At 50.5% G+C, this 70,821-nt stretch overlaps 3 protein-coding genes and 1 pseudogene across 6 annotated transcripts; all 4 read left to right on the forward strand.

The window, feature by feature from the left end:
• The first annotated feature begins 5,087 nt into the window (after positions 1-5,087).
• LOC103628107 (MFP1 attachment factor 1-like) lies at positions 5,088-30,553 on the forward strand (annotated as a pseudogene).
• Positions 30,554-32,325: 1,772 nt separating this feature from the next.
• Positions 32,326-33,405, forward strand: LOC109939659 (calcium-transporting ATPase 5, plasma membrane-type-like). The gene is made up of 4 exons (XM_020537961.2): positions 32,326-32,455; positions 32,562-32,607; positions 32,685-32,823; positions 33,395-33,405. Exons 1-4 carry the CDS (start codon positions 32,376-32,378, stop codon positions 33,403-33,405), a joined length of 276 nt encoding a protein of 91 aa, XP_020393550.1. The 5' UTR covers positions 32,326-32,375.
• Positions 33,392-34,231, forward strand: LOC103626180 (calcium-transporting ATPase 9, plasma membrane-type). The gene is made up of 4 exons (XM_020537637.2): positions 33,392-33,502; positions 33,578-33,669; positions 33,912-34,009; positions 34,088-34,231. Exons 1-4 carry the CDS (start codon positions 33,470-33,472, stop codon positions 34,111-34,113), a joined length of 249 nt encoding a protein of 82 aa, XP_020393226.1. The 5' UTR covers positions 33,392-33,469; the 3' UTR covers positions 34,114-34,231.
• Positions 34,232-51,244: 17,013 nt separating this feature from the next.
• LOC100280293 (uncharacterized) lies at positions 51,245-57,480 on the forward strand. Of its 4 annotated transcripts, none has more exons than XM_008645313.4 (4): positions 51,245-51,727; positions 51,880-53,728; positions 53,854-54,049; positions 57,104-57,457. In XM_008645313.4, exons 1-2 carry the CDS (start codon positions 51,506-51,508, stop codon positions 53,017-53,019), a joined length of 1,362 nt encoding a protein of 453 aa, XP_008643535.1. In that variant the 5' UTR covers positions 51,245-51,505; the 3' UTR covers positions 53,020-53,728; positions 53,854-54,049; positions 57,104-57,457. The 4 variants fall into 4 exon arrangements, 3 of the variants coding, with proteins under 3 accessions (XP_008643535.1, XP_020408895.1, NP_001353054.1); XM_020553306.3 differs by having other exon boundaries at positions 51,247-51,727; positions 51,880-53,155; positions 57,104-57,480; NR_158746.1 differs by lacking the exon at positions 57,104-57,457 and having other exon boundaries at positions 51,461-51,727; positions 51,880-53,155; positions 53,854-54,260.
• The last annotated feature ends 13,341 nt before the right edge of the window (positions 57,481-70,821 follow it).

Here is a 70,821-nt window from a genome sequence, read left to right on the forward strand (position 1 = left end):
AAGGACTCATGCCGAAGATCCGAAAACACCTTCCTAGAAGTCGCTACAAAAATAAATTGATAAAAATATGCTTTTAAAGACGTTCATCAAACGGAGACCACTTTGTAGTGGGTGGTTGCACGTGAGTCCTCGAATAATGTGTTTTTTGTATAAAATGGTCTTAATCCCTGGCCAACATGTACCCCGCTTTCTCTAACTTCGTAGCTCCCTTTGAGTTTCCTGCTTTCTCGCAAGTTTCGTGCTTTGCAAGCTTCGTTGTTTGAGAACTTCATTTCATGAGTAATGGCAGAGGACAAATCGAGTATCGAGCTTACCATTGTGGCGCTTTCGGACACTACTGACAGAGTTGTAACCTGTGAAGCTGATGAGGATGTCTTTACCAAACTAGCCAAAGAATCTAGTGAGGATTTTGAGTTTGTGGAAGATGACGGTGAGGACCGACCACCAAAATTGGGCCACATATGCTTCAGCAAATCAACCATGATGGAGGGACATATTGAAGTTTTGAAGGATACTAAGTACATTAGCAACACTATTGTTAGGCTTAGTGGAGAAGATACCATCCCTTTGCTAGATAAGGATGAGGTGTTAGCATTCCCATGCTTCCTCAAGGCTGGGCTTCCCTGCTCCATAAGATGGTTGTGGAAGTGCTGAAGAAATTTGACATATACCTTCATCAGTTGACCCCCAACACGATAATGAGGCTTGGGTCTTCATCTGGGCTATGAGGCGCCAAGGCATGGAGCCAAGTGTAGAATTATTCTCTCAGATCCATGAACTCTATCATCAGAGAAAGGCGGCCAGGAAGGAGTGGTTGCACAATAACTTCGGTTGCTACAACTTCCAATACCGGAAGGAGGCCCACTACCTTGCCATGGTGTACCGTAGTAAGTGGCCAAACTCCAGGACGAAGGAGTGGTTCTTCGTGAAGAATGATTTGGACAAGAGGGGAGATATCAACAGCATTATTTAGAGGCCTATTAAGCCTAACTTCGACATTAACCGTATGTTTGGTTGTTGGATGAGCAGAGCCTGGTTCTCAGCTCAGATGCAGGCTGCGCCTAGCCTGTATAGGCTGGTACAAGTACGCTGAGAGCTCTTGTTTGGTTGTTTTGATCGCAATTAACCAGGATGACCATAGCCCTTGTTTGGTTTGCTGTTTTTATAAGTTGCATGAACACAGCTTCTGTTTGGTTAACCAGGATGACCATAGCCTGTATAGGCTGATCGCAGTACCAACTTTTGTTTGCTGTTTTTAAATTTTAGATTAAAACAACTTAATTCATAGAAGAATGAACAAAATTTACAGAAATTCAAATAAAACCAGTTCACAACTCGGTTCATCTGATGTTTCTTACTTTTACATACTAACAGAATTTACAACTCAGTTCACAACTCAATTCATCTGATGTTCATACGACTCAGTTCATCAGTTTTCAGCTTATACACGTATACAACTCATATTTCATCTGATGAACTGAGTTGCTGAAAACTCATGTATAAACTGATGAACTGAGTTGTAAACACTAGCTATGTTACATACTAACAGAATTTACAACTCAGTTCATAGGACAGTAGCAATAGCAGCAGTTCTACTTCTACTTCTGTTATTTCTACTTCTACTTCTGCTATTTCTACTTCTACTTCTGCTTCTACTAACAGAATTTACAACTCAGTTCATGGGACAACAAACATGACTTCAAATAAAACCATGTCATGACTTGTAAAAGCAGCAAACATCAGTTCATACTTGAAAACAGTATTATTATTAGCCTCAGCTCAGCGAAATTTTTCCACATGACAGTGTAGCCAGCTACTATATAGAAACATCAGAACTTCAAAAAGGACAACAAATGTGGACTTGTAAACAGCAAATAGGACACATCAGATCAAGTATAGCATATCTGTTCTTAAGTACCATATAGGACAGCAAAAATAACATAAAGGATATCTGTTCTCAAGCAACAAATATTAGTAACTGGCTACCTGATTAGGCTTAATATCCATTTTTGCTATCATCATTGGCATAAAGGACAGATACATCAGATCAAGTGTACCATATATATTCTTAAACAGCATAAAAGACAAAGTCTAAAACACTTGTAAATTACAATTACTTATCCTTTACATAACCAGTTTGCAAAAATGATAGAGGAGTATATGTTCTCATTTGTCAAACACCAAAACCAGATCAAGTGTAGCATATCAGTTCTCAAACAACAGTTATTGTAATCAGAACATCAAGATGACAGCTCAAAATGACAGAACAACTCAAGAAGACAGAACAGCTCAAGAAGACAGAACAACTCAAGATGACAGAACAGAACAAGTGTAATCAGAACATCAAGATGACAGCTCAAGATGACAGAACAACTCAAGAAGACAGAACAACTCAAGATAACAGAACAGAACCACACATGACAGTGTAACCAGCTCAAGATGACAGAACAGAACCACACCTGACAGAACAGAACCACACATGAGAGAACAGAACAGCTCAAGCAAATAGAATATACAGTTCAGCTAAACAGATCAAGTGTAAATCTGAAATAGTTATTAATATTAGCCTCATCTCATCAAAATTGATCCTACATGACAGTAAAACAATGATCCTACAAATCATCTGATCCCAGACATGATGTGCTCAGTTGCAATGATTTTACTATCTAAACATGATTTACTGTCTAAACATGGTACTTACATGTCTAAACATTGATCTACAAATATGTTTTACTGTCTAAACAAATCATCTGATCCCAGACATGATGTGCTCAGTTGCAATGATTTTACTGTCTAAACATGATTTGCTATCTAAACATGATTTAGACAGTAAACATGATTTGTTTAGACAGTAAACATGATCCCAGACATGATTTTGGTAGTCTACAAATTATCTGATCCCAGACATGGAAGCGAAATGGGTGCATGCGACACCACAAGCATGGTACTTTGTAGCAAAACCCTAAAATCATCCGAGGAACACTAACAACATGGTACTTTGCAGCAAAATCCTACACCAGAAGCTATTTTTATATAACAAATTAGCAAACTATACCAGATCTGAGAGGGGTGAAATGGGTGCATGCAAGAGGGAGAGCTCAAATCAAACGAAGAACAGATCTCAGCCAACAACTACCAGATCTCAGAGGAGAGAAATTAGCCAACAACTACCATATCTCAGCCAACAACTACCAGATCTCAGCGAACAACTATACCAGATCAGACGAAGAACAGATCTCACCCAAGAACTATTTTTATGCATAAATATCAGATCTCAGCCAAGAACTACCAATACTACTACAAATCAAAAGAACAGATTACCTGGAAGGAGTGTCACAACAGCGAGAGGGAGGAGACGCGAGAGCTCGAACGCGAGGGAGAGAAGACGCGAGAGCTCGCCGCGGGGGAGACGAGACGCGAAAGCTTGCTCGCGGGGGGGAGGGGGACCTCGACGGAGAGCTCGAGGGGGAGAGGAGACGCGAGAGCTTGCTCGCGGGGGAGCTCGAGGGGGAGAAGAGACGTGAGAGGGAGAGATGGGAGGGGAGAGGAGGCGGCGGCGAAACCCTAGCGCGAGGCGAGCGCGAGCGCGAGGAGAGCGCGAGGCGAGCGCGAGCGCGAGGAGAGCGCGAGTGGCCGAGCGCAGCCTGGCTCGCGTGGAACGCGCCTTTTGGCCGTATCCCACGGGCCTGGCTGAGGCCAATGTTTTGCACGAGCGTGGCCTGGCCCAGACACACGTCCAAGCAACCAAACACACGGAGCTGTCTGATTTTTGCATCTCTAGAGTTTTGCACGGGCGCATGCACCCAACCAAACACACGATAAGAGGCCAACATGCTATATGAATGACGAATCTCAGGCTGCTCGAGTCACCTTTAATATTATGTGCAGTTATATTGGGACATGGGACCTTGTCCAAGGAAACTTGGCCTTCAACATTTGATCGCTTCAGGCCAAATAGGCAATGCTAGAGCCGAAGGATGATGACTCAACGAAACAAGAGGTGGGAAGTGGGAGTCTCGTGAGGATAAAGTATACCTACATATTTAGAGATGGGTTCGGGGAGCCATGCGATGAATGGCTCGATGTCGTTGAAACGAAGTGCAACGAAGTTCTTAGGAACTTTATGAAGAAGGAAGACAAAGCCCTGACGCTACCTTCGAGGCCTAGGAGAAGAGTAGACTGAATCCCGTATTTGACGCTATCAGTTTATTTTACCTAGACTACCTCCGACTAGCGCAAAGCAGAAAGAAAAGGAAAGTAGCTGGAAAACTGTCCGCTGACGCCCAGAAATCAAAAAGGGTGAAGGTTATCATGAAGCACCGAAGGCAACCTACGGAGGCTGAGGACACTGCATCTTGAAAGAGAGTTAAAATTGTTGAAGAAGTTGTTGTTGAACTCACATTACCCAGCGAATCGTTGATCTCCATAGCTCTAGCTACCAGTCCTTCAAAGGTTACGAAGGTAAAGATAGTGGTTGCCCATTTCATAGGAAATATAATTTATCCCAATGGATATGGAATGATTTTCTTTTTTATAGGGAAAAGAGTCGAAAAAGAACGAAGAAGTGGTGGAACTTCCCATCTGGGGCGAAGCCCCACTGGCTAGCGTGGGACCCAGGCTGAGGCCAAAGCTGGCCATTTAAAAAACGCCAAAAAGGGGAAAGGGTTAGCTTGATTTTCAGCATGTTCTTTAGTGCAAGGCAAATCCTCCGAAGAAGGAGACAACCGAAGGTGTACTGGCTGTGGTATTGCTAAAGCTAGCCGAAACCTTCGATAGTACCCTTAAATGGGAAATTATTCCTGAAAATGTCGAGGGTGAGAAGAATGAGAAAGTTGAGGAGTCGACAGAGAAGGAGAAAGAATACTTGAAAGAGAAAACACATGTGCTAGAAGGCGAGTAAGTGACTATGCCGCCAGAATATGTTATTCCTCATGCAACTAGCAAGGAACTTATAGTAGAACAAATTGCCCAAGTGCAAAACATTGCCAAAAGACAGGTATCCGACGGGAGCAACCATTTTTGGTGGTGGAGAAGATGACTACTTTTATTGCTACCCAGATAACCTGGAAACTAAAACCTGCCACTACATGGCAAAGAACATTGGATTTTCGAAGCTTGAAGATGGTCTATCTGCCATGCTCCTACATGATCTTCCAGATTATCTAGCCTACAAAAGCTTAAAGGTAACATTGTATTTCTGCTTCGGTTTATTAGTAGCAGAGGCTTAGGGTCATGACTTTAACTGTTTCTTGCAATTTGCATGGGTTTATATTGAGCAAGGGTTTGAAGATTTAGAAGGATTTTGAACAAAACAACACACAAATGGTGATAGATAACCTTTGCTCAGAGGTTATAGACCTTCAACATAAAAATGAAGAAAAAGAAGATATGGTTAACAATCTAAGCAATGATCTGGTTAAAAGTTGATCCGAACTTCGGAAGGCTGTTGAAGAGAAGAATGAGATATTATAAAATGAAAAGCTTAAAGATAACAGAATTTTGGATCTCGAGGCAGAAAATCTTTGGCACTCAAAACGTGTCAAGAACTTAAGTCTAAAATGAAAAGATTTGCCAAAGCACATAAGGCCAAAGTGGCTAAGCTGAAGGAAGAGCTAGAGAATATACATGTGAATTTTGAAGTGGAAAAGTCAAAAAAATAATTATTTAGTGATGATAAAGATTGTTTTCAAAACATTCTTGACAAATTACGAAGCTCCAAAGAGGAGTGCTTCTCTATCGCCACCCAATGCTGTCATTGACTGAGGGATACCTTTGTTTCAATTGGCCCCAGCTCCAGTGAGAAAGATTATATATATGGTGACAACACTGGGGTAATAAAATGGATTGACGGAGAGGTAGAAGTTTTTTATGTGATTTTGTCGACCCGAGGGGATTATTGTGCATGGATAGGCGCCCGAAGCGCAGCTTTGATGGTGGAAAAAGCTAAGTGCTAGCATGTGAAGATTGTGAGCAACCTAACTTCAAAATCTTCGTGTGCGATATCGAGAAGCCCTCAGCCGAAGCCTCCAACCTAGAAGAATTTTTTATAGGAGTTTGGAGTGCTAGAGGGAAAAATGGCTGGCGAAGTAGTTAAAAAGAATGTAGAAGAGGTTTTTACTTAACACTAATTCTTCTTTGTTAAATATCAAAATGATCACTTACATGTGCTCTTTTGCTTTGTAGGTGGAGAAGGCCGTAAAAGAGGAGTAGTGATTAGGGAGGTCCAAAGGATAAAAGAACTCGAAAGTATTATTTCGATATTTTGATCAAAGCTCTTGTCCGATTTATGTGAACCTGATAGATTTGTTGAAAAGATGCTCTCTCATAGGAAATAATTAAAGACTACAAGCCCAAAGAGGATGAAGAACTGAAGGAATCACTGGCCCTTATTGATATTGTGAATGAGACAATAGACGAAGGTGTACTAAAATTTTGTTATGATGTTGCTGAGGAAGATTTGAATGAGAACTTATGAGCAATTTGTAAATACTTTGTAAATTCATTTGTGTAATATCAAAAGCTTTGTTTTGTTTGTTGTGTGATGCTTTTGTGATGTGTGAAACCAAGACTTGTGTCTTTTGAGCCGAAGGCAAAAAACACCTTTCCTTCTTTTCATGCATAACAAAGGCATCAAACTCTCTATATTTTTGTGACGAAACTTAAAAACTTGATACAATAATAGAAAACAACAAACCGGTTCAAATTCTACTATTCACAACACATACGTTATGTCATGCAGATAGGAAAAATGTAATGTAGCAGGGATACTTGAGAATATAAAAATGAAACATCTTCGGTGTTGCTTGATGTCATCTTGATTCTTCCTTCTATTTGAAGGGATTTAGATTATTTTTGTCACCATCATCGAGTGACTGATCTTACCTTTGTATAATTCGGGAACAAAGGGGACACCTTCCCTTATTGTGCTTGTGCAAACGAGAGAATATTGATAATGATATGCATGACGGTGTGATGAAATGACGATATGATGCATAATGAATGATGTTGAATGTATTACAATGAGGGTGCATAAAAATAAATGATCATGTCTTTGAGATCTGACTCTACCTTCCGTCTAAAGGACTTCAGAGTCTTATCACCATGGTTGGGTGATTTTATTTTTGACTTCACCTTCCATCCCAAGGACTTCAAAGTCTTTTCACCATAACTAGGTGATTCTCTTTCTGACTCTACCTTCCATCCGAAGGAGTTCAGAGTCTTTTTAGTTTTTGTTACACTCGAAGGTGCAACCTTAGAGTTTCATTTACAAAACTTGAGAGGGGTTTTCACCCTTTTAGTTCATTGAGACGAAGGTGGGGATAAACAATACAGACATAAAGGAATGCAAAAAAGTTTTTAGCTTTTGTGATAGCTTTGGCTTCTTGAGACAACAGCTCTGGCCTCAGTATATAAGCTTTGACTTAGGAACATTGTAATTTACTGTAAGCGCTTCAGAAGGCTCCCTTCTGTCCTGTTGATGAAAGTCCTGCATTAGAAATTGAAGATGACCCATGGTACTTGCTCATATGGTGGGGGCCTAAGATGAACTCTTGCCTGAGCTAACAGAGTTCATGATTTTTTTGTTCTAACTCCTCCCAAGAGCTAATAGAGTTAGGTGGTAGGGCAGCGTACCACGAGAATGCAGTACTTGTTAGGGATAATGAGAATAGGCAGATGTAGAAGGCTTCCTATCAGCCAATTCCCCTAGTTATGCTAGGAAATGGCCTATGTGCTCAGGTGTGCTCTTCCTGCACTCACCAGAAAACTTGGAGAAATCTTGTATCCTAGTCCCCCGTGGATATGGCATGGTGTCAAATTGGTGGTCGTAACTCGTAAGGCTTTTGATATGACTCCCATGCCTGACACACTTGTCACACCCGGATTTAAAGGCAAATCCGGGTGCGTCTCAAATGTGTGCTAGGATCAAGTCTCACACATATGATGACTCATGATACAGAAACGAATGTCACATCTTTACTAGATAATAGGAGTTTTGTACAAAATAGCTAAATAATTACATCATATGGAGACAACTATCCTTTGCAACCATAGTTGACTGGGAAACGATGGCCTAGATCTCTCACGAACTCATCGCGGCATCCTTCGTGCTCCTTCAGTAGTACCTATTCTTGACCTAGGGGGTGTGAGTACGACAATGGTGAGCTCACATACGTTTATCGCTCAACAAGTTGTGGGGAATATTGTGCATGAGCTTACTTACGGTGGGGGCTCATGTGAAATGTAAGGCTTACCAAAGAATATGGTTAAAGCTGAGCATTGCTTTTAAAGTTGGTCAAATTTTTTTTAGCAGTAACTAAGTATAAGTAGATATCATCCCAATTAAATTAGAGATCACAATTAATAATAAATCCCACAATGCAATGCATATGACAGATTGAATTTAATTCTATAAATTAATCATGCTAGAGTCCTGAGTTGCTCTTGACCGTGAGCACGACTGATATACCAGTTTTACACTCTGCAGAGGTTGCACCCTTTACCCACAAGTCATATATCCCATATATCAAGGATTTGCAAGTCCCTTAGACACTTCCGAGGTGAATGGCTAGGGATCCACTACGAGGACTTTACAAAGTTCCACTAGCTTCAGAAAACCCACTACGATTTCGTGAGAAGAGCGATATAGGAATCCCTCGTCCGAAAAGCCATCGCAGCATGATCAACCCGAGAACCTCCCTATACCATCAACTCCTCTATCACCCTTTTCTCTTTCGGGTAAGGTAGTCTCCACTAGCTTTCCTAATTAGTCAGCAAAGGGCGTCCCATTCCACCCTTGTGGTAGCACTATTATCTCATATTAAGCTCCATGTTCCAACTAACATAATAGTCTTATCATGAACAATAATTAAACAACAATAATAATTGAACATGATCCTAATTCAGATATAATATTAATCACAAACAAGGTAGAGCAATAGCAAGTCTACCCAATAGTTCATTGGTTTGCAAGGTGTGGGGTAAACAAAACTAAGGTAACCTATTAGGTCCCATCAAATTAACCTGAGCATGTCATAATGATTAACATGAACATTGTTAGATAAAGAAGAGTGATCAAGAGCACAACTTGCCTTATACTTGCAATAAACAGTTGTCGAGATGCTGACCCAAAAATTGGGTGTCGGGTTCGTCGTCACCTCACCTCTACTCGTAGCAATACATACAATCAAGCAAATAATGGATATGGTAACATTACACCAAAGCATATGAACAAACTGTGTAAGAATATTCTACGCGTCACTACGAGATCGTAGGTTTAAGAATCATTAAAATCGGAGTTAAAATGAAGTATTTATGGATAAAACGGTATTTTAGGCGCAATAAATCTAATAGATGCGATCTAACAGATATTGCATTTAAACTAAGCATGTATTAAATTAAAATATTTGAGTTGATATTAATCATTAAGCATGTATTAAATTAAAATATTTGAGTTGATATGAATCATTAACAATTATTTATTAAATGTGTAGGTTAGAACTATATATGAGATTAACTAGATTATCTAGCTAATTAACATTAATTAAACAAGTAATTAATTAATTATTAATTAATTAAACCATGTGGCATAATTGAAATAATGTTATTACTACGTACGCAAAAATTAATATGAACCTAACACAACTTGAACAAATTAAAACAAATTATTTGACCTATAAGATATCACATTTTTAATAAATTAGTAGGACTACACAAAAATAGGTGACATGACGTAATCTGATTGGTTAGTTAAATTTGTTAAAGATGGCAAAAGTTTGTTTACAAATGTATGACCTAGTCGTTGCCAACTTATCATGATTTTACCTATCGTTAAATTTGTGTTGTATGGCAATCTTGCATGTAAAAGGGTATATGGTGGCTGTTATCTCCCAAGTGGGAAGTGCCAAACTTATCAAGCTGGAAAGACCCATAACCTACCACTAAGTTACCTTCCAATCAAGAACTTTAATCTCGCGTTGTTGTTGGTCATCTCGGTTTTTTACGATGATCCAGAAGCACGATGACGATGCTCTCGCCGAGCTAGTCACGACGATGTTCTGGGTTGCCCCGGAAGATGAACGGACGGAGAGAAATTTCTCGCCGGAGTTGTTGCTAGAGTTTGGGCGGGAGTCAAACTTCGATGAGCTGTTCATATCGGCTTATGGCTGCGAGCTTAGCTTGTGGTAGACTGTTGTGGCTTGGATGACGGCGGTGCTGCCGCGAGGCTATAGAGGAGATGAGTCTATGATTGATGGCTTGAGGTGCTATAGTAGCATGTATTTATATAGGCTGGAGGTGGGTGGTTACATGATAGATCTAATTTGGTACTTATCTGTTACAATCATATCCTATCTGTTAGGAACTCTAACAAACTCGAAACCAAATTCGTTGTGCAGGTGAAAAGTTTGGCCGGACGATTACAACAACTATGTTGGTTAGTTTGTTACGAACAACATGGGATGACTATGTCATGGATGATGTAACAGTGATACAAGATCTGGCAAGTGGAATAAGAAAATAGGAGGAAAAACTCAAGTGGGTTGTGTTCCTTAAGTGGTCGAATAGGTAAACCTTTTATTTGCTATTTTTTTGTTTTTTATTTCCATATTTCATTATCCCAAATCAATCTGATTTTAAATTTTACTACCGTATTTATATACACAACCAAAACACCAACATGAATACAAATATTTTACATTTATTTACTCCTTATTTACTTTGCTCAAATAAGTATTTGTATGCATGAAATTTAATAAGCATATAATTCACATATTTATATAACATAATTGGAGTAATTTATATAGAATAGCTCACTATCCTATTTATTATAGTTTAAGTATATAGCCAGCATTTTATATTTATTATTTATAAAAATTTAGGGAAGATAGTCTCAATTCATAACTTTGTTATAATACACTTGAAATTTTAAATCTTTAGAATTTTTTCTTAACTCACCAAAATACGATTTTGGAGTGTTACACACTAACGCCAAGTTTATCCTTAAACAACTTGGCTACATTTCCCCTAATCTTTTTGTCGGGGACCATAATTAGGGGTACCCTCAAGACTCCTAATTCTCAGCTGGTAACCCCCATCAGCATAAAGCTGCTAAGGCCTGATGGGTGCGATTAAGTCAGGGATCAGTCCATTCGAGCGACTCGATCACGCCTCGCCCGAGCCTAGCCTCGGACAAGGGCAGCCGGCCCCGGAGGATTTCCGTCTCGCCCGAGGCCCCCCTCCAACGGTGAACATATTTCCGGCTCGCCCGAGGCCCTGCCTTCGCTAAGAAGCAACCCTGACTAAATCGCCGCACCGACCGACCAAGTCGCAGGAGCATTTAACGCAAAGGTGGCCTGACACCTTTATCCAGACACGCGCCCCCCGGCAGAGCCGAAGTGACCGCCGTCACTTCACCGCTCCACTGACCGGCCTGACAGAAGGACAGCGCCGCCTGCGCCACTCCGACGGCAGTGCCACTTGACAGAGTGAGACTGACAGGCAGTCAGGCCCTGCCAAAGGCACCATAGGAAGCTCCGCTTCGCCCGACCCAGGGCTCGGACTCGGGCTAAGTCCCGGAAGACGGCGAACTCCGCTCCGCCCGACCCAGGGCTCGGACTCGGGCTAAGTCCCGGAAGACGGCGAACTCCGCTCCGCCCGACCTAGGGCTCGGACTCGGGCTAAGTCCCGGAAGACGGCGAACTCCACTCCGCCCGACCCAGGGCTCGGACTCGGGCTAAGCCCCGGAAGACGGCGAACTCCGCTCCGCCCGACCCAGGGCTCGGACTCGGGCTAAGCCCCGGAAGACGGCGAACTCCGCTCCGCCCGACCCAGGGCTCGGACTCAGGCTCAGCCCCAGAAGACGACGAACTCCGCTTCGCCCGACCCCAGGGCTCGGACTCCGCCCCGACCTCTGCCGACGACCTCCGCCTCGCCCGACCCAGGGGCTCGGACTCGGCCTCGGCCATGGAAGACAGACTCGACCTCGGCTTCGGAGGAGCCTCCACATCGCCCAACCTAGGGCGCAGGCCAGCCACGTCAACAGGAAGCGCCATCATCACCCTACCCCGAGCTGACTCGGGCCGCAGGGAACAAGACCGGTGTCCCATCTGGCTAGCTCCGCCAGATAGGCAATGATGGCGCCCCGCATGCTCTGTGACGACGGCGGCTCTCAGCCCCCTTACGGAAGCAAGAAGACGTCAGCAAGGACTCAACCGCTTCGACAGCTGTCCCTCCGCCAGGCTCCATCGCTCCTCCGACGGCCACGACATCACACCAGCTGGGTGCCAAAAATCTCTCCGGCTGCCACATCAGCATGTACTTAGGGCGCTAGCTCTCCCCCGCTAGACACGTAGCACTCTGCTACACCCCCCATTGTACACCTGGATCCTCTCCTTACGCCTATAAAAGGAAGGACCAGGGCCCTCTTAGAGAGGGTTGGCCGCACGGGGACGAGGACGAGACAGGCGCTCGCTCGGAGCCGCTCGCTTCCCTCACCAGCGTGGACGCTTGTAACCCCCTACTGCAAGCGCACCCGACCTGGGCGCGGGACGAACACGAAGGCCGCGAGATTCCCACCTCTCTCACGCCGGTCTCCGGCCGCCTCGCTTCTCCCCCCTTCGCGCTCGCCCTCACGCTCGACCCATCTGGGCTGGGGCACGCGGCAACACTCACTCGTCGGCCCAAGGGACCCCCCGGTCTCGAAACGCCGACAGTTGGCGCGCCAGGTAGGGGCCTGCTGCGTGTTGACGAACAGCTTCCCGTCAAGCTCTAGATGGGCAGTCTCCAGCAACCTCTCCAACCCGGGACGGTGCTCCGTTTCGGGAGTCTTGAGTTCATGTCCTTCGACGGCAGCTACGACATGATACTCCTTCCACCGCCGTGCGACAACGACAATGGCGGCCGACAGCCCGCCCGCCGGCAGAATCGACGACATCTTCCCCGCGTGGCAGAAGAAAAATCTTCGAGCTCGTCCCGCCTTCTTCCCCGTCGGCGGAGGGGAAGGCAGGGCAACCAAGGCCAAGCAGGAGGCAGCGCCTCGTCGGCTGTCGAGCGAGTCGACAGCGCCGGCACCCCAACGAGGGGCGCACCGGGTATCGACTTCGCGCCTGAGACGAAGACGAGCATCGTCTCCCCGCGACACGCCAATCCCGAGCAAGTGGACGACGCCAGCGCGCTTGCGAAAAGCTTGCAGGACGTCGCCCTCGTACCTGAGACGACGGTGCAGTCAGTCCCCGACGTGACTTCATCGCCGCTCGTCGACCAAAAGGTACCGACCGATTCCCATCCTACGTCATTTGGATTCAGCCTCAACCCGCCTAGCGACCTCGCCTTGGCGGACGCCCTCGTAGAGGCGAGTCCAAACCCTCTGGGGTTTCGCATGGGGTCGCCTTGGGACCGGTTGACGGACGTCTCGACCTACGGGCCCTCTGGGTCCGAGGAAGACGATGACCCCAGCATCTGTTGGGATTTCTCTGGACTTGGCAACCCCAGTGCCATGCGGGACTTCATGACCGCATGTGACTACTGCCTCTCTGACTGTTCCGACGGTAGCCGCAGCCTCGACGACAAGGACTGCGGCCCAAGCCGCGAATGTTTCCACGTCGATCTAGGGGGTCCCTCTGAAGGCAAACATCTCGGCATGCCGGAGGATGGTGATCTCCCTAGGCCGGTGCCCCGCGTTGACATCCCATGGGAGATAGCTGTGGTCCCTGTTCAGGCGGGGGGCCATGACCCACAGCTCGAGCAAATTCGCGGGGTGTAGGCCAGGCTCGACGAGGGAGCAGGAGCGCTTGAGCCGATCCACCGGGACGTCGGGCAGGCATGGGCGGGTCAACCCCCGGCCGGAGAAATACGTCACCTGCCCCAGGGCTTCCAGCACCGCGTCGCCGATGACGTCAGGGTCAAGCCACCACCCGCATCCAGTGGGGTCGGTCAGAACCTGGCTGCAGCAGCGATGCTTCTCCGCGCGATGCCGGAGCCATCAACCACCGAGGGTCGGCGAATCCAGGGGGAGCTCAAGAATCTCCTGGAAGGCGCTGCGGTCCGACGGGCCGAGAGCTCTGCCTCCCGAAGGCAGGGATACCCCTCGGAACCTCATGCCGCGACTTCCCGATTCATGCGGGAAGCCTCGGTCTACACCGGGCGCACGCGCAACACCGCGCCTGCGGCCTCGGGCCGCCTCGGCAACGAGCACCATCATCGCGACCGTCGGGCCCACCTCGACAAGAGGGTGCGCCGAGGCTATCACCCCAGGCGTGGGGGACGCTACGACAGCGGGGAGGATCGGAGTCCCTTGCCCGAGCCACCCGGTCCGCAGGCCTTCAGCCGGGCCATCCGACGGGCACCGTTCCCGACCCGGTTCCGACCCCCGACTACTATCACAAAGTACTCGGGGGAGACGAGACCGGAACTGTGGCTCGCGGACTACCGTCTGGCCTGCCAACTGGGTGGAACGGACGACGACAACCTCATCATCCGCAACCTCCCCCTGTTCCTCTCCGACACCGCTCGCGCCTGGTTGGAGCACCTGCCTCCGGGGCAGATCCCCAACTGGGACGCCCTAGTCCAAGCCTTCGCCGGCAATTTCCAGGGCACGTACGTGCGCCCCGGGAATTCCTGGGACCTTTGAAGCTGCCGGCAGCAGCCGGGAGAGTCTCTCCGGGACTACATCCGGCGATTTTCGAAGCAGCGCACCGAGCTGCCCAACATCACCGACTCGGATTTCATCGGCGCGTTCCTCGCCGGCACCACCTGCCGCGACCTGGTGAGCAAGTTGGGTCGCAAGACCCCCACCAGGGTGAGCGAGCTGATGGACATCGCCACCAAGTTCGCCTCCGGCCAGGAGGCGGTCGAGGCTATCTTCCGAAAGGACAAGCAGCCCCAGCGCCGCCCATCGGAAGATGCTCCCGAGGCGTCTACTCAGCGTGGCGCCAAGAAGAAAGGCAAGAAGAAGCCGCAAGCGAAACGCGACACCGCCGACGCGGACCTTGTCGCCGCCGCCGAGTACAAGAACCCTCGGAAACCCCCCGGAGGTGCCAACCTCTTCGACAAGATGCTCAAGGAGCCGCGCCCCTATCACCAGGGGCCCGTCAAGCACACCCTTGAGGAGTGCGTCATGCTTCGGCGCCACTTCCACAGGGCCGGGCCACCCGCGGAGGGTGGCAGGGCCCGCGACGACGACAAGAAGGAAGATCACCAAGCAGGAGAGTTCCCCGAGGTCCGCGACTGCTTCATGATCTACGGTGGACAAGCGGCGAATGCCTCGGCTCGGCACCGCAAGCAAGAGCGCCGGGAGGTCTGCTCGGCGAAGGTGGCGGCGCCAGTCTACCTAGACTGGTCCGACAAGCCCATCACCTTCGACCAAGCCGACCACCCCGACCACGTGCCGAGCCCGGGGAAATACCCGCTCGTCGTCGACCCCGTCATCGGCGACGTCATGCTCACCAAGGTCCTTATGGACGGAGGCAGCAGCCTCAACATCATCTACGCCGAGACCCTCGGGCTCCTGCGCGTCGATCTGTCCTCCGTCCGAGCAGGCGCTGCGCCCTTCCACGGGATCATTCCCGGGAAGCGCGTCCAGCCCCTCGGACGACTCGACCTTCCCGTCTGCTTCGGAACGCCCTCCAACTTCCGAAGGGAGACTCTGACGTTCGAGGTGGTCGGGTTCCGAGGAACCTACCACGCGGTACTGGGAAGGCCGTGCTACGCGAAGTTCATGGCCGTCCCCAACTACACCTACCTGAAGCTCAAGATGCCGGGCCCCAACGGGGTCATCGCCGTCGGCCCCACGTACAAACACGCGTTCGAATGCGACGTGGAGTGCGTGGAGTACGCCGAGGCCCTCGCCGAGTCCGAGGCCCTCATCGCCGACCTGGAAAGCCTCTCCAAGGAGGTGCCGGACGTGAAACGTCATGCCGGCAACTTCGAGCCAGTGGAGACGGTTAAGGCCGTCCCCCTCGACCCCAGCGGCGACGCCTCCAAGCAGATCCGGGTCGGCTCCGGGCTCGACCCCAAATAGGAAGCAGTGCTCGTCGACTTTCTCCGCGCAAACGCCGACGTCTTCGCGTGGAGTCCCTCGGACATGCCCGGCATACCGAGGGATGTCGCCGAGCACTCGCTGGATATTCGGGCCGGAGCCCGACCCGTCAAGCAGCCTCTGCGTCGATTCGACGAAGAGAAGCGCAGAGCCATAGGCGAGGAGATCCACAAGCTAATGGCGGCAGGGTTCATCAAAGAGGTATTCCATCCCAAATGGCTTGCCAACCCTGTGCTTGTGAGAAAGAAAGGGGGGAAATGGCGGATGTGTGTAGACTACACAGGTCTCAACAAAGCATGTCCGAAGGTTCCCTACCCTCTGCCTCGCATCGATCAAATCATGGATTCCACCGCTGGGTGCGAAACCCTATCTTTCCTCGATGCCTACTCAGGGTATCATCAAATCAGGATGAAAGAGTCCGACCAGCTCGCGACTTCTTTCATCACGCCCTTCGGCATGTACTGCTATGTCACCATGCCGTTCGGCTTGAGTAATGCGGGCGTGACGTACCAGCGGTGCATGAACCATGTGTTCGGCGAACACATTGGCCGCACGATCGAGGCCTACGTCGATGACATCGTAGTCAAGACGAGGAAAGCTTCCGACCTCCTTTCCGACCTTGAGGTGACATTCCGATGCCTCAAGGCGAAAGGCGTCAAGCTCAATCCCGAGAAGTGTGTCTTCGGGGTGCCCCGAGGCATGCTCTTGGGGTTCATCGTCTCCGAGCGGGGCATCGAAGCCAACCCGGAGAAGATCGCAGCCATCACCAGCATGGGGCCCATCAAGGACTTAAAAGGCGTACAGAGGGTCATGGGATGTCTCGCGGCTCTGAGCCGCTTCATCTCACGCCTCGGCGAAAGAGGTCTGCCTCTGTACTGCCTCTTAAGGAAGGCCGAGTGCTTCACTTGGACCCCAGAGGCCGAGGAAGCTCTCGGGAACCTGAAGGCGCTCCTCACAAAGGCGCCTATCTTGGTGCCTCCAGCTACCGGAGAAGCCCTCTTGGTCTACGTCGCCGCGACCACTCAGGTGGTTAGCGCCGCGATTTTGGTCGAGAGGCAAGAAGAGGGGCATGCATTGCCCGTTCAGAGGCCAGTTTACTTCGTCAGCGAGGTACTGTCCGAAACCAAGATCCGCTACCCACAAGTTCAGAAGCTGCTGTATGCAGTGATCCTGACGCGGCGGAAGTTGCGGCACTACTTCGAGTCTCATCCGGTAACTGTGGTGTCATCCTTCCCCCTGGGGGAGATCATCCAGTGCCGAGAGGCCTCGGGCAGGATTGCAAAGTGGGCGGTGGAAATCATGGGCGAGGTAATCTCGTCCGCCCCTCGGAAGGCCATCAAGTCCCAGGTCTTGGCGGACTTCGTAGCCGAATGGGTCGACACCCAGCTACCGACGGCTCCGATCCAACCGGAGCTCTGGACCATGTTTTTCGACGGGTCACTGATGAAGACGGGAGCCGACGCGGGCCTACTCTTCATCTCGCCCCTCGGGAAACACCTACGCTATGTGCTACGCCTCCATTTCCCGGCGTCCAACAATGTGGCTGAGTACGAGGCTCTGGTCAACGGGTTGCGGATCACCATCGAGCTAGGGGTCCGGCGCCTCGACGCCCGCGGTGACTCGCAGCTCGTCATCGACCAAGTCATGAAAAACTCCCACTGCCGCGACCCGAAGATGGAGGCCTACTGCGATGAGGTTCGGCGCCTGGAAGACAAGTTCTACGGGCTCGAGCTTAACCACATCGCTCGGCGCTACAATGAGACTGCGGACGAGCTGGCTAAAATAGCCTCGGGGCGAACAACGGTTCCCCCGGACGTCTTCTCCCGGGATCTACATCAACCCTCTGTCAAGATCGACGACACGCCCGAGCCTAAGGCGCCCTCGGCCCAGTCCGAGGTACCCTCGGTCCAGCCTGAGGCACCCTCAGCTCGGCCCGAGGCGCCCTCGGTTCAGCCCGAGGTACCCTCGGCCTCTGAGGGTGAGGCACTGCGCATCGAGGAGGAGCGAAGCGGGGCCACGCCTGATCGAAACTGGCAGACCCCGTACCTGCAATATCTCCACCAAGGAGAGCTACCCCTCGACCGAGCCGAGGCTCGGCGGGTGGCGCGGCGCGCCAAGTCGTTCGTCTTGCTGGGCGATGAGAAGGAGCTCTACCACCGCAGCCCCTCGGGCATCCTCCAGCGATGCATCTCCGTCACCGAGGGTCAGGAACTCCTGCGAGAGATACACTCGGGGGCTTGCGGCCATCACGCAACGCCTCGAGCCCTTGTCGAGAATGCTTTCCGACAAGGCTTCTACTGGCCAACGGCGGTGGCTGACGCCACAAGAATTGTCCGCACCTGCGAAGGGTGCCAATTCTATGCGAAGCAGACCCACCTGCCCGCTCAGGCTCTGCAGACGATACCCATCACCTGGCCTTTTGCTGTGTGGGGTCTGGACCTCGTCGGCCCTTTGCAGAAGGCGCCCGGGGGCTACACGCACCTGCTGGTCGCCATCGACAAATTCTCCAAGTGGATCGAGGTCCGACCTCTGAACAGCATCAGGTCCGAGCAGGCGGTGGCGTTCTTCACCAACATCATCCATCGCTTCGGGGTCCCGAACTCCATCATCACCGACAACGGCACCCAGTTCACCGGCAGAAAGTTCTTGGACTTCTGCGAGGATCACCACATCCGGGTGGACTGGGCCGCCGTGGCTCATCCCATGCCGAATGGGCAAGTAGAGCGTGCCAACGGCATGATTCTACAAGGGCTCAAGCCTCGGATTTACAATGACCTCAGCAAGTTCGGTAAGCGATGGATGAAGGAACTCCCCTTGGTGGTCTGGAGCCTGAGGACGACGCCGAGCCGAGCCACGGGTTTCACGCCGTTCTTCCTAGTCTACGGGGTCGAGGTCGTCTTGTCCACAGACCTGGAATACGGCTCCCCGAGGACGAGGGCCTACAGCGATCAAAGCAACCAAGCTAGCCGAGAAGACTCGCTGGACCAGCTGGAAGAGGCTCGGGACAAGGCCTTGCTACACTCGGCGCGGTACCAGCAGTCCCTGCGACGCTACCACGCCCGAGGGGTCCGGCCCCGAGACCTCCAGGTGGGCGACCTGGTGCTTCGGCTGCGACAAGACGCCCGAGGGAGGCACAAGCTCACGCCCCCCTAGGAGGGGCCATTCGTCATCGCCAAGGTTCTGAAGCCCGGAACGTACAAGCTGGCCAACAGTCAAGGCGAGGTCTACGGCAACGCTTGGAACATCCAACAGCTACGTCGCTTCTACCCTTAAGATGTTTTCAAGTTGTTCATATACCTCGCACCCACGCAAAGTTTAGTCATCAAGGAAGGGTCGGCCTCGCCTCGGCAAAGCCCGACCCTCCCTCAGGGGCTAAAAGGGGGGGAACCCCCTCTGCGTTGAAATTTTCCTCGAAAAAAGATCTCTTCTGCCAGAATATCTTTCGTGCTTTTTGACTACTTCGAAAAGTGGATCCTGAAAACGACGGAGTACACGTAAGCAGCCAAGGCTGACCGAGCCGAGGGACTCCTACGCCTCCGGGATACGGATACCTCACTCATCACCTTCTGCGATAAGTAACTCACGTTCGGATAAGTGGGTCCGCGGACCGAACAAGTCTTCACGTTCGGAAGTTCTTTTGCCGAAGTGATCCTTCGAGCCTTCTCGACTGAGTCGGTGACAAAGCCTCATGGACGGGTAAAAGTGCGCGTAAGCGGCAAGGCCGACCGAGCCGAGGGACTCCTACGCCTCCGGGATACGGATACCTCACTCATCACCTTCCGCGAGAAGCAACTCTCGCTCGCACAAACATCCCTGTTGCCGACAAAAAAGTCCAGATACTCGAAACCAGAGGAAAAGAGATGCAGCTTTACAACACAGCGAGGATGTGTGTTCTGGCCTCAGCGGCCGCAGGAGACACACGCTACAAGACAATCTGATCCTGCAGGCTCGGGCCTTGACGCTGGAAGGGGGCAGCAGCACCCTCGGCATCGACGACACCTTCGGCGAGGTCCGACCTAGCCTCGGACGGTGACACGGTCCGAGGATCTTCGCTCTAAAGGACGACGTCATCACCACACCCGGGCAGTCGCTGCCAGGGTCTTCTCCAGGAATCCGGCCCGAGCAGGCGGCTCGGCCGGTCGCCCCGGGGCCTCGGCCAGCCGTCCTCAGAGGGCGCCAGCCCGACCCGAGGCTTCGGCTGGTCAACTCCAGCGTCGGTCCCGCCAACGGACAACCCGGCTAGGCTCCGGCCAACCAGGTTTCATTTTTGAGCCAACTCTGCCCCTGTTCATGCTGATATCGCTACCCCTGGCCTCGGCTCATCCAAGAGCGGCCAAGGGGTCCCTTTAACTAAGCCTGAGGAGCCTCGGACAACAAGGCCGACCGAGCCGAGGGACTCCTACGCCTCCGGGATACGGATACCTCACTCGTCACCTTGACACGGGGCGACTCACGCTTGGTGAAGCGGTTCAGACAACCAACAGGCGAGTCTTAGTGCTCGAAAATGAGGAAAAAACACGGCTCCGTGCCAAAATTACATACATGTTCAGGCCTCGACAGCCATAATGAACAAAAACACTGGCATTCAAAGTGCTATTACAAACGGAACTCTGGTTCCACCTCCGCAGGTACGAACAACCCCACTCGATGGGGGAGGGCCTGCGGAGCAACAGAAGACCGACGAACGGCGCGCCGTCGCCCGCTCCAGCAGCAGCGACGACGACGACTTCTGCTCCGGGGGGCCGAATAGCGGCAGCACTAACCTCAGGGCGGCTGCTGCTGCCAGGAGGCCCCCGCCCATGCCCAAACTCGTGAGGCAAGGACGGGCAGAAGGCCGTAGAGTTGGAGGTCGGTCCGTGGGCGGCCCCGGCTATCTCGTCGGCGGAAGAACCTCTTCCAGCTGCCGTGGCAGACGCCGGCGCCGCGAGCGGCTCCGAAGCCACTCGCGTCCGAGAGCCAGGCATGGTGCAGCTGCCGGCGCCACGGACGACGACTGCCCTTCCCTCCGATCACTGAGTGAAGGAGCGGGCCACCGCCCAAGCATGGGGCCGACCCCAACTCGGCACACTCCCCTCCCCAGCCCTGGTGATGAAAATCCTTGAGGCTTAGGGAGGGGCAGAGGCCGCAGCCCGGCTCGCTTTCCCCCACCATCAAGCTGGAGGTCACCATCTTGGGTGACCGCCGGCAGAGGGGTGCAGCCGGGCTGCATGATGAAAATCCTTGAAGCCGAACGATGGCTGAAAGGTACCAACTCCCACGGAGTTGCGTTCCTCCAACGATGAGGCGGAAAGACGGCGGGTATCCCCCATCCGGGGGCTCGGAAGGTGGAAAGACACGATGCATAAGGGAGCGTGAAGACATGGTCGCCTTCCGAAGGGGGTCACCCTCCTCTTAAAGGCAACTCTCCCTACTTGCGCCCCCAGCCGTCACGGGCTGAGTCTTCTCCAACACGCTCCAAGGCCCTCCCCTGCGGCGCGGGGGCTGGGTCCCACACGTCATGCAAACCGGCTCAGAGCAGAAGAAGCCAAACCACCGCGCGCGGTGCGCACGACCGCCCAGCGGTTACAAGTGACCCTCCACTTTTGCCCAGACCAGCGGGCGGAAGGGTGGGCAGCCATGCAGGCGGCATGCAACCGCGCCAAGTGGACGCGCTTCTCCGACTCCCGACACGCCCAGCATGGAGGCCCAGGCCCACGCGTCACGCAACCGGCGCGCCGGATGCTTCATGCAAGCAACTGCACCGCCACTTGCGCCACCACCGTGCCTCCTCGATTGCGGAACCAATACCGCGACTCGAGGTGACCCAGCGCACGAGCCAGCAGCGCCAGCCTGGCGCGGCGGTCATTACAGCCAAAAATGGGCCGGCAGTAATGACGGTGGCAGGCGGGCGGGAGCAGCGGTCACGTCGTCAGCCAAGCTCACGTCCCATCCGGGGGCAGCAAGAGAACCCCCTCTCACGGCGTGAAGACAACGCGCCCGTGATCCGTTCCTCGAACGGCTTGCGCACGCGCAACGGCCGCCCCGCCAACCACTCGCCCCGTCGCATTAACTCTGCGGCGAGACAGGCGGCGCTTCTGGCAGGAGAAGCGGGCGACGCTTTGCCTTCGCCGTAATAACCGCGCCAAAAAAGGTACGCCGCGTCGTTCGATTTCGTATCCTTTTCCTTTTTTCCTCTTTCTCTCTCTCTTGCAATAGGGACCGGGAAAGGGGGAGACCCCGAAAAGGATCCTTCCCCGTGAAGGAACCAGGCTCCGAGCCTCCCTATTGATCAGAGGTTCGAAGGCTGGCCCCCCGAAGGGTTCGACAGCCGCCTCAGATCATGTGGGCCCAACACCCACTACTGGTCAGAGGTTCGAAGGCCGGCCCCCCGAAGGGTTCCACGGCCGCCTCAGGCTACTCGAGCTCCGCGCCCATTACTGATCAGGGGTTCGAAGGCTGGCCCCCGAAGGGTTCACAGCCGGCTCAGACGCCGAGCGAGGGATGACCATGGGTACGTTCGATACATAACCAAGGCTCGGGCTGCGCTCCCGAGGTACCCTAGGACATTTCCGAGACCAGAGGGAGCGATCTTGTAACGGAATCCCATCAGAGGGAGGCATCGAGCCCTCGGACCCCGTCGCCAAGGGACCGGGTCCGGCAGATCACCCGCAGGTACTTTTGGGCGTGCCTCTGGGCCCCTAGCCGACTCCTAACGAATGGGGCACGGACGTCCACTCGGATTACCCGCTTGCAGCTCACTGGAGACACCATGTTCGGCGCCCATCGAGGGCAACATGGCGCTTTCCCCCCTCCTCCTTGCGGAAAGGCGACGCAGGGGCGTATGTAAAAAAGCCGAGTCTGTCCCTGATCGCCCTCTCGCCCTGTGCAGAGGCTCGGGGGCTGCTCTCGCAAACCCGGCTCCGGCCGAACCGTTGACAGCGTCAACATACCAGCCCGAGAACTTGGGACCCGACCGTATACCCGGGCTACGGCCAGCTCGCATGAGGGAACAACCAGACCAGCCGAAGCATTACGCGAGGCATTAAGATCTCGAAGGAGTGAAACCACTCCTCCGAGGCCTCGGGGGCTACACCCGGCGGGTGCGCTCGCGCGCACCCACCGGAACAAAATGCAACCGAGAAAGGCTGGTCCCCTTGCAAAAAAAGTGCGACGAAAGCCTCCAAGCGAGTGCTAACACTCCCTTCGAGGCTCGGGGGCTACTGTCGGGGACCATAATTAGGGGTACCCTCAAGACTCCTAATTCTCAGCTGGTAACCCCCATCAACATAAAGTTGCTAAGGCCTAATGGGTGCGATTAAGTCAGGGATCAGTCCATTCGAGCGACTCGATCACGCCTCGCCCGAGCCTAGCCTCGGACAAGGGCAACCGGCCCCGGAGGATTTCCGTCTCGCCCGAGGCCCCCCTCCAACGGCGAACATATTTTCGGCTCGCCCGAGGCCCTGCCTTCGCTAAGAAGCAACCCTGACTAAATCACCGCACCGACCGACCAAGTCGCAGGAGCATTTAACGCAAAGGTGGCCTGACACCTTTATCCTGACACGCGCCCCCCGGCAGAGCCGAACTGACCGCCGTCACTTCACCGCTCCACTGACCGGCCTGACAGAAGGACAGCGCCGCCTGCGCCACTCCGACGGCAGTGCCACTTGACAGAGTGAGACTGACAGGCAGTCAGGCCCTGCCAAAGGCACCATAGGAAGCTCCGCTTTGCCCGACCCAGGGCTCGGACTCGGGCTAAGTCCCGGAAGACGGCGAACTCCGCTCCGCCCGACCCAGGGCTCGGACTCGGGCTAAGTCCCGGAAGACGGCGAACTCCGCTCCGCCCGACCCAGGGCTCGGACTCGGGCTAAGTCCTGGAAGACGGCGAACTCCACTCCGCCCGACCCAGGGCTCGGACTCGGGCTAAGCCCCGGAAGACGGCGAACTCCGCTCCGCCCGACCCAGGGCTCGGACTCGGGCTAAGCCCCGGAAGACGGCGAACTCCGCTCCGCCCGACCCAGGGCTCGGACTCAGGCTCAGCCCCAGAAGACGACGAACTCCGCTTCGCCCGACCCCAGGGCTCGGACTCCGCCCAGACCTCTGCCGACGACCTCCGCCTCGCCCGACCCAGGGGCTCGGACTCGGCCTCGGCCATGGAAGACAGACTCGACCTCGGCTTCGGAGGAGCCTCCACATCGCCCAACCTAGGGCGCAGGCCAGCCACGTCAATAGGAAGCGCCATCATCACCCTACCCCGAGCTGACTCGGGCCGCAGGGAACAAGACCGGTGTCCCATCTGGCTAGCTCCGCCAGATAGGCAATGATGGCGCCCTGCATGCTCTGTGACGACGGCGGCTCTCAGCCCCCTTACGGAAGCAAGAAGACGTCAGCAAGGACTCAACCGCTCCGACAGCTGTCCCTCCGCCAGGCTCCATCGCTCCTCCGACGGCCACGACATCACACCAGCTGGGTGCCAAAAATCTCTCCGACTGCCACATCGGCATGTACTTAGGGCACTAGCTCTCCCCCGCTAGACACGTAGCACTCTGCTACACCCCCCATTGTACACCTGGATCCTCTCCTTACGCCTATAAAAGGAAGGACCAGGGCCCTCTTAGAGAGGGTTGGCCTCGCGGGGACGAGGACGAGACAGGCGCTCGCTCGGAGCCGCTCGCTTCCCTCACCAGCGTGGACGCTTGTAACCCCCTACTGCAAGCGCACCCGACCTGGGCGCGGGACGAACACGAAGGCCGCGGGATTCCCACCTCTCTCACGCCGGTCTCCGGTCGCCTCGCTTCTCCCCCCTTCGCGCTCGCCCTCGCGCTCGACCCATCTGGGCTGGGGCACGTGGCGACACTCACTCGTCGGCCCAAGGGACCCCCCGGTCTCGAAACGCCGACACTTTTCTACCCCATATGATGAACATCCACTAAGCTTGGGAGTGAAGGTTGAGTGAAGGTTTTAGGTGGCCGAGCATTGTCATGCCTAGCTTCCACCTAGGGACGCTCCAAGTGTGTGCATGGTGTACGATTGGTGCCACCTCCCCTTGTCGTGTATCTCTCTAGCTCCCTGGAGGCCGAAGAGTATTCGGTCCCATGGGTAGCAGGTGGTGTTGCATGGCTATAATGTGCCACAGGAGGGGTAGTGTAATGCTGCTGGGATAGATGTGGAAATTGTGCATATGGTCTAGCTCCATGTTCTACGTACACATAGCCGAACGGTCCGGGGTAGGGTGTTGGATCCGGTCTGGCTGGACTCCGGAAAGTTCGGCGTGTGTTGCTGGACAGTCTGCTACTAGGCCATGAAGTCCAGAGCTATACCTGGACTGTCCAACCATGTATGGCACTGCTTGGGTGGTGTGCGTGAAGATCGGTGTTGGGTCGAACAGTTCGGTAAAGGATGTTGGATGGTCCGCAAGATGGCTAGACAATGCGAGATTAAGCTTAGACGATCCGGCCTTGCCTAGAGCCGGGCGTGTGCTTGGTGCTGGCAGCAGCGGTTGTGGTTGTGTTGTGTTGTGAATTTGTTCATTACCATATGCCATATGATGGTTCGACTTGTGATGACCCATTTATAGCCGACGTGTTGGGTAAATATGGCTCTATATTAAGTTCATATGAGGGTAAACTTGGGATAGTTGATTTTCATACGAACGTGTTAACCTCTTAATAGATTCATCTATATATTGTTTTAGTTGATCCCCTCGTTGTTCTACAAAAGACTTAAAAGATGCCATCTCGATCTCCCCTTGACGGATGATCTTCAGCTGGCGATCCACGGTGAAGTGCGATAGGTACTTCTCCCTCGCCTTCTCACGTCGTTCGGCGTGTTGTCACAGTGCTTCTTCCTCATCTTGTTTCATGAAGTTTTCAAAGCGCTATTGATCATCAATAGATAGTTCCTCCAGGGTCATCTTGATGATATTGGTGGTGGAGACTTTGGTGTGATCTTTAGGACCACCCATCAGAAGTTGATTTTTAATAGATTAAAACACCCTTGTCCCCAACGGAGTTGCCAAAAAGGTGTGTTGGTTCACTTTTGGGTCAATCACCTAGCACACCCTAATCCCACTCGCCGGGAGCGAGGAACTGGGTGGTTCTTTGCATGAGTGCAGACCGTTTGCTCAAGGCAGCCAAAAGATATGTGACTTGCGTAGAGGGCTTCACTCCTGTCTATAGGGAGGCGGACCGTCCGCTTGGGGTGTTTAGACCGTCCGCGCGTACGCAGAAGCTGTGATGATCTCCTATAGATAGGGATGAAAACGAGACGGGGAAATCCTGTTTCGACCGATGTCGTATACCGTGTACACCGTTAATGTATCGTTTTTTAGGAAATACGGGAAACATGAAAAATTCGAGCGGCTCGAAAAAATTTCCCGCAATATTCCTATTTTGTTCCTGACTTGGGCCTTCAGGCTTTCCAATCCTAGTTCCCACAATCCATCTAGTAGGGATGAAAACGGGACAGATATAGCCGGATACAGGGTCATCCCATATCCTACCCTAATGTATTTCTCTCGGATACATGACCAAATACGAGTAGTTAAGTTTTAGAATGGATACAAGATGGGACCGGGTAATAATCCGGGCGGGTAAGAAACAAATAATGGATACTGCTCGGGTAGGTACCGGATAATTGTCGGGTAGTTCGTCCCGATGATATTAATTGTCCAACCATCCAACAAATACATAAATTAAGCAATACATAATCATGTATATGATAGATCAAATGTAGGAAAGGAAACCTATAAAATTGACATCATGCAATTCAAAGTTACTAATCACAAGGATATTGTAAAACCAACACCACAATATTAAAAATTCATAAAATATTCTAGTTTCACTTAAAAATTGCAAATAAGTTACAAAACTAATAAACATTTTATACGAAGATAACTCAAGTCTTCATATGAAAATTATAAAGTAAAGTACTGATTATGTTGAAACTTGAATACTTATAGTGATTTCACATGTAACTCATACAAATAAGTGCAAGTGAAATGAAAGAAATATGAACATCTTATAGATCTTATGATCCAAACATTTTTATGGTTATATATGAACATATGTTGTGCTTCCGTAAAATTTCATGATTTTTTTGGCTATTTATATATTATTAATTTCTTATCATAGAAAATCATCAAAATACAATTAAATCCATAAAATAACGTAGCGTCGACCAAAAATTGCAAATAAGTTACCAATATTAATAAATATTCTATAAAAAGATAACCTTGAGTTCTCACGTGAAGATAACCTTAAGCCCACCACATAAAAATGATAAAGTATATTAATTTAATATAAATTAGGACATTATTTCAATGATTTTGGCCTAAATATGTGTTTAAATAAAAAATTGATGTACTAAAAAGTTATAGATCTCTTTGAGCTCTACAATTTTTATATAAATTTTATCTCCATCCGATTTCATATGTAAAAGTTATGATTTTATAACTATATCATTATGCAGAAAAAGAAAAAACGGGTACGAATTCTAGGTATCCGCATCTGACCGAATATCTGAGTATTTACCGGGTACTCCTCGCTTCGTATTCGACCCGAATCCGAAGTTACAGTATCCGGGTATTACCCGTATCCGTCCCAAATATAAAAATACCCGAATCCGTATAAAAAACGGGTATTTGCATTATCCGTATCCGGTATCCGACGAGTATACCCGTCTCGTTTTCACCCTATGTGTTGAGCATCAAATCTGCTAGCCGACAAGTTGGATGGTCCGTCCTTGTGGCTTGACAACTCGCGCTCGAGATGGTTAGTCGTGTCAGCCCGAATGGTCCATGAATAGATTAGTTTAGCCTGAAGTCCTTGAATAGATTAGTTTAGCCTGAAGTCCTTTTCTCTTGCGGGGTTATTCTAAAAACTCATAGAAAACTATTAGATTTCGCTTAGAAACGGGTACATACCCCATATATATAGTTTATATATTAGGAGCCCTGGGCTTCCAATAACTAGAGGAAGCCCAGGTCGGACGGTGTAATCCGGTCGAGTCGGACCACATCCGGACGTTTATAAAACAGGACCCGGAGTGCTAGGGTTTAGTTTTTTACGCTCCACCCCGATTCATTAGCGACGCCGCGTGCGACGACGGCGGTTGCCCTAGAGCGTGCGCGACGGTGGACCCCAAGCCGGTGGCCGCAACTCCATGACCTCGACGCGCGGTGGCGGAGGTTCCTCGATCCGGAGTAGTGGCGGCGGTTCCCAGGTCGGTGGCGGCGGCTCCCCGATCCAGAGGGCGAGCGACAGCGGGGCCCTTGTGCAGGCAAGCGGCGGCGTCCCCGAGGTCCCGAGGAGGCAGCACTTCCAAGGCCGGCGAGCAAGCGACGCCCGTCGACGTGCGAGTAGCGACGGCGAAGCATGAGGCGCGATCATCGAGCGAGCGGCGTCACGGAAGGCCCGAGATGCGCGCAGCGATGATCGCGCGTGACATCCTCCGATCCGGCGCAGTTTTCTTTTCGATTATTGTGTTTTATGCCTACCACATGTATTATTTACGCCAAAAACTATATGATTTTATGCTTAAACACGGAGTTTGTATATCAGTTTACTGCATGCACATTGGAAAGACAATTCCTTGATTTATGTTGTTCGTAATTTGCGCGCATGCAATGGAAACTCCCACGATTTTTGCCATAATTTTTGGATCTATATAAAAATAGAAACCGCATGCATGCGACTGCCATATTTTCGGATCTGTCATAAAAATAGGATAGTGATAAAAACCTACTAGAGTTATCAACCTCTCATATTGATTCGGTATTTACGCTTATAATTGATAGATTTTATGCTCAAAACTTAAGGTTTTTACGCTCCACCCGGGGATGCGTCTACCAGTGAACAACATGCCAGATTTTTTACGCAGTGTGACGAATTGCATAAATATCTACACAATGTGGCATATTTAGGTCATTACGAGTCTAGCTGCATGACTGTTGCAGCGATCCTAAATTTATGAAGGAAATAAAGCATTTAAAATAGAAATCGCCACACATATCTTTCCTAAATTTACGCGTATGCAAGAGAACGTGTTTGACTCATGCATGCATTTTGCCATAATTTTTGGATCTGTATAACCGCATGCATGCGGCTGCCATGTTTTCGGATCTGACATAAAAACAGGATCGTAATAACAACCTACTAGAGCTATCAACCTCTCACATTGGCTCGGTATTTACGCTTATAATTGAAGGATTTTATGCTCAAAACTTAAGGTTATTACGCTCCAACCCGGGGATGCGTCCACCAGTGAACAACATGCCAGATTTTTTACGCAGTGTAACGAATTGCATAAATAGCTACACCATGTAGTATAATTTGTATCAATATATATCATAAACTAGATCTAATATGTTTAGCTGCATGGCTGTTGGAGGGATCCTATATTTATGAAGGAAATAAAACATTAAATACGATTTTTTGTTTCTATGCGTGCAATTCATTTCCTTTCATTGCACATTATTTTCATCATAAATTCGTGTGCATGCAGCTGGTAACAGATTTTTACGCAGTATACTGAATTGCATAATTATCTATACAGGATAGCATATTTAGTAGCAGTATATATCATAAAATGGCTGTTGCAGCGATCCTAAATTTATGGAGGAAATAAAGCATTTAAAAATAGAAACCGTCACACATATCTTTCCTAAATTTATGCGCATGCAAGGGGACGTGTTTGACTCATGCATGCATTCCTTTTTTACGCGCACAGACGTGAGCGCGGGTGGTGCAACCGACAGCCTGGTCCAGTCAGTGCGCTGGGTTGAACCAGGTTGCAGGAATGATCGACCTGAGCTTCCTTTAACTATTGGAAGCCCAGGGCTCCCGTTATACCTGCCATATCTCTACTAACTATTAAGGCAATAGTGTAGACCGTCTCCTGTGCCCCCGCCTCCCCCTCTGCGCGCACACCCATCTTCCCCGCGAAAGCTGCAACCGCCACGCCGAGAAACCCGCCGGATCTTGAGGCGGCCGAGCGGGTGCTCGCGCAGGCAGCAGCGGAGGAAGCTTGCCATCCCTACCCCCATCTAGCCCCCGCCATACTCCGACCCTAGGGTTTTCGTCCAACTCTTCCGTAAGGTTCCAAAAAAATAGCCAACGATGAGCCGGCCTCGTCACCGCTCCTGCGACCGCCGCCGCCCCTGCCCCAGCCGGGGGCGACCATTCCCCGGCCTTCTCGTTCAGCATCTGGCCGCCGACGCAGCGCACGCGGGACGCGGTGGTGCGGTGCCTCGTGGAGACGCTCGCGGGAGACACCATCCTCTGCAAGCGCTACGACGTCGTGCTGGTCACCGACGCCGAGCCCACGACGCGCGCCATCGAGACCGATGCCTTCGACGCCGTGGCCGCCGCAGGAGGCGCCAGCGCCTCCGTGGAGGAGGGGATCGAGGCGCTGCAGTCTTACTCCAAGGAGGTGAGCCACCGCCTCCTCGGCTTTGTCAAGTCCCGCTCCGCGGACACCAAGGCTGACCCATCGTCGGTGGAGGCCCTGGCCCCTGATGCGCCCGAGGCCCATCCCGCGGCGTGAGCGCCAGACAGCCAGTCATTCCGTACCTGATCTTCCTGAGATGAGATTGAGTTGCGTCTTGAGTTTGTGTGGAGACTGCAGTCTGTGTGTGTGGCTTGGGTCTAGGTCTGTGTGACTTGAACGTTAGCTGTTTGCACATCTATGCAGTTCTTCTTCCACATATATCTGATTTAGTGCGTGCTCTTTTTTTCTTCTTGCAATGACTGCCCACTGACCAAGGATTATGTTCCGTTTGCTGTGACGCTCATGCATCGAGATATAAATAAAACCCAATTTCGTGCCCTGTCCCTGTCCGCCCCTGAAGTTTGCAAATCAGGAGGCCTCGAGTGATAGGTCCGAAATAACAAGCTGAATCCTCCCATCTTTCAAGCCACGTTTTTATTTCATAACTGTCATCGTTGATTTGAAATCTGATTATGGGTCATAAATACAGTTCATTATGAATCCTCAATGATCAAATGCCTATATCGCAATCTTCTGTGTACTTTTTGCTCCTATATTGTATGTCAGCTGGCTTTGGAATCAATACCAAGCCAGCATCTCGTTCAAATGTGGCCTCGCTACTGAAATTGAATGAATCGTCTGTCTCCCATTTTTCTTTACGCCGACCAATTCTGCACGATGGCTTGTTTTTGTCAACAAGTTCAAAGAGCGTCTGGTTGGTGCTAAGCCTGTCTGATGACCCGTATCTACTCTCAGTTGAAGATGAATAGGTCTGGTGTGTATGTGTGGTATGGTTGCTCTGCTTTCCTGGATTTACTCAGCCATTCTGTTCGATATGGCTTTATACTCAATCTCCAGTCGTCGTCCAGATCGCTGATCTAGGTGTCGTGTGATGCAGACGCTCAAGAAGAAGGCGGCTTCTCAAGGTCAAAGAAGGTGCCCCATTTCTTCTCCTTGTTTTTGCTTCGACACTTACCGCAGGAGGATTGCATGTCGCTTGGCATCATGATTTATGGTTGTGGGAAGCATCCCATTACCTAATTCATATGTAGAGTTTCTAATTGATGAGCTTACCGTTTATAATTGCTGCCTTGCCTCTTCATTTGTTGTCCTAGGCCGATATAGGCCTTTCAATGGGTATTTCAGAGACAGAAGTTGCTAAAGAAAGCTCTGACATTATAATCTTGGATGATGACTTCACGTCAGTTGTCAAGGTTTGTTTGGTAGAATTATCCAAGAGGACCTAACTGAGTTCAGCACTGATTTTCTTTCCTTGTAAAAAATAATTCCACTTGTTTGGAGTTCACACATTGAAGTCCTGACTCCTGAACATAGCAAACATGCATGCCTTTTTTTTGGTATAATGTGCATTTCTAGGCTATAATTCTTGTTGCAGAAGTCTACCTGGTGAGATTTTACGATAGAATTTATGGATATATACATTCTCTTTCAGGTTGATCGTTGGGGATGATCTGTCTACGCTAATATCCAGAAATTCATTCAGTTCTAGCTCACCGTCAATGTTGCTGCACTTGTCATTAATGTGGTTGCTGTTGTTCCCTCTGGTGATGTGCCCCTAAATGTCGTTGAGGTTCGGACAATTTTCATCCTTTTTTGTGCAATTTACTCGAATGTTGCCATTGCTTCTTCATTCAAGAAGTTAGTTGTCATGTTGCATGAAACATCTGCTGAAGTTTGATATTATGTGTAAGTATATATGTAATTTTAAATCTTTTTGATAAACAATTTATATAAAACTCAGATACATATAGCTTAACAACGACACATCATTTTACCTGAGACACATGTATTTCCAGGCTGTTTCTCATCAGTATCATATACTTCTTTCACTTTTCAGCTTCTGTGGGTGAACCTCATAATGGACACACTTGGAGCTCTTGCATTAGCAACCGAGCCTCCAACAGACAACCTTATGAAGAGAAATCCTGTTGGTCGAAGGCATGTCAAATGATCCAAAATTTCTTGTTGACAACATTGTGTCCAATACCAATATACTATGCTTTTTGAATTTGGAAACATTTTTACCCATACTTTTCTACTGCAGGGAACCTCTTGTTACAAATATCATGTGGAGAAACTTGTTTGTTCAGGTTAGTATTCCTTCATTATACAACTAGATTCTATTAAAAACTCTTTGTTGTTCTGGTATGTTTGGAATTTTACACAGGCCCTTTACCAAGTAGCAATTCTTCTGATTTTCGATTTTGATGGAGTAAGGATTCTGCGTCTGCAGAATGAAAGCCGATCTGATGCTGAGAAGATAACAAATACTTTCATCTTCAACACATTTGTATTTTGCGAGTGGAGTATTTGTTCTTCAATAATTTAAGAATCATAACAGAACATTAGCGGACGAATCTTGCTTCACCTTTTAGACAAATACATACTGACATTGGATTGTTCCCAAAAGAAAAGAATCAATATTAAGTTGACTATAAATTGATAGTAGTTTTCCCCCAAAAGGGACTAATGTGTACCCTAGCCTTGATACTACATGGATATTTTTCTTCACGTAAGGACTCGTTATAAGCTATTCATTGCTTTACCATAGTCGAATTTCAGGTATGGCATAAGTTATGTGGAAGCTAGTTATATGCGCTTCACTTGGACTGTTTTTGGTCAATTTTCAGTGACTCACTATTTTTCTTTGCATTTTGGTTTGTTCCAGTAATTTAATGTGGCTAGCTTTAACCTTTTAGAATCTAGGCCCTTGACTGACCATATATTAACCTGTTGTCTTGCTTGTACGAAGTTGAACCATACCAGAGTGAATTTGCTATGAAAATATTGATTATTTTGATGATTTATGGCCCGTGTTAACTCCATGTAGATCTGGAATGAAGGTTTGAGTTAACTTGGGTGTGTTTTTTTATGCAGATCTTCAATGAGTTCAATGCACGAAAACCCGAGGAAAAGAATGTCTTCAAAGGGGCCACGAAGAATCACCTGTTCATGGGAATAATCGGTATAACGACAGTATTTCAGGTAACAGAAGATATAGATTCTCTCCATTGGTATCACCTCTGTCCATGGTTATAAAGTTGCTCTCGTCTTTGGCAGATACTGATAATTCAGTTCCTGGGGAAGTTCTTCAAAATAGTGAGGCTTGGTTGGAGACTATGGTTGGTTTCAATTGCTATCGGCCTTGTGAGGTATGCACTTCAAAATTTGGCAACCTATTATGGTTCCGTAAACCTTTTTTTTCAATCCTTCGAATGCATCACATCCTTTATGCACAACCTTACCATCCTGACTTGATCATTGCGCATATGAACCTTGACAAGTCACTTTTTCCACGGAACCCTTGTTTCAATGTAAAACTGAACGTGAAGCCTTGTTTCAATGTCAAATCTGGCGTGGCTGCTGACATCTTTGGTTCGTTTGATGTTTCCAGTTGGCCCCTGGCTTATGTGGGTAAATTTATTCCTGTGCCCGTAAGACCTCTCCCGGACTATTTCAAGCCCCGCTGTTGTCGGAAACCGCCGCGCCGAGGTGAGTCTCTGGATGTTGGCTTTGTTCCTTTTCTGCGTCAGTTTCGATCCAGAACTCAGGTATTAATCGGTAATGCAGACGAGGAGGAAGGTGGGCAAAGTTAAAGCGCAACGAAGAGTGGGCAATGTAAATAGACACGTGATAAAAAATGGAGATAAATTGCACTGGTTGATTCCATGGTAGCAACATCCTGGGGATGTACGTATAAGATGGCAGGTAGTCCCCGCCATACTCCGACCCTAGGGTTTCCGTCCAACTCTTCCGTAAGGTTCCAAAAAAGTAGCCAACGACGAGCCGGCCCCGTCACCGCTCCTGCCGCCGCCGCAGCCCCCGCCCCAGCCGGGGGCGACCATTCCTCGGCCTTCTCGTTCAGCATCTGGCCGCCGACGTAGCGCACGCGGGACGCAGTGGTGCGGTGCCTCGTGGAGACGCTCGCGGGAGACACCATCCTCTGCAAGCGCTACATCATCCTTGTTTTTGCTTCGACACTTACCACATGAGGATTGCATGTCGCTTGGCATCATGATTTATGGTTGTGGGAAGCATCTCATTACCTAATTCATATGTAGAGTAATTCATATATAGAATTTACCTAACTTGGGGTTGCTTTGTGTATTATGCGGATGATCTGAGACCAGTACTTGACAGTCTTATTATATCCTTGTTCCCCCTTATTATTGTTTAATTTATTTCTTTACTATTCACCCATTTAGCATCCTCTCAAAAATAAAATGTATCCATCCCTTTACTATTCCACACTAGATGGCAAGTCTCACCAGCTGGAAGCTGTTGCTGATTCAGTTTGCCCTACCTGATGCTTCGAATATTTGTAGTTATTGTGCTTAGGTGTATGACCTTAACGATGATTTTAGGTATCTTGGGATGATTCTGGATGTTCAGGTCTATCCCACTGCATGCTACACAAGTCAATTTTGCAGGTTGCTCTGAAATATTCATGTATAGATACAACTGTTGTCTAAGCCAATTTCTTGCACTTGGTGCAAAGGTAATTCTCTCATTTTTAAGTATAATTTGTTAGGTACTTTGCTAACTTATTTTGGACGTTGTTTGCCAACTCTAATGGGGTGATCTTGCTTAACCAATGAAAGCAAATTTGATTGTTGGTCTATCTATCATAGGCAAGCTCACGGTGTCGAAAACATCTCCTATTTCGTCTAATCTCTGTTGACGATTCTGAAGATGTCCAATAGGAAGAACACTCTAAATAAGTCCGAGAGGTCATTGGAAATTATTAAACTTTTTCTCTACCTAAAATAGTCTGTTAATTTGGATGGACTATTACAAATACAAAATGATGTATTTCTCTGCTACCATTTTCTCTATCTGATTGTGTAACCTTATAGCCTAGAGCAGACCATAGACCCATACATGTTTTATGACTGCGCAGATAAACATCGTCTATTATTTCAAGGTGTTTATTAGTTGGAAGACTGTAGAGTGTAATTCTGAATCAGACATTCTTCAAATGTCCAATGTATTGCCAACTCTGTCTCCTTAACCTAATTGTATCTATTAATTCGTTCAATACTTTGGGTACCTTAGCGAACTTTATCCTGTATAGCTATTTGTCAGAGTCCATACTATGGTTAACTTGGGTTAGCTACTATCTGTGAATAAGGGAGTGGAGAATATAGAGTTTTGGATGGTTACTCCACCTGGCCTGTTATACAAGCTAAACCAGCCTTTTGTGTTAAGACATGTATGCAGATTTGGTGCCATTCTCTCATTTCCCCCTCAATTATTTTACTCTTCATAGCATCCATTTATACATGACCACCTACATGCTCTCATATATTTCAAAAGCACACAATAGATGGTGTTCGTGTCATTTTTCTGTCATGGATTTCACAGGTTTAGAACTTATCCTTTGCACTTGATCAAAATACACCATAGCCTCATTCAACAGATGACATCCATGTCATTTTCTGTCATGCATTCCTCAAGTTTAGAACTTACCTTTTGTGGTTGATCAAATACACCATAGCCATTGGATCGAAATCCTGGTCATATGGAGTCGCCACCATAGCCATACTTCATCAAGTTTTTATCTTCGTAATTTTCTTTTTTTGTTTTTATTGCCTGAGCTCCATGTTTTTGGTTTTGCTTTTGAGTCTGTGACTGTTGTGGTTCTGATTTGTGGGGCTTAAGGAAGCCATCACCTTTGAGAGAACCAGATGGCTTCTTGCTCATGCCATCTCAGTTCAGTTGCGGGCATAGGGAATCGTCATCCTCTCTGCTTTGTCCCATCCTTCACATAGTGTCCTACTATGAGATGGCAGATGAGTTTTTGAACAAATCCTTTTCATTTAAATTCCTTTTTTTAGTGAGCAGATCCACATTTTCCCTTTCCAGTGCGATCGACCACGTGGCCATTGACAATCCGAGTAGGCATGTAGGTCCTCAATGGCCACGCTTACAATAGGAAGTGTGGCGTGTACAACTTTGGAAACTACCTGTGGGAGATATACTGCTGTAACATGCCATACCCTGATCTCAGTTTTTCGTTCACCAGGTGAAAACAAAGACATGTCTCTGTCCCGTTCCTTGTTGCCATGTTTGTCACGGAAAGCCTGAGGTGAAATAAATAAACTTTTGTACAAAACCTTAGGCCTGAGATATCGCGTTGTTGTCCTAGCTCGCTAGCGAACGTGCGATGCTGGTACACAAACCCGGACAAGCGTCCCGAGATGGCAGAGGTGGTGTCCCTGGTGGAGGCGATCGACATGTCCAATGGCGGCGACGTGAACCCCAAGGACCAAACGCAGGGCTGTCTCTCGTGCTTTGGGGACAATCAATTCAAGTTCAACCAGTTGGCATATAGCTAGAAGATAAGATGTTGGTTGTTGCATGCTTTAGAGGAAATCAAAGGCTTTGTTCCTTTTTTTGCTTCGTGGTTCTTTGAGACAAATGTAGCTTGTGAATGTAAAGTTGTACATAAGCTGACATGGATAAACTAGCTTTATATATAGTTGGTGCCCAATATAGCCAAGCTTGTACAATGTTGTGGAACCCATAACGTTTTGGGCACATATAAAAATACAGTTGGTAAATGAATTATAGGATTGGTTCACATTCAAATAGGATATGTCAATCTCTACTTATCTTGATGAAGAAGGCAGTCTAGAAGATCACGAGGGAAAGGTATAAACACCAAACAAACTTTACTCGCAAATTCTGTTGGAACATGTTTAAATAACTCTTATTTAAACAAGGCATATGTATGTCCATAACAACGTATAGGTACCTAACTTACTACTATGAAGAAGGTAAGGGGTAGGCTGACCCTCTCTGGTTCTACCTTTCCTATCTCCGACAAATGGACTCAACACTTTTGGCAAAACCATCCACGCCTGGCCTCCTCTAGCTCTTCCCCGTCTCTTGCTCCAATCGCGCAGCGCTCCGCATGCCACGACCTCCAGCCACCTACCGCCCCTCGAGTCTGCCTCCCGACGCGATTCATGGTCGCACCCACCCGATGCCCCGCCCCCGAGCCTTTCTCTCGATGCCACCTCCCTCACGTGTCGACCCGATACGCAGAGTTCGGTTGATAACATCAGTAAACAATGACCTATACATACACAAGTGTGACCCATCAGCTGATAACATCACTAAACAATGACCTATGCGTGTACAAATGTCACCCGTTGCAACGCACGAGCATATATCTAGTATATATATATATATGAAGAGGTACTAACCATCAATCTACAAACCGACTTTTACATTATTTACTTTATGTATTTGTCGGCGTTTCGAGACTGAGGGGTCCCTAAGCCGACGAGTGAATGTCGTCGCGTGCCCCAGCCCAGATGGGTCGACGCGAGGCCGAGCGCGAAGGGGGGAAGTGAGGTGGCCGGAGATGGGCGTGAGAGAGGTGGAAATCCCGCGGCCTTCATGTTCGTCCCGCGCCCAGGTCGGGTGCGCTTGCAGTAGGGGGTTACAAGCGTCCACGCGGGAGAGGGAAGCGAGCGGCCCCAAGAGAGCGCCTGTCCCGTCCTCGTCCCCGCGCGGCCAACCCTCTCTAAGAGGGCCCTGGTCCTTCCTTTTATAGGCATAAGGAGAGGATCCAGGTGTACAATGGGGGTGTAGCAGAGTGCTACGTGTCTAGCGGGGGAGAGCTAGCGCCCTAAGTACATGCCGATGTGGCAGCTGGAGAGATCTTGGCACCCAGCTGGTGTGATGTCGTGGCCGTCGGAGGAGCGACGGAGCCTGGCGGAGGGACAGCTGTCGGAGCGGTTGAGTCCTTGCTGACGTCCTCCTACTTCCGTAAGAGAGCTGAGAGCCGCCGTCGTCACAGAGCTTGCGGGGCGCCATCATTGCCTATCTGGCGGAGCTAGCCAGATGGGACACCGGTCTTGTTCTCTGCGGCCCGAGTCAGCTCGGGGTAGGGTGATGATGGCGCTTCCTGTTGACGTGGCTGGCTTGCGCCCTAGGTTGGGCGACGTGGAGGCTCCTCCGAAGCCGAGGTCGAGTTTGTCTTTCGTGGCCGAGGCCGAGTCCGAGCCCCTGGGTCGGGCGAGGCGGAGGTCGTTCGGCAGAGGCCAGGGCAGAGTCCGAGCCCTGGGGTCGGGCGAAGCGGAGTTCGTCGTCTTCTGGGGCTGAGCCCGAGTCCGAGCCCTGGGGTCGGGCGGAGCGGAGTTCGCCGTCTTCCAGGACTTAGCCCGAGTCCGAGCCCTGGGTCGGGCGAAGCGGAATTCGCCGTCTTCCGGGACCTAGCCCGAGTCCGAGCCCTGGGGTCGGGCGGAGCGGAGTTCGCCGTCTTCCGGGACCTAGCCTGAGTCCAAGCCCTGGGGTCGGGCAGAGCGGAGTTCGCCGTCTTCCGGGACTTAGCCCGAGTCCGAGCCCTGGGTCGGGCGGAGCAGAGTTCGCCGTCTTCCGGGACCTAGCCCGAGTCCGAGCCCTGGGGTCGGGCGGAGCGGAGTTCGCCGTCTTCCGGGACTTAGCCCGAGTCTGAGCCCTGGGGTCGGACGGAGCGGAGTTCGCCGTCTTCCGGGTCCTAGCCCGAGTCCGAGCCCTGGGTCGGGCGGAGCGGAGCTTCCTATGGTGCCTTTGGCAGGGCCTGACTGCCTGTCAGTTTCACTCTGTCAAGTGGCACTGCAGTCGGAGTGGCGCAGGCGGCGCTGTCCTTTTGTCAGGCCGGTCAGTGGAGCGGCGAAGTGACGGCAGTCACTTCGGCTCTGTCGGGGGGCGTGTGTCAGGATAAAGGTGTCAGGCCACCTTTGCGTTAAATGCTCCTGCGATCCGATCGATCGGTGCGACGATTTAGTCAGGGTTGCTTCTTCGCGAAGGCAAGGCATCGGGCGAGCCGGAGATGTGTTCGCCGTTGGAGGGGGGCCTCGGGCGAGACGGAAATCCTCCGGGGTCGGCTGCCTTTGTCCGAGGCTAGGCTCGGGCGAGGCATGATCGAGTCGCTCGAATGGACTGATCCCTGACTTAATCGCACCCATCAGGCCTTTGCAGCTTTATGCTGATGGGGGTTACCAGCTGAGAATTAGGAGTCTTGAGGGTACCCCTAATTATGGTCCCCGACAGTAGCCCCCGAGCCGCGAAGGGAGTGTTAGCACTCGCTTGGAGGCTTTCGTCGCACTTTTTTGCAAGGGAACCAGCCTTTCTCGGTTGCATTTTGTTCCGGTGGGTGCGCGCGAGCGCACCCGCGGGTGTAGCCCCCGAGGCCTCGGAGGAGTGGTTTCACTCCTTTGAGGTCTTAATGCCTTGTGTAATGCTTCGGCTGGTCTGGTTGTTCCCTCATGCGAACTGGCCGTAGCCCGGGTGTACGGTCGGGGCCCAAGTTCTCGGGCTGGTATGTTGACGCTGTCAACGGTTCGGCCGGAGCCGGGTTTGCGAGAGCAGCCCCCGAGCCTCTGCACAGGGCGAGAGGGCGATCAGGGACAGACTCGGCTTTTTTACATACGCCCCTGCGTCGCCTTTTCGCAAGGAGGAGGGGGGGAAAGCGCCATGTTGCCCTCGATGGGCGCCGAACATGGTGTCTCCGGTGAGCTGCAAGCGGGTAATCCGAGTGGACGTCCGTGCCCCGTTCGTTAGGGGTCGGCTAGGGGCCCAGAGGCACGCCCAAAAGTACCTGCGGGTGATCTGCCGGACCCGGTCCCCTGGCGACGGGGTCCGAGGGCTCGATGCCTCCCTCTGATGGGATTCCGTTACAAGATCGCTCCCGCTGGTCTCGGAAATGTCCTAGGGTACCTCGGGAGCGCAGCCCGAGCCTTGGTTATGTATCGAACGTACCCCTGGTCATCCCTTGCTCGGCGTCTGAGGCGGCTGTGAACCCTTCGGGGGCCAGCCTTCGAACCCCTGATCAGTAATGGGCGCGGAGCCCGAGTAGCCTGAGGCGGCCGTGGAACCCTTCGGGGGGCCGGCCTTCGAACCTCTGACCAGTAGTGGGTGTAGGGCCCACGCGATCTGAGGCGGCTGTTGAAACCCTTCGGGGGGCCAGCCTTCGAACCTCTGATCAGTAAGGAGGCTCGGAGCCTGTTTCCTTCACGGGGAAGGATCTTTTTCGGGGTATCCCCCTTTCCCGGTCCCTGTTGCAAGAGATAGAGAAAGAGGAAAAACGGAAAAGGATACGAAATCGAACGACGCGGCGTACCTTTTTTGGCGCGATTATTACGGCGAAGGCGAAGCGTCGCCCGCTTCTCCCGCCAGAAGCGCCGTCTGTCCCTCCGCGGAGTTAATGCGACGGGGCGAGTCGTTGGCAGGGCGGCCGTTGCGCGTGCGCGAGCCGTTCGAGGAACGGCTGTTTCGCTTCGCGTTTTTTGAATCCCGCATCCGGTCCGGGCGGAACGTTGGAAACGGTCTCGCCTTGGTCTTTATATACCTGGGAGAGGGTCTGGTGATGGTTCTTCGCTCTGCTTCCTGCCTCCTTCTTTGGTTTTCGCAACCCGAGAGACTTTAGCCAGAGAAGAGAAAACCGCCTTTTCAGCCCCTCGCGTCGCCACTCCTTCCGTTTGGTGATGGCTGACCGGGTGACCATCATCTCACCGCGCGATCCATGGCCCTTTTCCACGGTGACGGCGAGCGATCTGGAGGATCTGGTCGGCGAGGGTTTGCTTCGCCCTCTCACCGATGAGCAGTGACCGGAATGGATTCCTCCCGTGGGCGGAGCCGCTCCATCCCCTCCGCCGGGGTACGTCGTGAGCTTCGTCTCCTTCCACGAGCGGGGATTCGGTGTGCCGGCGGGCCGCTTTATGCGGGCGATCCTGTACCACTATGGGGTGGAGTTGCACAACCTCACCCCCAACTCCATCTCGCAGGCCGCTATCTTCGTAGCGGTGTGCGAGGGGTATTTGGGGATCGCCCCCCATTGGGATTTGTGGACCCATCTCTTTTTCGCCGAGCTTTTTGCCTCGCCGACCGGAGCCTAGCCGGGTTGTCCTTTAGCGGGACCGACGCCGGAGTTGACCAGCCGAGGCCTCGGGTCGGGCTGGCGCCCTTGGAAGATGGTTGGCCGAGGCCCCAGAGGTGACCGACCGAGCCGCCTGCTCGGGCCGAATTCCCGGAGAAGACCCTGGCGGCGATGGCCCGGGCGTGGTGATGACGTCCTCCTTCGGAGTGGAGGTCTTCGGACCGCGTCGCCGTCCGAGGCTAGGTCGAACCTCGCCGAAGTTGTCGTCGATGCCGAGGGTGCTGCTGCCCCCTTCCAGCGTCAAGACCCGAGCCTGCAGGATCAGATTGTCTTGTAGCGTGTGCCTTCTGCGGCCGCCGAGGCCAGAATACACACCCTCGCTGTGTTGTAAAGCTGCGTCTCCTTTCCTCTTGTTTCGAGTATCTGGACTCTTTTGTCGGTAACAGGGATGTTTGTGCGAGCGAGAGTTGCTTCTCGCGGAAGGTGATGAGTGAGGTATCCGTATCCCGGAGGCGTGGGAGTCCCTCAGCTCGGTCGGCCTTGCCGCTTACACGCACTTTCACCCGTCCATGAGGCCCTGTCACCGACTCAGTCGAGAAGGCTCGAAGGATCGCTTCGGCAGAAGAGCTTCCGAACGTGAAGACTTGTTCGGTCCGCGGAATCACTTTATCCGAACGCGAGTTACTTATCGCAGAAGGTGATGAGTGAGGTATCCGTATCCCGGAGGCGTAGGAGTCCCTCGGCTCGGTCAGCCTTGGCTGCTTACGTGTACTCCGTCGTTTTCAGGATCCACTTTTCGAAGTAGTCAGAAAGCACGAAAGATATTCTGGCAAAGAGATCTTTTTTCAAGGAAAATTTCAACGCAGAGGGGGTTCCCCCCTTTTAGCCCCCGAGGGAGGGTCGGGCTTTGCCGAGGCGAGGCCGACCCTTCCTTGATGACTAAACTTTGCGTGGGTGCGAGGTATATGAACAACTTGAATACATCTTAAGGGTAGAAGCGACGTAGCTGTTGGATGTTCCAAGCGTTGCCGTAGACCTCGCCTTGACTGTTGGCCAGCTTGTACGTTCCGGGCTTCAGAACTTTGGCGATGACGAATGGCCCCTCCCAGGGGGGCGTGAGCTTGTGCCTCCCTCGGGCGTCTTGCCGCAGCCGAAGCACCAGGTCGCCCACCTGGAGGTCTCGGGGCCGGACCCCTCGGGCGTGGTAGCGTCGCAGGGACTGCTGGTACCGCGCCGAGTGTAGTAAGGCCTTGTCCCGAGCTTCTTCCAGCTGGTCCAGCGAGTCTTCTCGGCTAACTTGGTTGCTTTGATCGCTGTAGGCCCTCGTCCTCGGGGAGCCGTATTCCAGGTCAGTGGGCAAGACGGCCTCGGCCCCGTAGACCAGGAAGAACGACGTGAAACCCGTGGCTCGGCTCGGCGTTGTCCTCAGGCTCCAGACCACCGAGGGGAGTTCCTTCATCCATCGCTTGCCGAACTTGTTGAGGTCGTTGTAAATCCGAGGTTTGAGCCCTTGTAGAATCATGCCGTTGGCACGCTCTACTTGTCCATTCGACATGGGATGAGCCACGGCGGCCCAGTCCACCCGGATGTGGTGATCTTCGCAGAAGTCCAAGAACTTTCCGTCGGTGAACTGGGTGCCGTTGTCGGTGATGATGGAGTTCGAGACCCCGAAGCGATGGATGATGTTGGTGAAGAACGTCACCGCCTGCTCGGACCTGATGCTGTTCAGAGGTCGGACCTCGACCCACTTGGAGAATTTGTCGATGGCGACCAGCAGGTGCGTGTAGCCCCCGGGCGCCTTCTGCAAGGGGCCGACGAGGTCCAGACCCCACACAGCAAAGGGCCAGGTGATGGGTATCGTCTGCAGAGCCTGAGCGGGCAGGTGGGTCTGCTTCGCATAGAATTGGCACCCTTCGCAGGTGCGGACAATTCTAGTGGCGTCAGCCACCGCCGTTGGCCAGTAGAAGCCTTGCCGGAAAGCATTCCCGACAAGGGCTCGAGGCGCTGCGTGATGGCCGCAAGCCCCCGAGTGTATCTCTTGCAGGAGTTCCTGACCTTCGGCGATGGAGATGCATCGCTGGAGGATGCCCGAGGGGCTGCGGTGGTAGAGCTCCTTCTCATCACCCAGCAAGACGAACGACTTGGCGCGTCGCGCTACCCACCGAGCCTCGGCTCGGTCGAGGGGTAGCTCTCCTTGGCGGAGATATTGCAGGTACGGGGTCTGCCAATTTCGATCAGGCGTGGCCCCGCTCCGCTCCTCCTCGATGCGCAGTGCCTCGCCCTCGGAGGCCGAGGGTACCTCGGGCTGAACCGAGGGCGCCTCGGGCCGAGCTGAGGGTGCCTCGGGCTGTGCCGAGGGTACCTCGGGCTGGACCGAGGGCGCCTCAGGCTCGGGCGCGTCGTCGATCTTGACGGAGGGTTGATGCAGATCCCGGGAGAAGACGTCCGGGGGAACCGTTGTTCACCCCGAGGCTATTTTTGCCAGCTCGTCCGCAGTCTCGTTGTAGCGCCGAGCGATGTGGTTAAGCTCGAGCCCGTAGAACTTGTCTTCCAGGCGCCGAACCTCATCGCAGTAGGCCTCCATCTTCGGGTCGCGGCAGTGGGAGTTCTTCATGACTTGGTCGATGACGAGCTGCGAGTCACCGCGGGCGTCGAGGCGCCTGACCCCTAGCTCGATGGCGATTCACAACCCGTTGATCAGAGCCTCGTACTCAGCCACATTGTTGGACGCCGGGAAATGGAGGTGTAGCACATAGCGTAGGTGTTTCCCGAGGGGCGAGATGAAGAGTAGGCCCGCGCCGGCTCCCGTCTTCATCAGCGACCTGTCGAAAAACATGGTCCAGAGCTCCGGTTGGATCGGAGCCGTCGGTAGCTGGGTGTCGACCCATTCGGCTACGAAGTCCGCCAATACCTGGGACTTGATGGCCTTCCGAGGGGCGAACGAGATTGTCTCGCCCATGATTTCCACCGCCCACTTTGCAATCCTGCCCGAGGCCTCTCGGCACTGGATGATCTCCCCCAGGGGGAAGGATGACACCACAGTTACCGGATGAGACTCGAAGTAGTGTCGCAACTTCCGCCGCGTCAGGATCACTGCATACAGCATCTTCTGAACTTGTGGGTAGCGGATCTTGGTTTCGGACAGTACCTCGCTGACGAAGTAAACCGACCTCTGAACGGGCAATGCATGCCCCTCTTCTTGCCTCTCGACCACAATCGCGGCGCTAACCACCTGAGTGGTCGCGGCGACGTAGACCAAGAGGGCTTCTCCATCAGCTGGAGGCACCAAGATAGGCGCCTTTGTGAGGAGCGCCTTCAGGCTCCCGAGAGCTTCCTCGGCCTCAGGGATCCAAGCGAAGCACTCGGCCTTCCTTAAGAGGCGGTACAGAGGCAGGCCTCTTTCGCCGAGGCGTGAGATGAAGCGGCTCAGGGCCGCGAGACATCCCATGACCCTCTATACGCCTTTTAAGTCCTTGATGGGCCCCATGCTGGTGATGGCTGCGATCTTCTCCAGGTTGGCTTTGATACCCCGCTCGGAGACGATGAACCCCAAGAGCATGCCCCGGGGCACCTCGAAGACACACTTCTCGGGATTGAGCTTGACGCCTTTCGCTTTGAGACATCGGAATGTCACTTCAAGGTCGGAGAGGAGGTCGGAAGCTTTCCTTGTCTTGACTACGATGTCATCGACGTAGGCCTTGACCGTGCGACCGATGTGTTCTCCAAACACATGGTTCATGCACCGCTGATACGTCGCGCCCGCATTCCTCAAACCGAACGGCATGGTGACATAGCAGTACATGCCGAAGGGCGTGATGAAAGAAGTCGCGAGCTGGTCGGACTCTTTCATCCTGATTTGGTGATACCCTGAGTAGGCGTCGAGGAAGGACATGGTTTCGCACCCAGCAGTGGAATCCACGATTTGATCGATGCGAGGCAGAGGGTAGGGAACCTTCGGACATGCTTTGTTGAGACCAGTGTAGTCTACACACATCCGCCATTTCCCCCTTTCTTTCTCACAAGCACAGGGTTGGCAAGCCATTCGGGATGGAATACCTCTTTGATGAACCCTGCTGCCATTAGCTTATGGATCTCCTCGCCTATCACTCTGCGCTTCTCATCGTCGAATCGGCGCAGAGGCTGCTTGACGGGTCGGGCTCCGGCCCGAATATCCAACGAGTGCTCGGCGACATCCCTCGGTATGCCGGGCATGTCCGAGGGACTCCACGCAAAGACGTCGGCGTTTGCGCGGAGAAAGTCGACGAGCACTGCTTCCTATTTGGGGTCGAGCCCAGAACCGATCCGGATCTGCTTGGAGGTGTCGCCACTGGGGTCGAGAGGGACGGCCTTGACCGTCTCCACTGGCTCGAAGTTGCCGGCATGGCGCTTCACGTTGGGCACCTCTTTGGAGAGGCTTTCCAGGTCGGCGATGAGGGCCTCGGACTCGGCGAGGGCCTCGGCGTACTCCACGCACTCCACGTCGCATTCGAACGCGTGTTTGTACGTGGGGTCGACGGTGATGACCCCGTTGGGGCCCGGCATCTTGAGCTTCAAGTAGGTGTAGTTGGGGACGGCCATGAACTTCGCGTAGCATGGCCTCCCCAGTACCGCGTGGTAGGTTCCTCGGAACCCGACCACCTCGAACGTCAGAGTCTCCCTTCGGAAGTTGGAGGGCGTTCCGAAGCAGACGGGAAGGTCGAGTCGTCTGAGGGGCTGGACGCGCTTCCCGGGAATGATCCCGTGGAAGGGCGCAGCGCCTGCTCGGACGGAGGACAGATCGACGCGCAGGAGCCTAAGGGTCTTGGCGTAGATGATGTTGAGGCAGCTGCCCCCGTCCATAAGGACCTTGGTGAGCCTGACGTCGCCGACGACGGGGTCGACGACGAGCGGGTATTTCCCCAGGCTCGGCACGTGGTCGGGGTGGTCAGCTTGGTCGAAGGTGATAGGCTTGTCGGACCAGTCTAGGTAGACTGGCGCCGCCACCTTCACCGAGCAGACCTCCCGGCGCTCTTGCTTGCGATGCCGAGCCGAGGCATTCGCCGCATGCCCACCGTAGATCATGAAGCAGTTGCGGACCTCGGGGAACTCTCCTGTTGGTGATCTTTCTTCTTGTCGTCGTCGCGGGCCCTGCCACCCTCCGCGGGTGGCCCGGCCCTGTGGAAGTGGCGCCGAAGCATGACGCACTCCTCAAGGGTGTGCTTGACGGGCCCCTGATGATAGGGGCACGGCTCCTTGAGCATCTTGTCGAAGAGGTTGGCACCTCCGGGGGGCTTCCGAGGGTTCTTGTACTCAGCGGCGGCGACAAGGTCCGCGTCGGCGGCGTCGCGTTTCGCTTGCGACTTCTTCTTGCCTTTCTTCTTGGCGCCACGCGGAGTTGACGCCTCGGGAGCATCTTCCGATGGGCGGCCCTAGGGCTGCTTGTCCTTTCGGAAGATAGCCTCGACCGCCTCCTGGCCAGAGGCGAACTTGGTGACGATGTCCATCAGCTCGCTCGCCCTGGTGGGGGTCTTGCGACCCAACTTACTCACCAGGTCGCGGCAGGTGGTGCCGGCAAGGAACGCGCCGATAACATCCGAGTCGGTGATGTTGGGCAGCTCGGTGCGCTGCTTCGAGAATCGCCGGATGTAGTCCCGGAGAGACTCTCCCGGCTGCTGCCGGCAGCTTCGGAGGTCCCAGGAATTCTCGGGGCGCATGTACGTGCCCTGGAAATTGCCGGCGAAGGCTTGGACCAGGTCATCCCAGTTGGAGATCTGCCCTGGAGGTAGGTGCTCCAACCAGGCGCGGGCGGTGTCGGAGAGGAACAGGGGGAGGTTGCGGATGATGAGGTTGTCGTCGTCCGTTCCACCCAGTTGGCAGGCCAGGCGGTAGTCCGTGAGCCACAGTTCCGGTCTCGTTTCCCCCGAGTACTTTGTGATAGTAGTCGGGGGTCGGAACCGGGTCGGGAACGGTGCCCGTCGGATGGCCCGGCTGAAGGCCTGCGGACCGGGTGGTTCGGGCGAGGGACTCCGATCCTCCCCGCTGTCGTAGCGTCCCCCACGCCTGGGGTGGTAACCTCGACGCGCCCTTTCGTCGAGGTGGGCCTGACGGTCGCGATGATGGTGCTCGTTGCCGAGGTGGCCCGGGGCCGCAGGCGCGGTGTTGCGCGTGCGCCCGGTGTAGACCGAGGCTTCCCGCATGAATCGGGAAGTCGCGACATGAGGTTCCGAGGGGTATCCCTGCCTTCGGGAGGCAGAGCTCTCGGCCTGTCGGACCGCAGCGCCTTCTAGGAGATTCTTGAGCTCTCCCTGGATTCGCCGACCCTCGGTGGTTGATGGCTCCGGCATCGCGCGGAGAAGCATCGCTGCTGCAGCCAGGTTCTGACTGACCCCACTGGATGCAGGTGGTGGCCTGAGCCTGACGCCGTCGGCGACGCGGTGCTGGACACCCTGGGGCAGGTGACGTATTTCTCCGGCCGGGGGTTGGCCCGCCCATGCCTGCCCGACGTCCCGGCGGATCGGCTCAAGCGCTCCTGCTCCCTCGTCGAGCCTGGCCTGCGCCCCGCGGACTTGCTCGAGCTGTGGGTCGTGACCCCCCGCCGGAACGGGGACCACAGCTAGCTCCCGTGGGATGTCAGCGCGAGGCACCGGCCTAGGGAGATCACCGTCCTCCGGCATGCCGAGATGATTGCCTTCGGAGGGATCCCCTAGCTCGACGTGGAAACATTCGCGGCTTGGGCCGCAGTCCTCGTCGTCGAGGCTGCGGCTACCGTCGGAACAGTCGGAGAGGCAGTAGTCACATGCGGTCATGAAGTCCCGCATGGCACTGGGGTTGCCAAATCCAGAGAAATCCCAACAGATGTTGGGGTCGTCATCTTCCTCGGACCCAGAGGGCCCGTAGGTCGAGACGTCCGTCAACCGGTCCCAAGGCGACCGCATGCGAAACCCCAGAGGGTTTGAACTCGCCTCTACGAGAGCGCCCACCAAAGCAAGGTCGCTAGGCGGGTTGAGGCTGAGTCCAAATGACGTAGGATGGGAATCGATCGGTACCTTTCGGTCGACGAGCAGCGACATAGTCACGTCGGGGACTGATTGCACCGTCGTCTCAGGTACGAGGGCGACGTCCTGCAAGCTCCCCGCGAGCGCACTGGCGTCGTCCACTTGCTCGGGGTTGGCGTGTCGCGGGGAGACGGCGCTCGCCTTCGTCTCAAACGCGAGGTCGACGCCCGACGCGCCCCCCGTTGGGGCGCTGGGGACGTCGACTCGCTCGACAGCCGACGAGGCGCGGCCTTCCGCTTGGCCTTGGTTGCCCCGCCTCCTCCTCCGTTGGCGGGGGAGAGGACGGGGCGAGCTCGAATGTTGTTCTTCCACCACGCGGGGAAGACGTCGTCGATTCCGCCGCCGGTGGGCGGGCTGTCGGCCGCCATTGTCGTTATCGCGCGGCGGTGGAAGGAGTATCATGTCGTAGCTGCCGTCGAAGGACATGAACTCAAGACTCCCGAAACGGAGCACCGTCCCGGGTCGGAGAGGTTGCTGGAGACTGCCCATCTGGAGCTTGACGGGAAGCTGTTCGTCAACACGCAGCAGGCCCCTACCTGGCGCGCCAACTGTCGGCGTTTCGAGACCGGGGGGTCCCTAAGCCGACGAGTGAATGTCGCCGCGTGCCCCAGCCCAGATGGGTCGACACGAGGCCGAGCGCGAAGGGGGGAAGTGAGGTGGCCGGAGATGGGCGTGAGAGAGGTGGAAATCCCGCGGCCTTTGTGTTCGTCCCGCGCCCAGGTCGGGTGCGCTTGCAGTAGGGGGTTACAAGCGTCCACGCGGGAGAGGGAAGCGAGCGGCCCCAAGAGAGCGCCTGTCCCGTCCTCGTCCCCGCGCGGCCAACCCTCTCTAAGAGGGCCCTGGTCCTTCCTTTTATAGGCATAAGGAGAGGATCCAGGTGTACAATGGGGGTGTAGTAGAGTGCTACGTGTCTAGCGGGGGAGAGCTAGCGCCCTAAGTACATGCCGATGTGGCAGCCGGAGAGATCTTGGCACCCAGCTGGTGTGATATCGTGGCCGTCGGAGGAGCGACGGAGCCTGGCGGAGGGACAGCTGTCGGAGCGGAGTCCTTGCTGACGTCCTCCTGCTTCCGTAAGAGAGCTGAGAGCCGCCGTCGTCACAGAGCTTGCGGGGCGCCATCATTGCCTATTTGGCGGAGCTAGCCAGATGGGACACCGGTCTTGTTCTCTGCGGCCCGAGTCAGCTCGGGGTAGGGTGATGATGGCGCTTCCTGTTGACGTGGCTGGCTTGCGCCCTAGGTTGGGCGACGTGGAGGCTCCTCCGAAGCCGAGGTCGAGTCTGTCTTCCGTGGCCGAGGCCGAGTCCGAGCCCCTGGGTCGGGCGAGGCGGAGGTCGTTCGGTAGAGGCCAGGGCGGAGTCCGAGCCCTGGGGTCGGGCGAAGCGGAGTTCGTCGTCTTCTGGGGCTGAGCCCGAGTCCGAGCCCTGGGGTCGGGCGGAGCGGAGTTCGCCGTCTTCCGGGACCTAGCCCGAGTCCGAGCCCTAGGGTCGGGCGGAGCGGAGTTCGCCGTCTTCCGGGACCTAGCCCGAGTCCGAGCCCTGGGGTCGGGCGGAGCGGAGTTCGCCGTCTTCCGGGACCTAGCCCGAGTCCGAGCCCTGGGGTCGGGCGGAGCGGAGTTCGCCGTCTTCTGGGACTTAGCCCGAGTCCGAGCCCTGGGGTCGGGCGGAGCGGAGTTCGCCGTCTTCCGGGTCCTAGCCCGAGTCCGAGCCCTGGGTCGGGCGGAGCGGAGCTTCCTATGGTGCCTTTGGCAGGGCCTGACTGCCTGTCAGTTTCACTCTGTCAAGTGGCACTGCAGTCGGAGTGGCGCAGGCGGCGCTGTCCTTTTGTCAGGCCGGTCAGTGGAGCGGCGAAGTGACGGCGGTCACTTCGGCTCTGCCGGGGGGCGCGTGTTAGGATAAAGGTGTCAGGCCACCTTTGCGTTAAATGCTCCTGCGATCCGATCGATCGGTGCGGCGATTTAGTCAGGGTTGCTTCTTCGCGAAGGCAGGGCATCGGGCGAGCCGGAGATGTGTCCGCCGTTGGAGGGGGGCCTCGGGCGAGACGGAAATCCTCCGGGGTCGGCTGCTCTTGTCCGAGGCTAGACTCGGGCGAGACATGATCGAGTCGCTCGAATGGACTGATCCCTGACTTAATCGCACCCATCAGGCCTTTGCAACTTTATGCTGATGGGGGTTACCAGCTGAGAATTAGGAGTCTTGAGGGTACCCCTAATTATGGTCCCCGACAGTATTAGCCTTATGATACTTATAACTTAGTTAGAGCAACTCCAATAGTTATGTAAATTTTAGCTCTCTAAATCACATATTTAAGAAGTTGGTAAATAGCTTTTGGAGTAAAAAAATGTGAGTTCTCCAATAGTTCTCTAAATATAGGTTGTAATTTTGTTTTGTATTTATCCACATAAAAAATAAGTCACAAAAACTATATAATGCAGTCAACATTTTTGTTTAGGGAGTTGTTAAATGGTTGCCAAATGTAGAGAGAAAATGCGGTTAGATGATAAGTTGTTAAATTTAGAAAGTTCATTTAGAGAACTGTTGGAGAATAGTTTTCATGTTAACTACCTAAATTATTGATTTAGGAAGTCTTTTAGAGAACCACTGGAGTTGCTCTTATAGTTTTTCAACCTCAATCTTCAATTCTTTTCGACTCTACATCATCTAAAGTCGTTTTAGGTGGCATACCGACCTCAAAACAATCCTACAATCTTTCATCCTTTTCCTAAAGAGTACCTAAAATTATATTCGTCGCAAGCAGGCTTTAGGGAACGTTGGTGCCAAACAACTCTAAAAAGCCTACGCCCCTCCAAAATTCGGAATCTGATCATGTAAAAACTTTTGCAAACTCCGCAACCCGAAGAGCTAGTTTCCAAATCAGCCCCAAAAAGCCCACGAAAACCCTCCAGCCCTCCGTGCTGCGGCTCCTTCCGGTCCCCCACCACGCGCCGGACATGAAATATCCCACTCAAACCAACCTACCGCCCACAGACCCAAATCGGCACCCCGGAAGCCTCAAATCCGCTCTATTCCTCTCTCCCCCTCTCTCCCCCATCGCACCAGCAGGCGAGCGCGAGGCGGAGGAGTAGAGATGGAGTCGGACCAGGGCAAGCTTTTCATCGGCGGCATCTCCTGGGAAACGACGGAGGAGAAGCTGAGCGAGCACTTCTCCGCCTACGGCGAGGTAACGCAGGCCGCCGTCATGCGCGACAAGATCACCGGCCGCCCCCGCGGCTTCGGGTTCGTCGTCTTCGCGGATCCCGCCGCCGTCGACAGAGCGCTGCAGGACCCCCACACCCTCGACGGCCGCACGGTATGGCAACCCCACCTCTTCGCCGACGCGAAACCCTAGGTCGAATATTCGCAAACCAGCGCCGAATATTCGCTTTGGTCGTCTTCTCATCTGCCCCACCGTCCGGGCTTGACCAGGATTTCTCTCGGTTTGCGGTACTTTTATTGCCCCAGGTCGATGTGAAGCGGGCACTCTCGCGGGAGGAGCAGCAGGCCTCCAAGGCCGCGAACCCTAGCGGTGGAAGGAACTCCGGTGGCGGAGGAGGCGGCGGTGGCGGCAGCGATGCAAGTGGTGCTCGGACGAAGAAGATCTTTGTGGGCGGGCTGCCCTCTACTCTGACTGAGGATGGGTTCCGGCAGTACTTCGAGACCTTTGGCATAGTTACTGACGTAGTTGTCATGTATGACCAGAACACACAGCGCCCACGTGGTTTCGGGTTCATCACCTTTGATTCGGAGGACGCGGTTGACCGCGTGCTGCAGAAGACCTTCCATGATCTTGGTGGGAAGCTGGTTGAGGTGAAGCGCGCATTGCCCCGTGAGGCGAATCCTGGCGGCTCTGGTGGTGGTCGTTCTGGGGGAGGTGGGGGTTATCAGAGCAACAATGGCCATAACACCAGCTCTGGTAGCTATGATGGTAGAAGTGATGGTGGCAGGTACGGGCAGACACAACAGGGTAGTGGTGGTGGTGGCTATCCTGGCTACGGTGCAGGAGGCTATGGTGCTGGGGCAGCTGGATATGGATATGGTGCTAACCCTGCAGTTGGATATGGAAATTATGGGGCTGGAGGGTATGGGGGTGTTCCTGCTGCTTATGGTGGACATTATGGAAACCCAGGTGCAGCTGGTTCTGGTTACCAAGGTGGACATCCAGGCTCAAATAGAGGACCTTGGGGCAGTCAAGCTCCATCTGCATATGGAACTGGAGGGTATGGTGGCAGTGCTGGGTATAGTGCTTGGAACAACTCTTCTGGTGGCGGCAATGCTCTGAATAGTCAAGCCCCTGGTGGACCTGCAGGCTATGGAAGCCAGGGCTATGGGTATGGTGGATATGGAGGGGATCCATCATACGCTAGTCACGGAGGATATGGGGCTTATGGAGCACGTATTGATAGTGCTGGCAATCCTGCTACTGGTGGATCATCTGGATACAATGCAGGCTATGGAAGTGGTGGTGCCAACTCTGGCTATTCAAGTGCTTGGAGTGATCCTTCGCAAGGTGGTGGATTTGGCGGTTCGGTCAATGGAGGTGCTGAAGGACAGTCAACTTATGGCACTGGCTATGGCAGTGTGCAGCCCAGGGTTGCTCAGTAAAGAGAGGCATTTTGAGTGTGCGAAATGAACCAGTGCATCTGGGCAGTCTATGTATTGATTTGTCATTCCAGTCTCTCTGGTTGCTCTCAGCATTTTGAAGATTGCCCATTTGCTGCTTAAATCAGTATTTATCCGGGTTGGAATGCTTGATCCTTTAGCGGCTTACTACTAGAACGTCTAGTCAATAAGTAGCTAAAATGTGGAGTAGCAGTATCTTGCGGAATGCTTTTATTAATTTTTACATTTAGCTTTATCCATCTGTGTGGTTTGCCATGAGTGGAGTTTCAGGTTGCTTCATCTCTAGTTATAAGCTAGAGTAGCTTGACTACTTATGGGCAAAATTATCTAGTTGTACCTCTATTCTACAGATCATATATTTGTGTTTGACATTAGTATTTATGCTGGATCTTGCTCTACCTATATTCTGGAATGTTCTCTATTTGGTGGCTGTATTGACATGTGGTATTATCAACATTGATGGGTTTGAAACAGATGCAAACCCTGAAATATGCAATCATAGTTACTTGATGCTGTAGCTGCTTCTAACAGTATTTTCAACTGTAGTGCAAGTGTTTTTATGTAGCTGGAATGGTACACCCTTCAAGTATATCACCAAGCTATGAATTCCATCCATTTGGTCCTAGATTTCAATATTTTCAAAGCAGCAGTAAGCTTATTAGCAGCAAGATTGTAGCGCCAAGTTTCTGAGGTAGTATAGATAACTGGGTTATCTGTGAAGCTACCTGAATGTTTAGGGGTAGAAATGTATTGTAGAACAGTCAAGGCTCGGCAACTAAAGTAATTGTCCTTCCTCCTACCTTCCTTTATGTACAGGTTGAATGGGATGGCATTCTTTTTTTAGATATGCCCAAGCAAGGTCTATGAAATCAGGCATTTGAAAAAGGCATTTTGCACAGTGATTTACATGAACTGGCGAGAAGTTCCAATATCGGGGTTCTGACAGAATGCAAGATACCAGCTTAAGTGCTTCATTTTCTGAAGGGTCTTGTGCTGTGCTACAAGATAGTGGGTATGTGGATCAAAGATTCTATATTCACGTTTTGTTTAGCAAAATCCTTTTGACTCTGGTACTTGTCAAAGTGAAATTCTAGACAACTCTTAGTTTGTTCATTTAGATTTACTGTGTACCATATCCATCGGTGACAGGAAAATTGACCACAAACGTGTCAGTTTTTACTTTTGAGCAATAATATTGTGCTAGACATTTATATTGACCACACAAACAATGTTCAATGTATTTATCATGAGAAGTATTATATTTGCTTTCCTTAATCCAATTTTGGCAAAATTATTGATCTTTTAAGTAAAGAAACTTGATGGTTGAGGTAGTGTGATTAGGAGGGTTAGTTTTGCTTGTTTATTTCTAATAAAGGTGTGTTTGGTTCGCCTTCTGGAAACTGCTTCTGCTAACAGATAAAAGAAGCTGCTTTTTTGGAAGCAGCTACTTTCGCATAGTATAGTTTTTGCAGTACCTTAGGGTATGCTGTTGGCTTTCAGCCTTTTGCTTTTCTAACAGCAACAACAAAGCCTAGAGTTGAAACCCAACAGAAGCCACAAATCAAGGTTCAGCCACGTGTGTATAGCCGTTTGAAATTCACTCTTATTGAAGGCTAAGTCTTTGTGTATATTCTATCCTTTCAAGTCTCCTTTGTACTTCTCTTCCCATGTCAACTTCGGTCTTCCCCTGTGGCCCTGCCTGTCTTCCCATTACTATTGCGCCTTAGAATCCCACCATGTACCGATGTCTCTCGAGGCTCTGTTGTATATATTCAAACCATCTCAATCTGTGTTGGACAAACTTTCTTCAATTGGTCCTACCCCTAGCCTATCATGTGTATCATCGTTTCGGCTTTGATCCCTTCTTGCATGATTGCAAATCTAATGCAACATATGCATTTATGCAACACCTACCTGTTTTTTTTGAACATGACACCTTTTTGTAGGCCAATATTTTGCACCATACAACATAGCAGGTCTAATTGCCGTTCTATAAAACTTGCCTTTTAGCTTCTGTGGTACCCTCTTGTCACATAGAACAACAAATGCTTGGCGCTACTTCCTTCACCCTGCTTTGGTTCTATGACTAACATCTTCATCCATATTTCCATTTCTAAATAGCATTGATCCTAAATATAGAAAGATATCCTTTCTAGGCACTACTTGACCTTCCAAACTAACATATCCTTCATGTGTATTAGTGCAATAGTGCCGAAGTCAAATCTCATGTATTTGGTTTAAGTTTTATTGAGTCAAGCCTTTGAACTCTAGAGCCTCCCACAACTCCATTTTCCTATTTACTCCACTTAGCACTACATTGTTCGCAAAAAGCATACACTAAGGGATATCTCCTTGTATGCCCCTTGTGACATCATTCATCGCCAAGGCAAAAAGGTAAGGGTTCAAAGCTAACCTTTCATGTAGTCCTATTTTAATCGGGAAGTCATCTGTCCTTGTCACTTGTTTGAACAGTAGTCACAACATTGTAGTACATGTTCTTAATGAGTCCAACATACTTCGTTGGAACTTTATGTTTATCCAAAGCTTACCACATAACATTCCTTTGTATTTTGTCATAAGCATTCTCCAAATCAATGAAAAACCATGTGTAGGTTTTTCTTGTGCTTCCTATACTGCTCCATCACTTGTCTTATTAAGAAAATTGCTTCCGTAGTTGACCTTCCGCACATGAAACCAAATTGGTTCATATATATCCTTGTTATTCTTAGACGATGCTCAATAACTCTTCCATCATAGTGTGGCTCATCAATCATGGTAGATAAAGAAGGGGTAGGTTTCGTAGTTGTTTTACCTAACAGACCCTTCTCACTGCTTATACTCAGGCATACAAAGTTGGGCTCAACATCATAATTATTTTTCCTTTGCCCTGTTTATTATGTCGGGTTGAAACTGTAGCCTACTCGAACTTGCTTGGGACTAAAACACTTTGTTGTTGTTGTTGCTGCTCTGTTTACTATGTTGATGACCAGCTGACCTCTTATTTAAGTTTAAGTTTTTATGAAGTGCATACTTTTTTTGTAATGATGCATTTTGTCATTTACCTTGTGGCCAATGGTATATTATAATAATTAATATGGTTATATCCCTTGACACAGAATCTTATTCACATATATAACTTCTGATGTTCTCCCCTTGAGAACAATGTCAGATGAGCATTATAATTGTTGAAGCAGCTTATAGAGGCCTGGGTAATTTGCATGAGCACTTGTCTCCAACACCTAGATCTAGTGCGATGTTAGATCATGGTGTAGATGATATAGATTGATCTAGTACCCATAATCAAAACACTGGGATGCTCAATAAAAAGTTGAGAAAACTTCAAATATGATGAATTGCTACAATCTGAATCAATGTATTTTGGATCCCACTGCTTTTATGTTTCTGATACCAGAATGCATCATGTAACTCTTTTCCATAAATCTGTCCCAAAAAATGTGTCATTCTAGAATTTTCCAGATGGATTAGTATAGAGGGGAAATGATCTTGGTATCCCTGGGGTGTTTGGGATGGCTCTAGGTTCCAGCTGCGGTGTGGAGCTGTAGTTTATAATATCATTTTAAATAGTTAATATTTTTAATCTAAATAATAAATAAAATGACTTATCTAAATGTCTTCTAAAGGCTTATAACTCTAGCTACACGATTTTCTGGAGCACCTAATGATCTGCTCCACCAACTCCACTAAATTTACTAGAGCTGGAGCTGTTCTAGATGTGTTTCCCCTAAAACTTGACATTCAAGGATACATTGGTTGGATTCATTCAGCATGTCTAGCACAGGTTCGTGAATTTTGTGTCTTCTCTTGGAAATATGTATGAAGGTTCATGCCATCATTAATAAGTTGGAGATTAGTTATCCTATTGTTTTTCCTTTAAGTTTTGCTAATTTAAACTAATGATCTTGAAACAAATGTATTATAGTCTTGAGGTACCTTTCTTGCTATGATCTAGTTCAGATTTGTGGTTATAAGTTAGTAAATTTGAGTTTTAGGTGTAAGCTTACACTCCTCAAAGTGCATGTTTTAATTGCAAAACTTTTGTCAACAGACGAAGTGCAACATGTTGGCTGGATCCACTTTGGCTGGGTCTGAGGGAGCATGGGCCAAGATCTTGGGGGCTCGGCTGTGTGGTGCAACGGGCAGCTTGCTTGCATACTGGTGATCGTGGATGCTTGTGATATAGCATTGCCCCCCAATGTATAAGTGAACTTTTAGTGCTAGAGGCTTCCTTTTGTTGGCATGATGTCTATGGTTTATAGGTGCAGTAGTTGCATAACACATAGTATACTCAGTATACTTTGTGTGGAAGCTATTGATGCTTTTCTTTTTGTTTAGCATGAATGCCATATAATTGTACATTGAATTGACATATTAAGTTATTGCTAAAACACACTTCAGTGAATTTTATAAGGCCCTGTTTGGATCCATTGAATTGAATTCTATTCTAATAATTTAGGCACAGTTCAATTAAACTAATATAGTTTTATGTGAGATATGTTTGTATACTATTGTTGGTTATAAGGAGGAGATATTTATGTGGTATATTTTTATTATAGAGGAGCAAGTTGAAGAGGAGTGTAGAAACAGTTTATTGATACATAAATCAATTTCTATCTCTCAACCACTAAATTTGAGATAGGCTTATATTTGAATATTTGAACATTGGAAAGTGGTGGGGTATCAAATTCTAAATCAAATAGTCTACTCTATTAAGTAGATTTCAATTTCTCAAATAAACGGATCCAAACGGCCTTTAAGTGGAACACAATGAAATGCATACATATAAAAACTCTAATCACTCCCTGTGTCGTGATTAGAGTTTTGGTACCCAATTTCGTGTAAATTACACACGGAACGAGTTGTTTGACCTGTTTTTTTTGTTATCGACACATTAGCTTTTGCTACACAAACAATCCTAAGACCATTACTAGCCTTTTACCCATCCTTGTATCTATATTCAAATTATACTTTGCGAACAGTGCAATCTATAGTGGAAAATATTGTTTTTGTGACCATATGAGTGAACTAAGAAAATGCAAGGGTTTTTCTTTCATCATCGAAATATGTTCCCTCTATATTCTTTGCGTAAACCCGGTTTAGGATATGACATACAATCAAAGCTGACCTGCCACCGTTTACCCAACTATTCCTTGAAAAGTCTTGATGTATATAATAGTCACTAACCAAATTACTTAGACTATGTTTTTTTTTTCTTTTGGCTACACCATTTGATTGAGGTGAATAATGAGGCGTCCTCATTAGTTATACCATACCATATTCCTCACAGAATGAAGTGGAAATATTTGAGAAGTACTCGTAACCATAATCTGACCTTACATGTTTAATCTTTCTTTCAAATTGGTTTTGCACTTTAAATTTCTAGACTTTAAAGTAATGTAATGCTTCCTCTTTTGACTTCAACAAGTAGATGTAAAAAAGTCTAGCACAATCGTCTATTATGGCCATAAATTTTTTTTCACCTTTTGTCAATACTTTATTTATTTCACATAGATTAGAACCAACTAAATTTAATGGTGCCAAGTTTCTCGGCTCTGCAGATTTATGAGGCCTGGGAGTTTGTTTTCATTCAACACATATATGACACTTAAAATTATTTGACTAAGGTAAATTTTGGAATTAAACTCAAACTAGCTAGCCGAGTCGTACAAACAAAATTAATATGACAGCCTCGAATTCCAAACATTTGTTTCATCAACATTAATCACATTGTTCATGAATTTATTAATAAACATACCAAACTAGATAGCACATATTCATTGGATGTAAATACTAATTTAAAACCATCTATACATAGTAGAGATCCACCGACAAGGTTCTTGCTTATGGTGGATACATGTTATTTTTCAATTGCATGTTTTTTTTCGCTCGAAGTAAGCTTTACATTGAGTGTATCAACACAAAGAAACATGCACATGAGAGCCATTTTCCATGATCAATGAGCAACTCCCCTAGACTTTGTAAGAAGAAAGCAAGAAAAATCAACACAAACATGAATATTAGCACATCTGTCAATCCACCAATCAAGTGAATGACAAACTCAAAGGACTATAGGTAAAGGTAATAAATAACCATGCCCCAATGGTCCTCCAATTTTGCTAATAATCACATTAGCAAACTTCTTATTCTTGCATTCTGAGCAATGTCTAGCGAAATGATCCAGACTACTACGCACATAACAATTTCTCCTTTTCTTCTTGAAAGTGATAATCTTATTAGCCTTTGTTTGGTTCTACAAAGTTTTGTTCTTCTTGTAATTTTGGTATGCATTAAAATTGTTCTTTTGCACTAGATTGGCACTAGAAGACCCAACAATCCCTTTTCGACCGATGTATTCTGCCCTTGTTTTTTCATCAACATCAAGGGTCCCAATGAGATCAACAATGCCAAACTCTTGCCTCTTGTATTTCGAAGTCGTAGTAAAATCCATCCAAGAGGGTGGTAGCTTTGCATTAGTGCCTTGTGTTGCAAACTTGTATGGCAACACCCATGGATTATCTTTTAAAAAGTGTTAAGGTCTTTTGCTAGTGCATGAATTTTATGGGACCGTTCTACTACAAAACAGTCATCAACCATTCTATAGTCATATAATTGTTTCATAACATATAGTTTACTCCTAGCATCGTTGGAGACACAATTTTTTTTGCCCCAAGTGCATCCCACACATCTTTGCCTGTTGGCAGCGTTAGGTATGAGTCAACAAGATTGTCAGCGAGAACACTTGTGTTGGAACCTCAAAATAGGTTATTGGTCACCTCGAAAGCACACTCCTGCTCTCAAGTGAGTTGTTTGGGCTTTTCTTCTCCTATGTGACAAACATAATATTTATAGACGTCAACCACACAATTTCCTTTTTCATGCCAACATTTATAATTGGCACCATCAAATATATTGGGTTTTATTGTTACAACAAAGACACCTATTAAATGCCTATAATCAGTGCTAAACCTAAGGGGTAGTCTGGGTAGGTCGCTGACTACTCTAGAATTTGGTTAAAAAACAAACTACTCTTCGATGTTTAGGCTCAAAGAAACAAATCTATACAACTTGCAAGCTAATTTGATAAATTAAATGCATCATGAGACATTTTGATTATTTTCTGCTCATGTACCGAATTGATATATATATATATATATGTGCACGTGTGTGAGCCTGTGTGTAGGGATGGATAAAATACTCCTGGCTCATGAGCTCGCTCGACTCATCTCATTTCAATTTTGTCACGAGCTGAGCTAAGGTTCAATTATGAGCCAGCTCGACATGAGCTCGAGCTAGCTCGTTAGCTCGAATGAGCTTTTATCAGCAAAACAAAGCCTACACTTATATTGGATGAACTAATAAGTGATGAACTATGTTAATTTGGAGGTACCGAATTATATACAACCCTAAGTGATGAACTAATAAGTGATGAGCTTTTATCAGCAAAACAAAGCCTACACTTAGCTCGAATGAGCTTGCTCGATATCCAACCCTACCTGTGTGTGGGGTACCTTACAGTGTTGCATGCCATTTTTTTTGTTCTTGACTATCTTAGGTTCAAATCTTGCACTCATCAGTGCCTATAATAGTAATGGTTTTGGTTGTTAGACAATTAAGATTTTTTGCTACATTTTAATTTTAAAATTATTAGATAAATCATGAACTTAGATATCATTAATGAAGCAGTGTAATCATGCTAAGTGCATGTGCTCATATTAATATTTTTATAAACATGAATTGTACAAAAACGAGAAGATTAAGGATATACGTTGAAGTGGTGCCATTGCAAGAGGTGTTGGGGCGAAGGCGAAGACGCTACCCTTCGCTCGATGCCTTCGCCAGTCTCGCTGCACCAACGGAGACGACGACTGGCAGACTCCACCCTTCGTCCGACACGTCGAAGGACGAAGACCTATGGTGAGGTCGCCCCATCCCACTGCGTCGCCCAACACGGGAGCCACGTGCAATCCGGCCCGTCATAACGGGCCCCGCGCTGTCGCTGCGCATTACATGCCTAAATTGTAAAGGTTTTTCTGTTATTACAGTCTGTAACCCTGCTTTAATGGGAATATTCCGGGGAGGACCTAGGCACCTGAGGGCACATGCGTCATTAATCCTTGACGCTGGGCACTCAGACACCTATAAATACCCCCGCACAGTGCCCTTGAGAGGCTAGATTAAAGCTATCGTCATCTCAAGAAAAAGCTTTGTTTGCATTGCTTTCACTCCCCCGTTGGATCAACTTGCCCAGGAGAGCGAGTTCCAACATTTGGCGCCCACCGTGGGTGCTACGAAAAAACCACCCGCGATGGCACCCAAGAGAGCTAGCTCGAAGGCTGATGAGGCTGCGAAGGCAGCACTGCTGGCCGAGAAAAAGGGCAAGGCCCTTGTCGACACCACCCACCAAGAGACCTGCGAAGACGACGCACTCAACAAGAGGCAGCACAACGAACAACCCACTCCTGAAGGCAGTCTCCACACCTGCAGCTCTGGAGAACAACCGCAACTTCCCTAGGCTTCGCTCCACCGGAGGGCGCGGATGCCACCGAGGACGGCGAAGTCATCGGCATTTCAGCAGAAGAGCAGCTACAGCTGCGCGCCTTGCGCATCAAGAACCGCAACCTCCAGAAGCAAAAAGAAATCCTCGAGGCCAAGCGCCAACGTGTGTCTGCACAAGCCAAGGTGCGACAGATGATACACGACGAAGAGCAGAAGGCTCAGGAGCTCGAACAAGAGATCGCGCTCATGCAGCGCGAAGGCTAACTCGGCCTGCAACACGGCCCACCCCTCCAACAGCGCACACAAGTCGAAGACCTGTACATCCCTCAGCGCGGCCACACCATCCCACACGCCGTGGCCTTCCAAGGTGTCAACTACCTTGACGAGTGAAGTCCCCTGGCGCCACACCTGCAAGTATCACCATGGCCCGCCAACTTCAGGGCAGGGACCTATCCCAAGTACAACGGCAGCACTGACCCAACACAGTATATCATGAGCTATCAGGTCGCCGTTGCATCATCCGGAGGGGACGACTCCATGATGGCCAAGTCATTCATCATCGCCCTCGAAGGCCCAGCCCTCACCTGGTACACCAGGTTGCCCCCATTGTCCATCGACTCCTGGAGAAGTCTCCGGGACAAATTTCTGCTCAACTTCCAAGGGTACCGCCCAGACACCAACGCCTTGGCTGAACTTTCACTCTGCAAGCAGCTGGAAAAAGAGACTCTGCGGGAGTACTACCACAAGTTTCTGACCCTCAAGTCACAACTACCTTCGGTTGATGACCAAATCGCCATCCACTACGCCATCAGTGGCCTTCGGGCCGGCGTCCTTTACAGCCACTGCATCAGGGATCCGCCCAAGAACCTCCAGGAGCTGTATCAGCTATTTGAAAAATACACCAGATCCGAAGAGCTCCACCAGCGCAAAGTCGAGTCTCAGAGGAAACCCAAAGACACTCCACAGTCTAGCCGCACGTGGACGAGGCCCTCGCAGGCAGACTCCGGTCGGGACGGCCGCAATCAGCAGCAGGTGCACAACATCGCCAACCAGAACCCCGCTGGCGAGGCCCCTCGCTGCCAGGAGTATCCCCCCCAGGGCCGCGGAAACGGAACTCGTGGTCGGGGCAGGGGACGCACGCAGCAGTCGCGCAGATTTTACTGCTTGTTCCACGGCGAAGACTGCGTCCACCCTACAAGAGACTACCCAGAAACGAAGGCCACCAGAGAGAGGATGGCACGAGCGCAACCAGCTAACAACCCTAGAGTTGTCGCGCACACATATCAGCAACCCCCTCAGCCATACAACCACGGCCCCGTTCCGCATCCACCGCACCACGCATACCAACACCACCAGGAGGTACAAATTGTACCTCCCCCCACCCCCACCTCCACACCAGCAACAGCAAAACGTCCACCACCACAACCACCCCCAAGCCCCAAAGCAAGAAGACTTCGCCGATCAGCCGTATCGTGGAGTCATTAATATGATCACTGGGGGGTCCAGCGCCGACTTCGACACAAAGCGGCAGAAGAGGGACCATTACCGCAGCATCAACCACGTCGCCGTCACCGGTCCAGTCGTGCAGACAAAGTGGTCCCATGTGCCTTTGACCTTCGACGCCCGAGACGTCGATCTGCGCAGCGCACCGCACATCGACGCCATGGTCATCAACTGCAGCGTGGTAGGATGGGATCTGCACAAAGTCTTAGTCGACAATGGCAGCCAGGCGGATATCATTTTCCTCCATGCCTTCGATCGCATGGGCATAAGCCACAGCCTGCTCAAGCCTTCGGACAATCCACTATATGGCTTCGGCGACAAGGGCACCTTTCCCGTCGGCAAAATAGAGTTACCCCTCTCCTTTGGTGTAGCACCCAATGCCCGAAGTGAGCAAGTCACGTTCGACATCGTCGACATGGTGTACCCGTACAACGCCATAATGGGCCGGGGCTCCATCAACAAGTTTGAGGCAGCCATTCACGGACTTTACTTGTGCATGAAGATTCCAGGTCCGCAAGGCGCCATCACAATCTACAGCAACCAGCAGGCTGCGTGCAACATAGAAAGAGACTTCATTCCCGGGCAAAGAAACGTACACTGCCTCACGGCCCAGCGCGAGGCCCCCGAGTCTGCCAGCCCAAACGCTAAAGAACATGACAAAACACAGCTGCAGAGCAACGACGGGACCAAGACTGTTCCCCTCGACCAAGCAACGCCCAAGCAGACGGTCACCATCAGCGAAGACCTCACTCCGCATGATGAGGAAAGACTCCTCTGTTGTCTGTCCAAGAATAAAGTGAAAGGAAAATGTGCCCTTGGGCCATTTCTAAGTATTTTGGTGATTGAGTGCCAACACAAGTGGACTTATGTTAATCTAGGCAAAGTGATGGACAAAGTGCAAATCAAGTAAAAAGGTATGTTTCTAAGACTTAATACATTATTTTGGAGACTAATGTATTGTGTATAAGTGCTGGAAACAGGAGAAATCAAGTTGGAAAAGAGATGGCTTTGTTCAGCCAAAGACAGCTCGGTCTGGGTGCACCGGACAGTGTCCGGTGCGCTAGGCCGGTGTCTGTCAACTGGCTGCTCTCGGGAAGCAATTAACGGCGTACGACTATAAATCACCAGACTGTCCGGTGAGCCAACAGTCGGCCCGGCCAACGGTCGGCCGCGGAATCCGCGCGCGACGCGTGGCAGAGCCAACGGTCAGATGGGGGCACCGGACTGTCCGGTGTGCACCGGACAGTGTCCGGTGTGCCAACGGCTCTGAACCGCCAACGGTCGGCTTCGCCAAAGAAGGAAAGAAATCCGCACCGGACAGTGTCCGGTGGTGCACCGGACTGTCCGGTGCGCCAGGCGACAGAAGGCAAGAATTGCCTTCCTGGAATGCTCTTAACGGCTCCTAGCTGCCTTGGGGCTATAAAAGGGACCCCTAGGCGCATGGAGGAGAACACCAAGCAACCTTTGAGCATTGTTTATCATTCACACTTCATTCTTGCGCACTTGTTCGACATTCTTAGTGATTTGAGCTCCGTTCTAGTGAGAACCTTGTGATACTCTTTTGAGCTCAAGTCTTGATCTTGTGTGTGCGTATTTGCTGTGGATTTGAGTGTGTTGCTTCCCTCCCTTACTCTAGTGCTTCATTGTGATTCTTATTGTAAGGGCGAGAGACTCCAAGTTGTGGAGATTCCTCGCAAACGGGAAAGAGTAAAGTAAAGAAGAACACTGTGGTATTCAAGTTGATCATTGGATCACTTGAGAGGAGTTGAGTGCAACTCTCGTCCGTTGGGACGCCACAATGTGGAGTAGGCAAGTTTTGTACTTGGCCGAACCACGGGATAAATCCTCGTGTCTCTTGTGCTTGTCCTTATTGTGTCTATTGTGCTTCGCAAGAGCTCTCCTCTCTACTCACTTGATTTCATTGTTCTAACTCTTAATCAAGTTTGTGGTGTTAAGTTTTAAGTTATTCAGGATCACCTATTCACCCCCCTCTAGGTGCACTCAATTGGTATCAGAGCCGTTCTCTTCAAGAAAGGGACTAATCGCCCGAAGAGATGGATCCTAAGGGCAAGGGGATGGTGGTCAATGATAAGGAGATGTAGTCCTTCGTCAATGATCCAAAAGATGACAAGCTTACTGACTCAGGCTCGGGCCACAAAAGAAAAGACGGGAGAAAGAAGAAAACAAGGCGCATCAAGGAGATAGTCTACTACGACAGCGACGAATCTTCCTCTTCCCAAAAGGACGACGACAACGACTACGAGAAAAAGAAGACGGTTAATTCAAACTTTTCCTTTGATTATTCTCGTATTCCACAAAGTCCTAATGCTCATTTGCTTTCCATTCCCCTCGGTAAACCCCCCCACTTTGATGGAGAGGACTACGGATTTTGGAGTCACAAAATGCGTAGCCACTTGTTCTCTCTCCATCCAAGTATATGGGAGATAGTGGAGAATGGAATGCACTTTGATAGTACAGATAGTCCCATGTGAAAGGGAATTAGGCTTACACCTATTTCCTAAATGATTTTGGTGGTTGAATTGCCCAACACAAATAATTGGACTAACTAGTTTGCTCTAGTCTATAAGTTATACAGGTGCCAAAGGTTCACACTTAGCCAATAAAAAGACAAAGAATTGGGTTCAACAAAGAGAGCAAGAGATAACCGAAGGCAGCCCTGGTCTGGCGCACTGGACTGTCCGGTGCACCACCGGACAGTGTCCGGTGCACCACCGGGGTGCACCGGACAGTGTCCGGTGCACCAGGGAACTCCAAGCCAACCTCTTCACCTTCGGGAATTCTCAGAGGCGCTTCGCTATAATTCACCGAACTGTCCGGTGCTCCAGGAATGAAGCGACTCTGAACTCGCCAGCTTCGGGAATTCACTCCGCTATAATTCACCGGACTGTCCGGTGAGCCAGCGGAGCAACGACTACTTCACGCCAACGGTCACCTGCAGAAACAATTAATGCGCGCCAGAGCGCGCAGAAGTCAGGCACGCGCGAAGTGGCACACCGGACACTCTACAGTACATGTCCGGTGTGCCACCGAACATCCAGGCGGGCCCAGCAGTCAGAGCTCCAACGGTCGGAACCCAACGACCTGGTGACGTGGCTGGCGCACCGGACACTGTCCGGTGTGCACCAGACTGTCCGGTGCGTAATGCGACAGCAGCCTCCACCAAACGACTAGTTTGGTGGTAGGGGTTATAAATACCCCCAACCACCCCACATTCAAGTCATCCAAGTTTTCTAACTTCCAACCACTTACAAGAGCTAGGCATTTAATACAAGACACACCCAAGTGATCAAATTCTCTCCCAATTCCACAAAAGCTTTAGTGTTAAGTGAGAGTGATTTGTTGTGTTCTTTTGAGCTCTTGCGCTTGGATTGCTTCCTTCTTTCTCATTCTTTCTTGAGTTCAATACTCACTTGTAACCGTAGCAAGAGACACCAATTGTGTGGTGGTCCTTGCGGGGAAGTTTTGTTCCCGGTTGATTTGAGAAGAGAAAGCTCACTTGGTCCGTGGGACCGTTTGAGAGAGGGAAGGGGTTGAAAAAGACCCGGCCTTTGTGGCCTCCTCAACGAGGAGTAGGTTTGCGAGAACCGAACCTCGGTAAAACAAATCCACGTGTCACACTCTTTATTCGCTTGCGATTTGTTTTGCACCCTCTCTCGCAGACTCGATTATATTTCTAACGCTAACCCAGCTTGTAGTTGTGATTAACTTTGTAAATTTCAGTTTCGCCCTATTCACCCCCTCTAGGCGACTTTCAATTGGTATCAGAACCCGGTGCTTCATTAGAGCCTAACCGCTCGAAGTGATGTCGGGAGAACACGCCAAGAAGGAGATGGAGACCGGCGACAAGCCCACTACAAGCCACGGGAAGGCTTCATCGGAAGAGTCCCGCAAAAAGGGAAAGGGGAAGGAGAAGAAAGCCTCTTCCCACAAGTTGCATCAGAGTGGCGACAAGATAAAGAAGATGAGGAAGGTGGTCTACTACGAGACCGACACTTCATCACCTTCCACCTCCGGCTCCGACGCGCCCTCCGTAACTTCTAAGCGCCATGAGCGCAAGAAGTTTAGTAAGATCCCCCTACGCTACCCTCGCATTCCTAAACATACTCCATTACTTTCCGTTTCATTAGGTAAACCGCCAACCTTTGACGGTGAAGATTATGCTAGGTGGAGTGATTTGATGAAATTTCACCTAACCTCACTCCACAAAAGTATATGGAATGTTGTTGAGTTTGGAGTACATGTACCATCCGTAGGGGATGAGGATTATGATGAGGATGAAGTGGCCCAAATCGAGCACTTCAACTCCCAAGCCACAACTATACTCCTCGCCTCTCTAAGTCGAGAGGAGTATAACAAGGTGCAAGGATTAAAGAGCGCCAAGGAAGTTTGGGACGTGCTCAAGACCGCACACGAGGGAGATGAACTAACCAAGATCACTGTTGGGACCATACTTCGTCGCCGAAGGTCCTGCGGAAAGAAACAGCTTCGACTGAAGCTGCTCGTACGTGATGCCGAAGGTACCATTCATGAAGCTTCGGTATTATAGCATATCCGAAGATAAAGGATCGAACCGACTTAAAGATAGAATGACCTTTTAGTCCATAAGGGTTTGAGTCAATGTTGTCAACTTTCATGAGGGGCATGATTGTAATTCCTCACAGGCTGTGTCCTGTGCCTATAAATAGTGAACAAGATTCCTTTACTGTTCACGCATTCCTGTAATTGCAAACGCATCACTCGGGAATTATTATTTGTCAAGGCAAAGGTATAAATGTACCTAAACATTATGTTCAAACATCTTAGATTCATATAATAAGATATTCGAATGATGTCATTTATTTCTGATATGTTTATCTTTAATGATTCACATTTTATATTACTTTGTATTATTTTTGTAAGTTTAATTACGAAGGTAAAACCTTCGTAATATTCTGCTCATGGTCTTCGTCCGAAGTTCATTAAATCCTTGAGGAGATAATGCTTCAGCGGACGAAGGGCATTGATATTTAACATTTTATGTTGCCTTGTTCTTAATTCATAGCATTTGAGAACAAGTCCCCAACATTGGCGCCCACCTCCGGTGAACTCACTTCCACTTTCCTGAAACAATGGCTTCGTTCAAGAACCAAGCTGGAACTGCTCCGGCTTCGAAGCTGATTCTCCCGATAACAGGCGGTTCATACTCAGAGCCGACTAACAAGAAACAGAAGAAGGAGGCACAGAGAAGAGTACAACATGTAGGGGTACAAGGACCCTTCATCAAGTCAAGATGGTCTCACATTCCAATTACCTTCTCTCAAGAGGATCTTCAGCTCAAGGATTACCCACACAACGATGCTATGGTTATCTCTTGTGTGATCAAAGGATTTCTGGTCCATAATGTTTTGGTTGATACAGGCAGCGCAACTGATATCATATTTGCTAAGTGAAAGTCGCCTAGAGGGGGGGTGAATAGGGCGAAACTGAAATTTACAAATATAAACACAACTACAAGCCGGGGTTAGCGTTAGTAATAAAGAAACGAGTCCACGAGAGAGGGCGCAAAACAAATCCCAAGCGAATAATGAAGTGTGACACACGGATTTGTTTTACCGAGGTTCGGTTCTCTCAAACCTACTCCCCGTTGAGGAGGCCACAAAGGCCGGGTCTCTTTCAACCCTTCCCTCTCTCAAACGGTCCCTCGGACCGAGTGAGCTTCTCTTCTCAAATCAAAGCCGGGAACAAAACTTCCCCGCAAGGGCCACCACACAATTGGTGCCTCTTGCCTTGATTACAATGGAGTTTTGATCACAAGAACAAGTGAGAAAGAAAAGAAGCAATCCAAGCGCAAGAGCTCAAATGAACACGACAAATCACTCTCACTAGTCACTAGGGCTTTGTGTGGAATTGGAGAGGATTTGATCTCTTTGGTGTGTCTAGAATTGAATGCTAGAGCTCTTGTAGTAGTTGGGAAGTGGAAAACTTGGATGCCATGAATGGTGGGGTGGTTGCGGTATTTATAGCCCCAACCACCAAATGTGGCCGTTGGAAACCTGTCTGTTCGATGGCGCACCGGACAGTCCGGTGCACACCGGACAGTCCGGTGCCCCCTGCCACGTCATCACTGCCGTTGGATTCTGACCGTTGGAGCTTCTGACTTGTGGGCCCGCCTGGGTGTCCGGTGCACACCGGACAGGTACTGTTCCTTGTCCGGTGAATTATAGTGGACTAGCCGTTGGAGTTTCCCGAAGCTGGCGAGTTCCTGAGGCTGACCTCCCTTGGCGCACCGGACACTGTCCGGTGTACACCGGACAGTCCGGTGAATTATAGTCGAGTCGCCTCTGGAAATTCCCGAAGGTGGCGAGTTCGAGTCTGAGTCCCCCTGGTGCACCGGACATGTCCGGTGGCACACCGGACAGTCCGGTGCGCCACACCAGGGGTGCCTTCGGTTGCCCCTTTGCTCCTTTGTTGAATCCAAAGCTGGGTCTTTTTATTGGCTGAGTGTGAACCTTTTACACCTGTATCATCTATACACTTGGGCAAACAAGTTAGTCCAAAGATTTGTGTTGGGCAATTCAACCACCAAAATTATATAGGAACTAGGTGTAAGCCTAATTCCCTTTCAATCTCCCCCTTTTTGGTGATTGATGCCAACACAAACCAAAGCAAATATAGAAGTGCATAATTGAACTAGTTTGCATGATGTAAGTGTAAAGGTTGCTTGGAATTTAGCCAATAAAATTACTTACAAGATATGCATGGATTGTTTCTTATTTATTACATTTTGGACCACGCTTGCACCACATGTTTTGTTTTTGCAAACTCTTTTGTAAGTCATTTTCAAAGTTCTTTTGCAAATAGTCAAAGGTAAATGAATAAGATTTTGCAAAGCATTTTCAAGATTTGAAATTTTCTCCCCCTGTTTCAAATGCTTTTCTTTTGACTAAACAAAACTCCCCCTAAAGGAGATCCTCCTCTTAGTGTTCAAGAGGGTTTTGATATATCATTTTGAAATACTACTTTCTCCCCTTTTTGAACACAATAGGAAAATCAATTGATAAATATTCAACACTAAGTTTTTGAAATTGGTGGTGGTGCGGTCCTTTTGCTTTGGGCTCTTTTCTCCCCCTTTTTGGCATGAATCGCCAAAAACGGAATCATTAGAGCCCTCGAAGTAGTTTCTTCCCCTTTGGTCATAAACAAATGAGTTAAGATTATACCAAAAACGAAGTCCTTTTGCTTTCTCCCCCAAGGATGGAGAGTGGTATGTAGCGACGGCGAAGGTTGAGTTACGGAGTGGAAGCCTTTTTTTTTGTCTTCGCCGAAGACTCCAATTCCCTTTCAATATACCTATGACTTGGTTTGAAATAGACTTGAAAACACATTAGTCATAGCATAGGAAGGGGATACGATCAAAGATATATAAAGAGCTATGTGTGCAATCTAACAAAAGAAATTGCGCGAATCAAGAATATTGAGCTCATGCCTAAGTTTGTTAAAAGATTGTTCATCAAGAGGCTTGGTAAAGATATCGGCTAATTGATCTTTAGTGTTAATGTAAGAAATCTCGATATCTCCCTTTTGTTGGTGATCCCTAAGAAAATGATACCGAATGGCTATGTGTTTAGTGCGGCTATGCTCGACGGGATTGTCGGCCATTTTGATTGCACTCTCATTATCACATAGCAAAGGGACTTTGGTTAATTTGTAGCCGTAGTCCCGCAGGGTTTGCCTCATCCAAAGCAATTGCGCGCAACAATGACCTGC

Source organism: Zea mays, chromosome 5, assembly GCF_902167145.1.
Source record: "Zea mays cultivar B73 chromosome 5, Zm-B73-REFERENCE-NAM-5.0, whole genome shotgun sequence".
NCBI classification, from domain to species: Eukaryota; Viridiplantae; Streptophyta; class Magnoliopsida; order Poales; family Poaceae; genus Zea; species Zea mays.

Bases quoted from the DNA above. Each gene is read 5' to 3' on its own strand.
- LOC109939659 (XM_020537961.2), top strand. From the start codon at position 32,376: ATGGACACACTTGGAGCTCTTGCATTAGCAACCGAGCCTCCAACAGAC. The intron at 32,456-32,561 runs GCATGTCAAATG...TTTCTACTGCAG, and splicing joins AGAAATCCTGTTGGTCGAAG to GGAACCTCTTGTTACAAATA. The intron at 32,608-32,684 runs GTTAGTATTCCT...AATTTTACACAG, and splicing joins GGAGAAACTTGTTTGTTCAG to GCCCTTTACCAAGTAGCAAT.
- LOC103626180 (XM_020537637.2), top strand. From the start codon at position 33,470: ATGGGAATAATCGGTATAACGACAGTATTTCAG. The intron at 33,670-33,911 runs GTATGCACTTCA...TGATGTTTCCAG, and splicing joins ATTGCTATCGGCCTTGTGAG to TTGGCCCCTGGCTTATGTGG. The intron at 34,010-34,087 runs GTGAGTCTCTGG...TCGGTAATGCAG, and splicing joins TCGGAAACCGCCGCGCCGAG to ACGAGGAGGAAGGTGGGCAA.
- LOC100280293 (XM_008645313.4), top strand. From the start codon at position 51,506: ATGGAGTCGGACCAGGGCAAGCTTTTCATCGGCGGCATCTCCTGGGAA. The intron at 51,728-51,879 runs GTATGGCAACCC...TTATTGCCCCAG, and splicing joins ACACCCTCGACGGCCGCACG to GTCGATGTGAAGCGGGCACT.